General features: G+C 43.0%; 3 protein-coding genes across 6 annotated transcripts in view; 2 read left to right on the top strand and 1 right to left on the bottom strand.

Annotated features, from left to right (window-relative positions):
• Positions 1 to 8160, top strand: part of eif3b (eukaryotic translation initiation factor 3 subunit B) — a 10570-nt gene extending 2410 nt beyond the window's left edge. The window contains exons 2-19 of the mRNA XM_003226045.4: positions 119 to 311; positions 1115 to 1234; positions 1337 to 1394; positions 1694 to 1822; positions 2182 to 2339; positions 3387 to 3518; positions 3621 to 3687; positions 3803 to 3849; positions 4033 to 4243; positions 4628 to 4700; positions 5090 to 5212; positions 5453 to 5531; positions 5952 to 6090; positions 6503 to 6628; positions 6798 to 6875; positions 7140 to 7248; positions 7376 to 7492; positions 7589 to 8160. Of these exons, the coding sequence (XP_003226093.2) occupies positions 119 to 311; positions 1115 to 1234; positions 1337 to 1394; positions 1694 to 1822; positions 2182 to 2339; positions 3387 to 3518; positions 3621 to 3687; positions 3803 to 3849; positions 4033 to 4243; positions 4628 to 4700; positions 5090 to 5212; positions 5453 to 5531; positions 5952 to 6090; positions 6503 to 6628; positions 6798 to 6875; positions 7140 to 7248; positions 7376 to 7479 (1946 nt within the window). The 3' untranslated portion in view covers positions 7480 to 7492; positions 7589 to 8160. The remainder of the gene's footprint in view (positions 1 to 118; positions 312 to 1114; positions 1235 to 1336; positions 1395 to 1693; positions 1823 to 2181; positions 2340 to 3386; positions 3519 to 3620; positions 3688 to 3802; positions 3850 to 4032; positions 4244 to 4627; positions 4701 to 5089; positions 5213 to 5452; positions 5532 to 5951; positions 6091 to 6502; positions 6629 to 6797; positions 6876 to 7139; positions 7249 to 7375; positions 7493 to 7588) is intronic.
• Positions 8161 to 14223: 6063 nt separating this feature from the next.
• Positions 14224 to 27301, top strand: chst12 (carbohydrate sulfotransferase 12). Of its 4 annotated transcripts, none has more exons than XM_003226052.3 (2): positions 14224 to 14377; positions 22840 to 27301. In XM_003226052.3, exon 2 carries the CDS (start codon positions 22922 to 22924, stop codon positions 24194 to 24196), a length of 1275 nt encoding a protein of 424 aa, XP_003226100.2. In that variant the 5' UTR covers positions 14224 to 14377; positions 22840 to 22921; the 3' UTR covers positions 24197 to 27301. The 4 variants fall into 4 exon arrangements, with proteins under 4 accessions (XP_003226100.2, XP_008116920.1, XP_008116921.1 ...); XM_008118713.2 differs by having other exon boundaries at positions 14250 to 14405; XM_008118714.2 differs by having other exon boundaries at positions 14250 to 14416.
• A 17995-nt stretch (positions 27302 to 45296) lies between these two features.
• On the bottom strand, positions 45297 to 49287 carry LOC103280272 (QRFP-like peptide receptor). The gene has a single exon (XM_062964546.1). The coding sequence runs from the start codon at positions 49156 to 49158 to the stop codon at positions 47905 to 47907; it is 1254 nt and encodes a 417-aa protein (XP_062820616.1). The 5' UTR covers positions 49159 to 49287; the 3' UTR covers positions 45297 to 47904.
• Positions 49288 to 72089: the final 22802 nt, after the last annotated feature.

The raw sequence follows: 72089 nt of genomic DNA, 5'->3' as shown, positions 1-72089 counted from the left end.
AAAGGGTCTCTGGCAGCATAGGAGGACTTCATAGGATTTTAAATATAGTTGTGGGCTTGGCTATTCCTTTCCTTCATAGACTCTGTATGTCAATTTTCCCTTATCTTACCTTCCACAGAATTACTTGGTGATATTCTACAAGAACGCCCACAGGAGGCAGATGGAATTGATTCAGTGATTGTAGTGGACAATGTTCCTCAGGTTGGACCAGACCGTCTTGAGAAACTGAAGAATGTTATCCATAAGATTTTTTCAAAGTTTGGTAACATTACGAATGAATTCTACCCTGAAGCTGATGGACAGACCAAAGGGTGAGGACATAAGTATGGTCCTGCTGTTTCTAAGTGGGTAGATGTGTAATGTGCTCCTTAGAGACTCAAAGGTGAGGTGCACATAATGCTACAATTCCAAACAGTCAAGGAGACCTCAATTGGAGATCTTTGCTGGGATCGGGGATTGTCAGACACATGTTTTATACACATCTCTGTAGCTTCAAAGTTGGAATGAAGGATGATATCTTGTCATACCATGGTATAGTTCTTGAAAATAGTCTGGAGGTTGTTGCTACATGGCTAGTGTGCTTGCAGTCATCTTCCTTCTCATATGTTATATCTTCAAATTCCTGTCAAAATTTCCATTGCTCATTCTGCTGGCCTTAAACAGACCTCCCATTTTTATTCCACCCTGTTCAGTTCATTTTTGAATCTTAGTTTCTCGCCCAGTTGAAATGTGTGTGGTGTGAGTGGTATCTCAAGTTTATTTCTTAGTGGTGTTTTTGGACACCATGCAGATTGAACCAATGTTCCTGCCCTTGAAAGAATGCTTGCTGTATGTGAAGGGAAGGGTCTTGCCAAGAGCTGGTTGCCATCCCAGCTGTTGTTCAACATCATATGACATTTGCTTATTTTTACGAACAAAGCTGGAAGCTGTTTTTGACAGAGAGCAAGAAAAGGATTGGTATTAAATTATATCCAGTTGAAGTATTGATGTCATTGCTAATTTTGCTTGAATCCAGAGTATTTTACCCCTTTATTTGATACACCTCTAAGTGCACTGTGATCCCAAATAAAGTTGCTACTGCTAACATTAAGTCAATTTACTTGCATTTTTGCAGGTATATTTTCTTGGAATACATGTCTCCAACTCATGCCATAGATGCTGTTAAAAATGCAGATGGCTACAAGCTGGACAAGCAGCATACTTTCAGAGTGAACCTTTTCACTGACTTTGACAAGTAGGTGCAGTTTTGGATACATTCTTCCTTAGAAAGACAAGGTTGAGTTTTATAAATGCACACACACATATATGTGTATAATGGGTTTAATCACTCTTTCAGATATATGACAATCAGTGATGAGTGGGAAATTCCAGAAAAGCAGCCATTTAAAGATCTGGTAAGAGTCTGAAAATACGTTGGTTTGTAAAGTTTAATCTTAAACCCCTATGCTTATTATCAGCAGAACAAATGAAAAATTTGTAGTTGTATAAAGGAAAATGCATTCCTTGATTTCCTCCTTAGAACTATCTGAAGGCCTAATATTTTCTGCTTAACGTTGTTCTTATGGAGTAGCTTAAAATGATGAGAATTTGTTTGTTTTCCTATAGCCAGATAGCCATGTAATATGAAGGAAAGAGAAAGTGTGATAATATAACACATTGTTATTTGGCAGTTTTACATTTTCTTTTTGTGCAGGGGAATTTGCGCTACTGGTTGGAGGATCCAGATTGTAGAGATCAGTACAGTGTGATCTTTGAATCTGGAGATAGGACAACTATATACTGGAATGATGTCAAAGATCCTGTCACAATTGAGGAGCGAACTGTAAGTGTCTCTTGCAGGGAGATTGGTGCAGGATATAAATAAATTATTCTTATTCTTATTATATTTTACCTTCCTATTTATTGGCATGCAGTATGTATATATGTGGAGAGAAAGAGGGTTATAGTTATTATAGCTTGCGGTGTGCCCATTTGATGAAGTCAACTTATTAAGGGCCAGAGTATGAATTGAAACTCATAACTTTTAACTCCTGCCCAGTGATGAGCTCAGTATTACTTCCCTCTCACTTTAAACCTCTTTTTAGGGTTCTGGGATCTATGCAGCATTCTTCAAGTAATATTTTGTACATCTATTTTTAAGCAAGATAAAAAAACATATGCTGCATATTTTGTTCCCCACAGCGATGGACAGAAACGTATGTACGCTGGTCTCCAAAGGGCACCTATCTGGCTACATTCCATCAGAGAGGCATTGCACTGTGGGGTGGAGAGAAATTCAAACAGATTCAGAAATTTGGCCATCAGGGAGTTCAGCTCATTGACTTCTCTCCTTGTGAAAGGTACTCTCAAGGATCCTGTTGCATCTGAAAGAGCCAGAAAAAATGTTGCTGTTGCCACCTGCTTTTGGGACACTCTCCAGTTTGTTATATGTGTGAAGCATTAATCTTAAGTTGGCAGATTTGTCAATGGTAAAAAGTGAGGGCAGTGGGACCTGGGAGTAGAAAGTGATAATTACCATCATTGTGATCATTCACAATTGTTGGATAATATCACAGATACAATCATGTTGGTGAGTTAAGTGACAAATGTAATCTGACTTTAAAATCTTTGTTCAAGTTGTATTTGATTGTTTTGAGTTGAATGTTCAGTAATTCAGGAACTGACCGTTATAAAGATACTGACAAAGTGTCCAGTAAGGTTCTGTAGAATATGAAATGCTTGGGTATCAAAACAGAGCATGTTATTCATATAGAAATCTTGATATAGAGATAGGCAATGTGCCAGCCAACCTATTGGTGAAGGATGATGGTAGTTGTAGTTCTACCACATTTGAAAGAGAGGTGATAGGACGAGATGGATCATGTTTTTCAAGGCTATGCCATTCAGTCATCCCAGTGTTCTCCATGTCCTGTTTATTTGTATTGCATACTTTGCAGGACACAGTGTGAAGCTGATAGTTTGGACTGCTGCCCAAGCAGTTGTAAATAGCTCTGTTGAAAACTGGCCAGTGTGGTCTTAATTTAATTTTCTGACTTGGCCAATTGAGCCGGGCCTGAATGGGATGCCTGTCTTTTCCTGAGTCATGCTGACATCAAGAATAGTCTCTTGGCTGTTAGACACAACCTCCTGCAGACATTAGTATCATACATCCCCAAAAAAAAAAATCACAGACCAAGACTGGAAAAACAGAAAATATGCCTTTTGATAAAAAAAAAACAAAAACAAGGCACAATCACTGACAATACAAAAGATATGTATTTTTATTCAACTTTATAAACCAGGAACAGTTTTCAGACTTGGTTTTAAAGGATACAAACTATATTTGAAAAGGCGATTTTAATGTATATGTTGCTATAATACATCTTTTTTTCCCTCTCTGTGTGAAGGTATCTAGTAACCTTCAGTCCTCTGATGGACACTCAAGATGACCCTCAAGCGATCATTATCTGGGATACCTTAACTGGACAGAAGAAGCGAGGATTCCACTGTGAAAGCTCAGCACATTGGCCCATTTTTAAGTATGTTATACAGATGACACCGCCCATGCAACAAAAGATACATAGATATATATAGTTGTCAAAGAAAACTAAATCAGATTTCTTGAAATTCTTTCTTTTTAGGTGGAGTCATGATGGAAAATTCTTTGCTCGAATGACATCTGATACACTTAGCATCTATGAAACACCTGTAAGTTAATTAGTCTCCCTCTCTCTCCTTCCTTCCTTCCCTCGCTGCTATGAAGGTTTTATATGAGTAGAGTATGAGTTTGCAAAAATGACTTTCTTGATGTCTTCTCTTGCAGTCTATGGGTCTGTTGGACAAGAAGAGTTTGAAAATCCAAGGGATCAAGTAAGTATGCTTCACTTCCCTTTTGATTACCATTGATGTGCTCAATTTCCATTTTTCTAGAATATAAATGAGTGTCACTCCTTGACTGATAGTCTGAGAAAATAGACTTTATGCTCTTGTTTAAATAAATGTTTTAAGATGCAGCAATGTTGTAGTTTTTAATTTCTGCTTTTTGTCCATCAGAGACTTCTCCTGGTCTCCCGGTGGCAACATAATTGCCTTTTGGGTTCCTGAAGACAAAGATATCCCCGCAAGGGTGACCCTGATGCAACTGCCTTCCCGACAAGAGATGAGAGTCCGAAACCTGTTCAATGTGGTGGACTGCAAGCTGCATTGGCAAAAGAATGGGGATTATCTCTGTGTGAAGGTTGACAGGACCCCTAAGGGGACACAGGTACAAAGCTCTCTTGTTTGTCCATTAAACTGGTTGATACTCTTGAGAAATTTTGTTTTTTATTATTGACTATAATTGACTATTATTTTATTATTGATACAGGCTAATTTGGGTTCTAATGCTCTAGCTTAGCATTTGCAGGTAGGTACCGTCACTAGGATGTCTTTTGGATGCAAGTCTGTTTTTTAATCAGAAAATTTGTGTAGAGTGTAAAGTGTAGAGCAAAAACGTACTGTAGATCGCATGCTTATTTCTGTTTGAAATGAGATGATGTATGCAGATGAGTGCTCAAATGTAAATGGTCACAAGCCAGCTACTTTCACTCTATTAAGCAAGCTTCCTCTGAATTCTTAGAATGATTATGTGCATGTGTTTTCTTTCCAGGGTGTAGTGACCAACTTTGAAATCTTCCGCATGAGGGAGAAGCAAGTCCCAGTTGATGTGGTGGAAATGAAAGGTAAAGGATGCATTTAAGATAGATGTTGTGTGATAATATGGGGCTTTCCTTACTCTCATTTTTTTATTTCTGCATCCTTTTTTAAGATGAGAGGGGCATCATTGGCTTCAGGAGCCATAATTCCTTCTTACAGTTAATAGTTAAGTCTGTGTCCTGCTCACATTGGCTTATACAGGGTTCCCAGGTAGGCACGCAACTAATGCCTGACCAAGTCCAGACCTGCTTGTTTTCATTTGAGTCCCTGTGCCATTTGTTTTTAGATAATCTGAAGACAGTTTGGATGATCTTTATGCCATGAATTGGAAAGGTGTTCATAGAATCTCTGTTCTTCCTATTTCCACTTTGCTGAGCTAATATTACCAGCCTTATAAGATTGTCTTTTCTTGCAGAAAGCATCATAGCCTTTGCTTGGGAACCAAATGGAAGCAAGTTTGCTGTGCTGCATGGAGAATCGCCACGGATATCCTGTTCCTTTTACCATGTGAAGAACAATGGGAAGATAGAACTCATTAGTAAGTGTCGTTCCTGCTGTTGCCATCAATAGGAGTTTGAAAAGCTTTTGTGCAAAGTGTGCCAACATCCAGAATGACTTCTGGAACCCACTTTTTAGGATGTTATTTTCATGACTTAAAAGTGTGTCTTAGGATTAAAGGAATACTGTGGTTTGTGTGGATTTATTATTAGATACCTCATTAACTAAATGTGAAAGAAGTTAAATAATAACTTTGTGGTCTTTTTTCCCCCCTTCTCAGAAATCTTTGACAAGCAGCAAGCCAACACGATATTCTGGAGTCCTCAAGGACAGTTTGTGGTGCTGGCTGGTCTCAGGAGGTGAATATCATGACAAACTTAAGAAGGTGTCTCAGTGGCAAATGCAACATAGTTATTTTCTTAGGATGTTATTGTTTTGCTATTATAGTCCCTTACAGGCTACTGTATCTGTAGATGCAGAAGTTGTTTTCATAAAACGGAAGTTTAGGTTTCTCTTCCTTGAAAACATCAAAGCCATATCTGTTTCAAGCAAAGGGCATTTTGAATTTCTTTGAGATTTTTGTTCATGTGGATTCACATAAAATAGTTCCCCGGTGCCTCATAGCTATTTAATATTTCTGGGTTGTAAAGTGAACTGTGGCTTGGAACTGTTCTATAGAAACTGAGATAATTCATTTTTTTAATATGTAAGAAATAGAAGTCTCTTTTCCAAAAAGTGTGTGTGTGTACAATATATACATTTTTTTTCTTTCCATGCAGCATGAATGGTGCCTTAGCATTTGTAGATACGTCTGACTGCACCATGATGAACATTGCTGAGCATTACACTGCCTCCGATGTCGAATGGGATCCCACAGGCCGTTATGTCATAACCTCTGTGTCTTGGTGGAGTCACAAGGTATTCTGAAAACTGTCCTTGTATTTTATCCAACTTATATTTTAAGAGATTGAGTGCGTTGTTACTCATTTAGATAGCCATTTGTATTTAAGCCCTTGTTGGGCCTATTCGTGATAACACTGCTCACTGTTTTTATTTCCCTTTTTCATTCCTGGGAGTTTTTCAGGCTGTTTCCTCATTTCATTGTGATGCTTTGATTTCTGCTTGTGAATGACAGTCTGCTGGAATGCATTTTTCCACACAATTCAGATCATTATTCTAAACGTTTACCATATGAAAGTGAAAGCACGTGTTTGTTGAGTTTAGATGTTGTTTCACATTGTATTACTGCAATTGGGCTGGTTTCCTGCATGCTGACTACCACAGAATCCTGCAGCTTGTATGTTACAACTTGATCGTAATGTATTTCCAGGTGGACAATGCCTATTGGCTGTGGACTTTCCAAGGACGTCTCCTCCAGAAGAACAACAAAGACCGATTCTGCCAGTTACTGTGGAGACCCAGGCCGCCTACTTTGCTCACCCAAGATCAGATAAAGGTGTTGTGCCCCTTCTAGTGAGAGGCTTTGTGTAATTTCCTACAATTAGACCCCATAACTGTGTAACCACATCCACATAGATTATTGAGTGCTTGAAAACCGCATATAATCAGCTGTCTACATTAAGAAGAAAACCTTCTTGACATGCTCTATTTTTTTCTTCTTGTAGCAAATCAAGAAAGACCTGAAGCGCTACTCCAAAATATTTGAACAGAAAGATCGTCTCAGCCAATCTAAAGCCTCAAAGGTAAACTGTAAATCATTCTTCCTCAGGAAAAATAGAGCAGAATTTATATTTTGTGAAAAGTGCCCCAAACTGTCTTTGGCCAAATCCTGAAGTGATGCAATTTATAAAAGTAAACATTCTTTTTATAAAAGAAAACTGCTTGGTATTGCTAGTCTGTTGAAGTAGTTCACAAGGAAGAAACCGCTTTTTCCAAATCATAACAGTTGGAGAAGTTTCTAAGTACAATTTGATGGCAGGTTTTAACAGCAACCTTGTTTTCTGTAGGAATTGGTAGATAGGAGACGAACGATGATGGAAGAGTTCAAGAAATACCGCAAGATGGCGCAAGAGCTGTACATGGAACAGAGGAATGAGCGGCTCGAACTCAGAGGAGGTAACTTGGGAAACATTGCCTTGCAAACATAATGAGATAATGGGAATTGTAACCGAATAGCACGCGTCATTCTGAGGTTGGGAAAAGATTAAAGGTGAATCCAGGTCTAATTTTCCTTTTGTTCCAGGAGTGGACACCGATGAGCTGGACAGCAATGTAGACGACTGGGAGGAGGAGACCGTTGAATTTTTTATCAATGAAGAAATAATTACAGTTGTAGAGCCAGAGTAATCCGAAAACTGTGGTAAGCTCTCTTTGTAAAAGATAGTAAAAAGTGGTGGTGGGAAGCTTGTTGAAATACCCAAGTCCCAACGTTAATTTTCTCCTCTTTCTCTTGCAGCACCACCACATCTAATATCGAGAAGGGAAAGTGTTCATTTTCAAAAGGTCTACACAGCTTGGAATTTTTAGAACTCCATCTTATCTCTCTGGACGGTGAATGCATAGGGTTTATTCATTCTGACACATTGTAGTGCCTTCTGGTTCTCACTGCCTCCCGTGGGGTCCTTAAAAGGCACTGCTTTTAAATTTTTATTCTATCCCCAGGGGAGGGTGTAGCTTAATTTTTAATATTCTACCACCAGTATTTGCTGCTTGGCACATCTGAGCAGGGCTCCCTAACTGGGCAGCTTGGAACTGTTGCCCTTTCAAGCACAGCCTTGGCCCATTTTCCAGCATCTTGCCACAAACACACCATGCTTCAGTTTGCAATGGACTGCATCCCAAACGCACGGACCGGCGTGGGTTTTGTCAGGGCAATGACCAGCAAAAGAACCGTTCTCTGCGCGGCGTGCTTTAGTGTGCTGAAGCAGCACTACAGTGGGCTTTACCCTCCTCCCTTCAGATTGTGACAGGATCTCTCCACTGGTTGAAGATTGGAAATAAAGCAGACCTGTATGCTTAACAAAGGAAGCGGTCTTGGGTGTCATTTGAAACATTGAAATGCCTTGGTTTGATGTTGCCTGTCAGATTTTGCATCCGTTTGAATCTGTACTCTATGTGCCTCAAACATAAGTCACTAGGGACCCACAAATTATCTGTAGCCTCATGTGGTATTTTCCTTTACAAGACCCGTATCTATTTATCAATTAAGTTATTTCTACCCCACCTTTCCACCAAGGTTGGTTTACAATAACATGACATAACCCAATTAATTTAAAAATGGCAAATACAAAACTTAAAAACAATTAAATACTGGGTTGCTGTGAGTTTATGGCCATGTTCCAGACACATTCTCTCCTGATATTTTGCCCACATTTATGGCAACCATCCTCAGTGATATATTCTCTCCAGAAATATATCCAATCAGGGAAGAGTTAAATATGAAAAATGTGAGGACCCAATTGTATGCCAGGTTAACAGACTTGTACTGCTACTACTTTGCTTCACCTCATTTGATATATTCTTCATTCAATTCTATCCTCGGTGCGCAGATGAGATTCTCTCTGCTGGAAAGCTGTGCCCGATGGCTCCGATTTGCGCATCTTTTTTTGGCTCTTGGCCTCACACTTTCTTTCATTAAGGTCATTGGAAAATGCCAGCTGGCTATATCAAGTGGTCTCCGCAGGCGATGGAGTAGAAAGCTATTTTGTGCCGATTGAATGGGTGTGAAGAGGGAGCGCGAGAGAGAAATGTGCTAAGAGATGGAGATGAGTCATGCAATGCTCACATTCAGAAGCTTGATGTGGATGGGCACAGCCAACTGACCTATGGGAAAGACTCAGTAGTGGCCAACACTGCTATTATGCTGCTCCAGATGGAGTTTTAAGCAGGGCATCTGTCGGGAGCGCTTTGATTGTTTCTTCCTTCCCAGCAGGAGGTTGGGCTGGATGGTTTCTGGAGACCTCTTTCAATGTTATGATTCTAAAGGTGCATTTAAAATGTAGGATTCCTCCCATGGCTCAATGCTATAGGATAATGGTAGTTTTTGGGTTGCTGTGAGTTTTCTGGGCTGTATGTCCATGTTCCAGACACACAGCAACCCAGTGATTCTGGCCGTGAAAGCCTTCAAAACAACACATAGGAGTTTGTTTTGCAAAAACTAGCTTCCTTTACCCAAAAGCCCTGGTGCCTTGCCAAGCTACAACTGCCATGAATTTTTAACACTGAGCCATGACAGTTAAAGTGGTGTCAGGCTGCATTAATTCTACACTGTGGACACATCTTTAGTCTCTTTGGATGTGTGATCTGTTCTCTAATGTGTGCTTTGTGGCCACGAGAGGGTGCTGTGGTCTCCGAGAAATGGCTTTTCTGATGCCCCTTCTACACTGTCCTTATATCCCAGGATCTGATCCCAGGTTATCTGCTTATCCCAGATTATATGGCAGTGGAGACTCATATAATCCACTTCAAAGCACATTACCTGGGATCAGATTGTTGGAAGAGCAACCCAAACGCAAGGGTGGAGAAGGAATTTGGAGTGGGGCTGCCACGTTTGTGCTTGGTTGTCTTAGTGGCCTTAAGGATGCATCTACACTGTAGCATTAAAAACAGTTCGAAACCCATTTCGGATATTTCCCTAGAGTTTTGCAATCTTGGCTTGCCAAGTGCTGTGAATGTTTTCAATGAGGACGTTTGGAGACAAGTCAAAGAGGAAACACGCCTCATTGTCTTCCAAACAGCAACAGACAAACCGCTCTTTCTTCTATGATGTTTGTTTTGCAAATAGACAATATGCTTATGATTTTGAGACTGAGCTGTTTATTCCCGAGTTGACCAATGTTTCCAAACTAGAAGAATACTGGGTTGTTGTATGTCTTTCGGGCTGTGTGGCCATGTTCCAGAAGTATTCTCTCCTGACGTTTCGCCCACATCTATGGCAGGCATCCTCAGAGGTTGTGAGGTGTGGATAAACTAAGTAAGGAAAGGAAAGAATATATATCTGTGTAGAGTCCTGGGTGCGGCAAGAGTCCTTTGTCACTGGGAGCCAGCATTAATGTTTCAGTTAATCACCCTAATTAGCATTGGAAATGTTTTGTCTCTTGCCTGGGGGCATCCTTTGTTCAGTCAAGCCCTCAGAGTGTTGGTTCCCATCTACTGTTTTGATTTTGGAGTTTTCTAAATACTTGTAGCCAGATTTTGTTCATTTTCATGGTTTCTTCCTTTCTGTTGAAGTTGTCCACATGCTTGTGGATTTCAATGGCTTCTCTGTGTAGTCTGACAAAACATTTCCAATGCTAATTAGGGTGATTAACTGAAACATTAATGCTGGCTCCCAGTGACAAAGGACTCTTGCCACATATATATACACAGATATATATATTCTTTCCTTTCCTTACTTAGTTTATCCATACCTCACAACCTCTGAGGATGCCTGCCATAGATGTGGGCGAAACGTCAGGAGAGAATACTTCTGGAACATGGCCACACAGCCCGAAAGACATACAACAACCCTGTGATCCCGGCCATGAAAGCCTTCGACAACACATAGAAGAACACTTATCTCCACACCACAAACACCACCCAATGCCAAATCAATGCGAAGCCATAGATTTCAGTGGGAAACTCCACTTGCATCAGAGAGTTGTGCCAACTGGATATGAGAGGAGGAACGAGACAACCAACCAGGAGGGGATTTGGTCAGGAAGTATCTGAAGCATGAAAGTGATCGAAGGAAGTCACAGAAGAGGGATTGAGTTTACCCAGGAGGCTGGGGACTAGGAGAGCGGGGAAAGAACACTTTCTGGAACATGGCAGGGTGAATGGAGGACTCGGTGAATGAAGCCGAACAGAGGAGTCCTTCATCCCAGATGGAGAGACTCCAAACACTCTTGGCTCCTCCGGGTCGGATTAAAATGCCGCATTTACAACAGAGTGGGCTAAAGTAGTGGAAGATCACTGAGCATTGCTGAGGTCCAACTGTGTATCCACAACAGCAGCAACAGAGAGATCCTTCCAGATTTCCATTAGGAAACTGAAATAATGTATCTGTGAGATTGAAAGAAGTGTGAGTTCAACATGGCACAGCTTCTGAAAACGGACACAGGCCGAGTTTGTACTGAGAGGCACCCTTGTTCCTTCGTTCTCGCCACCCGTTTGCACCTGGCTCCGGTTACTGGAGTTCAAATGTCCAAGTCAGTGCTCTGAGCCCGAAGTTTATGTTCTTCGAGATGTACAAATTGTCAAGACATTCTTGCAAAGGCGCAAGTCACAAGGAGTCTGGAAGAAGAGGAGAAACGTCAACAAGTTGACATTTCCAGCCTTGGGTGGGTCTGGTGAGGAGGAGAGGTTTCCGATGGTGGAGGGAAGCCAAGGCTGACAGGGCTGGAGCAATCAGACATCTGGATTTAGAAGCAAAGACAACATCGTCTGCCGTCTCACCCAAGATCCCCCTGCAATCTTTAATTCACAGGAGACATGGCTTTCCTCACCCCTACTCCAACAATAATAGACTGTTGTAATGGAAAGTATTTGGAAATATTCTGAACAAGCAATTAGGAGCTCTCCATTTCCCAAAAGTGCTTTCCCTGGATGGCAGGAGGTTGGACTAGATGGCACATGTGGGCTCTTCCAACTCTTATCTATATATATAAAAGAGTGATGGAATCACGGCACCAGACAAAACAACAAAACTACAGGCCCCCCAACCTCGAAATTTGACAAAGCAACCCATCATCCACGGCTCTAGATTGATACAGCAAAAAGAAAAGAAAAATAAAGTCCTAATTAGAGGGAGAGGAATAATTGCTTTTATCCAATTGCTGCCAGTTAGAAGGCTAAGCTCCTCCAACTTGGTCTCCTAGCAACCCAATAAAAATAAAAATAAAAAAACACTAAAAAATAATTAAAAACACTAAAAAATTAATACAATAAAATACTATAATAACAGAAAATAACTAAAAATAATACAAGATAATAATAAAATATAATAAATAAAAAGATAACTTACAATAAAATTAATTTAAAAATACAAATAACGTCAAATAAAAATTACACAAGAATTTTTAACCAATACCACCACCACTTTGCCACAGCAACGCGTGGCCGGGCACAGCTAGTGATTCTATATAATCAGGCAATATATCAGGTAGAGATCCCACAAGTCTTTTGTTTAACCAAGTGATATGCTTAAACAAAAGATAACCGGTGAAGTTCATAATGCGAATATGCTTTGATAAAAATTATTTGAAAGATAAAACATATTATAGTCATCTCTTTAAATGGGTGAGTGGCTTGGTGGCAATTATGATACAGCACAGAACGTTTATCTAATTCTCGTTCCATAGCTACAACTTGTACTATCCCTTTCTTTTTGTTTACAGTTGGCCATGTTTTTACGACAGATGACACTATAGGTTATTGGCACTGCTTTGAGTTCAAACTGTTGTTTTAAATACTAGTGGTTTTATTTGTATTGTACTATGTGTTTATTCTATGAGTTGTTTTCAGCACCTTGTGTCATATGTATGCCGTCCTGAGTCCCTTCGGAGAGATGAAGGTGGGGTGCAAAAATAAAGTTATTATTATAAAAGTTATTATTATTGTTATTGATGCTGATTTTTTTTGTTGATATATTTATTGTTTTGCTGTTGTTGTTTTATTGTTGTGTTGGGCATGGCCCCATGTAAGCTGCCCCGAGTCCCTTTTGGGAGATGGGGCGGGGTATAAGAATAAAGTTGTTATTATTATTATTATTATTATTATTATAATATTCCAAGTCTAGCATGTATTGATTTGAGAAAACAAGGTCTTATCTGGAATTCCCCTGTTTTGAGAGTGTTGTTTTTTTTATTTATTGTCCTGATTTTAGAATTTTTTAAACACGGGTAGCCAGATTTGATTCATTTTCATTGTTTCCTCCTTTCTGTTGAAATTGTCCACATGCTTCTTGTGGATTTCAATGGCTTCTCTGTGTAGCCTGACATGGTGGTTAAGAGTGGTCCAACATTTCTGTGTTGTCAATTAATAGGCTAACCAGAGAAGTCAGCCTTGATGAACCAACCTGGATGAGCTTTATACAGAGGCTGGATGGCCATCTATCAGGGATACTTTGTGCCTTTCCTGCATGGCGTGGGGTTGGACTAGATGGCCCAACTCTATTATTCTATGCTTCTGTTCTTTCCTGCAATAGAACTGCTGTTGAAAGGCTGCCCAAGCATTTGATAGCTCAGGGACTTGGTGCCATTTCTTCCTCTAGAATCATAGAATAGTAGAGTTGGAAGAGACCACATGGGCCATCTAGTCCAACCCCCTGCTAAGAAGCAGGAAATCGCATTCAAAGCACCCCCGACAGATGGCCATCCAGCCTCTGCTTAAAAGCCTCCAAGGAAGGAGCCTCCACCACGGCCCCGGGGAGAGAGTTCCACTGGTGAACAGCCCTTCTCACAGTGAGGAAGTTCTTCCTGATGTTCAGGTGGAATCTCCTTTCCTGTAGTTTGAAGCCCTTGTTCCCTTGTGTCCTAGTCTGCAGGGCAGCAGAAAACAAGCTTGCTCCCTCTTCCCTATGACTTCCCTTCACATATTTATACATGGCTATCATGTCTCCTCTCAGCCTTCTCTTCTGCAGGCTAAACATGCCCAGCTCTTTAAGCCGCTCCTTATAGGGCTTGTTCTCCAGACCCTTAATCATTTTAGTCGCCCTCCTCTGGACGCTTTCCAGCTTGTCAACATCTCCCTTCAACTGTGGTGCCCAAAATTGGACACAGTGTGATTCCAGGTGTGGTCTGACCAAGGCAGAATAGACCACACCTGGAATACTGTGTCCAATTTTGGGCACCACAGTTGAAGGGAGATGATGGGTTTGCATCCCCTGCATGGGTTTGCATCCTCTGATGCGGTTTGCATCCCCTGCACCCCTTTGGAGCTGGAAATCCTTCCTGGAGCAAGGGATTCGACTCTTGGAGTCTCTCCGATTCGGTGGCCCCCAAATCCGAACTCCTAGCCGAGGGAAAAGGGTGTCTGTGGGCCTCTCCCCTCTTGGAAGGCGGCGGGCGGAGCATTTGGAGAGCTCAGCCTCCTCTGCAGCCTTCCTCCTCCTCCTCCTCCTTCGGTGGTGGGTCTTTCTCGCGAGACGGGGGAGGAGCCGTGGGGCTGGCCGGGGCCCGGGAGGGGCCTCGGTTGCGGGAGGACCCGAGCATCCCTCGACGAGGCCGGAGAAGCAGCAGGAGAGGCGGGCGGAGCCGGAGAAGCGGTGCGTAAAAAGCCGTGCGTAAAATGCGGTGCGTAATGGGTAAGAAGAGCCTTGGAGGAAGAGCCTGGGGACCTTCTAGACCCCCCTGTTTCCCCCTCCGAGATCCCCACGTGGGTGCCAGCCTCGCCCTCGGAAAAGGAGGAGGGGGAAGTGGGTGAGGTGACCATTTCTCTGGGGATCTCACCCACTCCAGCTTGGCACAAGAGCCTTGGAGACAGACAGACCCCTTTGTCTCCCTTGTCGCTTTCTTCCCAACTGGAAAGATGGGCCTTCTCTTTTGACCTTGGTTCTTGTATGTTTTCCGTTCTGTCTGGCCATGTTCCAGAAGCATTCTCTCCTGACGTTTCGCCCACATCTATGGCAGGCATCCTCAGAGGTTGTGAGGTATGGAGAAACTCAGCAAGGAAGGTTTATATATATATATCTGTGGAAAGTCCAGGGTGAGAGAAGAACTCTTGTCAGTTGGAGGCCAGTGTGAATGTTGTAGTTAATCAGGGTTGTTGAATATTTTCTGGGCTGTATGGCCATGTTCCAGAAGCATTCTCTCCTGACGTTTCGCCCACATCTATGGCAGGCATCCTCAGAGGTTGTGAGGTATGGAGAAACTCAGCAAGGAAGGTTTATATATATATATCTGTGGAAAGTCCAGGGTGAGAGAAGAACTCTTGTCAGTTGGAGGCCAGTGTGAACGTTGTAGTTAATCAGGGTTGTTGAATATTTTCTGGACTGTATGGCCATGTTCTAGAAGCATTCTCTCCTGACGTTTCGCCCACATCTATGGCAGGCATCCTCAGAGGTTGTGAGGTATGGAGAAACTCAGCAAGGAAGGTTTATATATATATCTGTGGAAAGTCCAGGGCGAGAGAAAAACTTGTCAGTTGGAGGCTAGTATAACATGATGTTTTGGTGCTTAATTTGTAAAATCATAACCTAATTTGATGTTTAATAGGCTTTTCCTTAATCCCTCCTTATTATCCAACATATTCGCTTATCCAAGCTTCTGCCAGCCCATTTATGTTGGATAAGTATATATATATATATATATATACAAGTAGAGTCTCATTTATCCAGCACTCGCTTATCCAACGTTCTCGATTATCCAACACATTTTGTAGTCAATGTTTTCAATATATCGTGATAAGGTATAAGGTCTGGTGGATGAATGGCATAAGCACTTTGCATTGTTTTAAACTTTGTATATTGTATTTTATGACTGTTTTAACTGTTTTAACACTTTAGTTCATTGTATAACAGTGTAACAGCATCAATTGCCACTTGTAAGCCGCCCTGAGTCCCCTCGGGTGAGAAGCGCAGAGTATAAATAATTGAAATAAATACATAAATTAAAAAAATGTTTTCAATATATCGTGATATTTTGGTGCTAAATTCGTAAATACAGTTATTACTACATAGCATTACTGTGTATTGAACTACTTTTTCTGTCAAATTTGTTGTATAACATGATGTTTTGGTGCTTAATTTGTAAAATCATAACCTAATTTGATGTTTAATAGGCTTTTCCTTAATCCCTCCTTATTATCCAACATATTTGCTTATCCAAGCTTCTGCCAGCCCGTTTATGTTGGATAAGTGAGACTCTACTGTATATATATATATATATATATATATATATATATATATATATATGTGGAAAGTCCAGGGTGAGGGAAGAACTCTTGTCAGTTGGAGGCTAGTGTGAATGTGTAGTTAATCACCTTAATCAGCATTGAATAGCTTCATATCCTGGCTTCTTCCTGCCTGGGGGCATCCTTTGTTCAGAGTCGTTAGCTGCCCCTGGTTCCCATGTCTGGAACTTCTCTATTTTCAGAGTTCCAGATATGAGAACCAGGGGCAGCAAACAAAGGATGTTGGGAGGTGTTTCTAGTTTCCAGCATAATAGTAATAATAATAATAATAATAATAATAATAATAATAATAATAATAAGTTTATTTGTATCCCACCACCATCCTAAGGCGGCTCACAGAAATATCAAATGCAAAACAATAACAATATACAATACATCAATACATCAATAAACAATAATATGCACCAGTTGTAATATTTGCACATTAACCAAAAAGAATAAAAACACACTTATTAAAAACATAGAATTTAAAAACAGTGAGGTTGTAATAATAGATTAGCAAAGTGCACATTATAAGCATACCTCACAACCTCTGAGGATGCCTGCCACAGATGTGGGCGGAACATCAGGAGAGAGCTAAAGAGCCAGCGCTGTCCGTAGACCCCTCCTAGGTCATGTGGCCAGCATGACTGCATGGAGCACTGTTACCATCCCACAGAAGCAGTACCTATCGATCTACTCACATTTGCATGTTTTCAAACTGCTAGGTTGGCAGAAGCTGGGGCTAACAGCGGGGGCTTACTCCGTTCCCCGGATTCGAACTGCCAACTTTTCGGTTAGCAAGTTCAGCAGCTCAGCAGTTTAACCCGCTGCACCATCAGGGACTCTAAACAGGGAGTCCCTGATGGTGCAGCGGGTTAAACTGCTGAGCTGTTTATTATTATTGTTTATTGATGTATTGTATATTGTTATTGTTTTGCATTTGATATTTCTGTGAGCCGCCTTGAGATGGTGGTGGGATACAAATAAACTTATTATTATTATTATTATTATTATTATTATTATTATTATTACTATTATGCTGGAAACTAGAAACACCTCCCAACATCCTTTGTTTGCTGCCCCTGGTTCTCCTGTCTGGAACTCTGAAAATAGAGAAGTTCCAGACATGGGAACCAGGGGCAGCTAACGACTCTTAACCAAGGATTTGAAAGGCCATTCCAAACTCTCCATTCCTCAAAACCGAGAAATGGGAGCATAAGAAGCATGGGAATGAGATGTTTGACTCTCTAGTTGTCGCTGGTTTACACAATTCCTGGTGCAGAACATCTGGAGAACCAACAGTTCCAGAGGTTACCAAAGAATAGAACATTCTTACAGGTGTCTCCATCTATTACAAATGTAATAACAGCGACCGGAATGGCCATGTAGCAACTTACAACAGAGAAGAAAAGTCCTAGCCTTGTGGTTAGTTACTTTTGGCCATTCCACCGTTGTTGCGGGAATAACTTCCCTAAAGTGTGACATAACTCCTCCTTTGCACTTCTTCCCGTCAACTGCTGCAACAAGTTACAATTTCACCATCCTCATACCAAGCCACATTGGCATATTCGCAATGCTTGGCCAGAATAGCATCAACTCTCCAAAGTGATTTGGCCATGATCAAATATTGTCAAATACCTATGAATCTAAGAAGGCTTCCATGAAGTCCTTGATTCATCTCTCTTGCCTTTAAAAGCTGACCTTTTAAAGACAGACTCTAGACTCAACTATTCAGTGTGCTAAAGAAACCTCACTTGGCTTCAAAGGCTTTGAATTGAGATATTCAGTCCAGTATTCCATAACGGATAATGGAGATGGGTCATGTAATTGCCCCAGAAAATCACACTGGAAAAATTCTCTTTGGTTTTGATAATTTTCAGTAACTTGACTGTTATTTTGGAAGAACTGCTTTATAGTACTTGTTTATGGAGCCCAGGGTTGTCTAATCTCACCAAAAACAACCCTCTATGATCTCAGGCACAGAATCATGTGCTTCTTCAGAGCTATTCGAGGAATTTGTTTTTGCAACTTTTATGCTCTTTTGTTACCAATCCTAAAAGGGATATTTTCAAAACAGTAGCACAAAGTAAAGTAACAAGCATGACAAGCAACTTGTCATGTTGGTGACCCTTTAAATCTTTCTCCATAAGTACCAACCACACTTGTATCATATGATTTTGGGGAGCTTTGTGTCCCAAAACATGGCAGAAAGCCTCCCAAATGGATTGAAAGGCACAGTGCCTTTCAAGCATAACAGAAACCCATACTGTCCTGGGCAAGTGCAAAGATATTTAAGGGTCTTGCCTAAGCATTTGTTAGGATTGTGCTTGCAAAGGTGGAAGGTAATAAATAAAAACTTCAGTACAGATGGATAAATTCCACCAAGAAAGCCGTGCCTTCTCTCAATCTTCAAGCCCTGAGTCAGGTTCTTGGTAATAGTGTGACTTGGAGTTCTCTCATTTATGCTGTCACGATAAGCAGGAATCAGGTTTGAAGTTAGTTGGCAAAGTTTTGGTGACGAACCAGAGCCAAATCTCAAATAACGTATTCTAATGCAAAATGTTCCAATTCTCCTCCAGACAAACCCACATCACTAGGGCGACAAATGTCGACTTGCAAACATGGATTATATTTACACCTGCACCTGGAAACCAAGATTAGCTGTGGTTTGGTTGCTGAGAGAACACTCTGTGGCTAGTTTGTCCCAGCCGAGTCTGTGAAATGGCATCTTAGTGCTTTTTGCTTGTTGACAACCGTCTGTGGAGTCCTCTCATTCAGTTTTATGTTTTTCCTACAAGGTTTCTACTGAATCCCTTTGGCCACTGTCTCCTAGAAGGAGTGAGTCCACAGCTCTGAAAAACTGGCTCCCATCACACATTTAAACCATGTTCATGTTGGGTATATCTACACTGTAGAATGAATGCAGTTTGACACCACTTGAACTGCTATAGAATCCTTGGAGTTTATTTATTATTTTATTTATTTACAGCATTTATATTCCGCCCTTCTCACCCCGAAGGGGACTCAGGGCGGATCACATTACACATATAGGCAAACATTCAATGCCTTTAACATAGAACAAAGACAAGACAAACATAGGCTCCGAGCGGACCTCGAACTCATGACCTCCTGGTCAGAGTGATTCATTGCAGCTGCTCTCCAGCCTGTGCCACAGCCCGGAGTTGTAGTTTTGCAAGATCTTTTGCTTCTCTGTCTGAAAATGTTAGTGCTACAACTCCTATATAGAGACACCTTGGGGAAAGTTGCTGGTTGTGGTTGCAGTTTATACTATTTCTGGTCATTGGAGGAAGAAAGAAGGATACTGAATTGGCTTGAGTTTATGGGAACTGCAGTCCAAGCCCAGTCTCAGTTCAGATAGGATACTCTGTCCTGATGATACATTGGAACTATGTATCATCAGAGTATGTGAAATGTTACTTTTTGGAACTGCAAGTCCCAGAACCTTCAATCCAACATGACTAGTTGACATATCAGAGGCTGGATGGCCATCTGTCGGGGGTGCTTTGAATGAGATTTTCCTGCTTCTTGCAGGGTGTTGGACTGGATGGCCCGTGAGGTCTCTTCCAACTCTACGATTCTATGATTCTATTAGGTAAGGTGGGGAGGTATCGGAAGACCCCTGCTCCGGAGAGACTATGCCCTTGTGAGTCTGGCCATATTGAAACTATTGAGCACGTGCTCCTCCAGTGTATGTTTTATAGAGATATTAAAATCAATTTCATCACTCCTTGACTTTTAAAACATCCAGGCCGCACTGAAAGATACTACACCTCTCTGCTGCTCTCAGACTCCTGTTCTGCAATAACCTATAGTGTCGCCAGGTTCTGTGTGGCAGCAATTTCCATCAGACGGACGATGACTGACCCCACAGGGCCTGTAGCCAGAGCAATCTGTTATAACTGAAATACTGCAAATGCTCCCTCTATCCCCCTTAGTGGATCGATATTTACTTTTAGCTGACCCTGCTAATAGTCGGCTTTTAATTTGTTTTTATCATAGCATGTTTTTAACTTGTTCTTTTATCTGACTTTTATGGGAACTGCGATTCCCCTTTTCGGGCACCTGTGCCCATTTCCATATATTCTGGTCATAGACCGTAATAAATTGCTATTGGCTATTAGTTAAGGTGAACATTCTTAATGTAGCCCTAAAAGCGCCAAATATTCTGAATGGCACCTTCCACAATTTTACCATTTGCCATTTTGGTTGCAGCATGTGGGAACTGTAGTCTGTGCAAAGTGCCTGGTTGCTTGTCTCTGCTTTACTACAACATGGTTGCGAGTGCCTCCAAGGCTTTGACACATGAAATGTTTATAGGCTTTGTGGGGTTTTTTTTGTCCTGATGCAGCAACTTGACAGATGCAGTCAGTTTGTGTTCTTCCTCAAAGCGGATGCGGTTCCTGCGGCCGGTTCACATGCCAGCAATGGTTTTGTTTTTCTCTATCTGTTTACATATTTTCCTCCCCACATCATTGATGAGATTCGCTCAAACAGAGGAACAAAGCCTGAGCAAATCCATCCTGTTCGGTGACTGGAATAAGTCCAATGAGAGGAAAAAATTGATCTGTGCAGCTTCTTCCTTCCCCAGATTGGGATACATAGGATAATGTGGTGTGTGGGTTGGAATAAGGTACAAGTAAAAATTTCCCCCTGGCATTAAGTCTAGTCGTGTCCAACTCTGAGGGTTGGTGCTCATCTCCATTTCTAAGCCGAAGAGCCGGCGTTGTCCATAGACACCTCCTAGGTCATGTGGCCACTGAGCACCCTTATTTTCTCGCTGGAGCAGTACCTATTGATCTACTCACATTTGCAGACTGGGGTACATAGGATAATGCATGTGGATTGGAATAGCAATGGGCACACTTTGGCCTCTATAAGACTGTTTTTGTGGCCCTTGGATCTCCATACCCCTGTGGACTCATGGACTAGTTTTGCATATCTACCTCACAGATTTGTGATCATCCCAAGACTGCTCAGGTCTTGCAGACTCTGAGCCATTGCCTCCCTGGTTAAATAAATCCAAAATTAAGATGGTCTTTACCTACTATCTCCTGCTTTATCACGCATTTCTAATGTGCCGCATCTTACCATAAAGCGTCCAAAGTTTGATAGCCTCCATTTAATCATTTTGGCTTCCAGGGAGAGTTAAGGCTGGAATTGCTCTCAAAGATTCTTGGAGGTGTATCAAAGAGACTGAGCCAAAGCTTGGGAAAAAAATCTTTGCGTACAACAATCTATGGTACCTCTTGCAGTTTCCATGCTGATTTCTCTCTATTCTAGTTTCAATGTAGTCATGAATAATGAATCATATAATAATATAATAGTAATAATATGATAATATACTATAATAATAATAATAATAATAGAATGATATAATAATCTATATCTATATATAAATGTAATGTGCATAATTCCTATGGAGTAAACAACAAAACCACTGGACCAAATCACACCAAATTTGGCCACAAAAGACATTAGTCATCCAATCAATCTGCATGCGGAAGCGTGTCAGCAAAAATGGCTAGGCGTGTCAGTGCTGACACGCGTGTCATAGGTTGGCCATCACTGGCTTAGGAGGAAGAAAGGGAATAAATGGTGGGGAAGGTTTTATACCTGTTGTTTTCACCCGTCTTCAACTTTCAAGAGGTCTTTCTTGCTTAAGAACACAATGGTTGCCCAAAATGGCACCAAAATCTTTCCGGCAGCACAGTGTGTCTCCAAAGTGGCCTGTGCTTAAAATGGGAGCGGAACGTAGCAACACATAGGGATGTATTGACCGAATTCAAGTGAAATGATTTCTCCTGTTTTTTCCCCCTTCCACTGGCCACAGTGCATAAAGAGCCAGTGTCGTATTGTGGTTTGGGCATTGGAGGTCGGCCAGGGAGATCTGAGCCGTCTCCCCAGAAGTTGCCTTGGGCTAGAACTGTCTCTTTACTGTCCTTTGGTGCTTCAAGGGAGCATGTTTTGCAAGCAAAGAGCCCCAGGCCCCATATAAAGCAATGCCAGTCTCTGAAACTTTGGGGAAATATGTCTTCCTTGGATGGGTGCAAATGGCAGGCGATGGAATGCAGCCTGATGGTGGGGCAACATTCTTTTTTCATGCCTGTTCTTGATAAAATTGCCCCTTGGGCTACTTACCGTACATTTTATTACCGTACTAAAAAGGTGGAGCCTTTTTTTCCTTTGGCAACTTGTGCTATTGGAAAACTCCAGGCTGAGTTCATGGGAAATGTGTGTCCGGTTGTTTTCACTGTCGGATTATATAACAAATAACTCGTGGAGACTTGAAGAAGGTTTTTCCTGCTTCTTGCAGGAGGTTGGACTGGATGGCCCGTGAGGTCTCTTCCAACTCTACGATTCTATGATTCTAGGTTGCTATTTCCAACAACTTTAAACATAAGGTAAAGGTAAACGTTTTCCCTGATGTTAAGTCCAGTCATGTCTGACTCTGGGGGTTGGTGCTCATCTCCATTTCTAAGCCCAAGAGCCAGCGTTGTCTGTAGACACCTCCAAGGTCATGTGACCAGCATGACTGCATGGAGCGCCGTTACCTTCCCACCGGAGCGGTACCTATTGATCTACTCACATTGGCATGTTTTCGAACTGCTAGGTTGGCAGAAGCTGGAGCTAACAGCGGCCACTCACGCCGCTCCCGGGGTTTGAACCTGGGACCTTTTGGTCTGCAAGTTCACTAGCTCAGTGCTTTAACACACTTTGCCACCAGGGCTCCGATAAGTCAGACTCTACTGTATTATTATCCAAACAATTTTGCCTGGGAGTATAGTTTTAATATTCTGTTTGTTCCTCTTGCAGAACCAAACTGTGCCACAACCAGCCATGCTGGGTTTCCGCTTTTTCCGGTCCAGCTGGAGGTGAGCTGAGCATGGAGTAGCGCATGGCGTCTCCGGCCAGGATGACCAAAGCGCGACTCTTCCGCCTGTCGGTGGTGGTGGGCTCTCTCTTCATGATCCTGCTGATCATTGTCTACTGGGACAACGTGGGCACGGCTCACTTCTACCTCCACACCACCCTCTCGAGGCCCCACGGCGCGCTCCCCACGGCCATCCAGGGGGACAGGCAGCAATCGTTGGCCGAGGTGGACGAATTCCTGGAGACGCTCTTGAGCTCTGACCTGAAACGGAGCCCGGTCAAGCTTGGCCAAAGGACAGAGCGGCCGCTCTTGCAAGCTTCCAGCCACCCCATCGCGGGCAACTTGGAGGAGAACGTCCGAGGCTACGACTGGTCCACCCGGGACGCCAGGCTGATCCTGGACCAAGAGAAGCTGCAGGCGGAGCGGCGGAGGACCTTGCGGGAGCTCTGTGCCAATTCCAGCTTCAGCTTCCCGACCAAGGAGCGCTCCTTCGACGACATCCCCAACTACGAGCTCAACCACCTCATTGTGGACGACCGCCACGGCGTCATCTATTGCTACGTCCCCAAAGTGGCCTGCACCAACTGGAAGCGGGTGATGATCGTCCTCAGCGAGAGCCTGATGGACCAAGGCGTCCCTTACGCCGACCCCTTGGACATCCCCCGCGAGCACGTCCACAACACCAGCACCCACTTCACCTTCAACAAGTTCTGGCGCCGCTACGGGAAGTTCTCCCGGCACCTCATGAAGATCAAGCTGAAGAAGTACACCAAGTTCCTCTTCGTCCGAGACCCCTTCGTGCGGCTCATCTCGGCCTTCCGCAGCAAGTTCGAGCTGGAGAACGAGGAGTTCTACCGGCGCTTTGCCGTCCCCATGTTGAAGCTCTACTCCAACCTCACCAGCCTCCCCACCTCGGTGAGCGAGGCCTTCGAGGCCGGACTCCGGGTCTCCTTCTCGGACTTCATCCAGTACTTGCTGGACCCTCGGACAGAGAAGATGGCCCCTTTCAACGAACACTGGAGGCAGGTCTACCGCCTCTGTCACCCCTGCCAGATAGAGTACGACTTTGTCGGCAAGTTGGAGACATTGGACGAAGACGCAGCTCAGCTCCTGCAGCTTCTCAAGGTGGACCATCTCCTCCGCTTCCCTCCCAGTTACCGGAACAGGACAGCCAGCAGCTGGGAGGAAGACTGGTTTGCCAAAATCCCCGTGGCGTGGAGGCAACAGCTCTACAAGTTGTACGAGGCAGACTTTGTCCTCTTCGGTTATCCAAAGCCGGAGAACTTGCTCAAAAACTGAACACAGTGGAACTTGCCCTTCTATATTGTCAAAACTTTCATGGCCAGGATCACAGGGTTGTTGTATGTTTTCCGGGCTGTCTGGCCATGTTCTAGAAGTATTCTCTCCTGACGTTTCGCCCACATCTATGGCAGGCATCCTCAGAGGTTGTGAAGTACGGAGAAACTAAGCAAGGAAGGTTTATATATATCTACTAGCTGTGCCCGGCCACGCGTTGCTGTGGCGAAGTATGGTGGTATGGGAAATGAAAGTACAGTAGAGTTTCACTTATCCAACATAAACGGGCCAGTAGAACGTTGGATAAGCGAATATGTTAGATAATAAGGAGGGATTAAGGAGAAGCCTATTAAACATCAAATTAGGTTATGATTTTACAAATTAAGCACCAAAACATCATGTTAGACAACAAATTTGACAGAAAAAGAAGCTCAATACACAGTAATGTTATGTAGTAATTACTGTATTTATGAATTTAGCACCAAAATATCACGATATATTGAAAGCATACAAAAGTGCGTTGGATAATCCAGAACGTTGGATAAGTGAGTGTTGGATAAGTGAGATTCTACTGTATTAAGGAATTGGTGGTAGTTAAGGTAAAGGGTAAAGCTTTTTCCCTGACATTAAGTCCATTATAAAAGGGTAATATAGCTGTGTGGAAGGGCCTTGAGTCTACACTGCCATATAATCCAGTTAAAATCAGATAATCTGTATTTGATAGGCAGTTTGGAAGAGGCCTAAGTGAGGCCTAACTCTGCTTTTTCCCTGGGCTGGATGGGTTGCTAGGAGACCAAGTGGGCAGAGCTTAGCCTTCTAACTGGCAGCAATTGGATAAAAACAATTCTTCCTCTCCCTCTAATTAGGACTTTGTTTTTCTTTTCTTTTTGTTGTATGAACGTAGAGGCATGGATGAGGGGTTGTGCTGCCAAGTTTAGTGTTTCTGGGATGTGCATTTTTGTTGTTTTGTCCTAGGCCGAAATTTCATTACCCTTTTATATATATAGATGGAAAGTCCAGGATGAGAGAAAAACTCTTGTCAGTTGGAGGCCAGCGTGAATGTTGTAGCTAATCAGGATTGTTGTATGTTTTCTGGGCTGTCTGGCCATGTTCTAGAAGTATTCTCTCCTGACGTTTCACCCACATCTATGGCAGGCATCCTCAGAGGTTGTGAGATATGGAGAAACTAAGCAAGGAAGGTTTATATATATATCTGTGGAAAGTCCAGGGTGAGGGAAGAACTCTTGTCAGTTGGAGGCCAGTGTGAATATTGCAGCTAATCACCCTAATTTGCATTGAATGGCTTCATCTACTGGCTACTTTCTGCCTGGGGGCATCCTTTGTTAGCTGCCCCTAGTTCCCATGTCTCAGAGTGTTGCTTCTTATTTACTGTTCTGATTTTTGAGTTTTTAAATACTGGTAGCCAGATTTTGTTCATTTTCATGGTTTCCTCCTTTCTGTTGTCCACATGCTTTGTGAATTTCAATAATAATAATAATAATAATAATAATAATAATAATAATAATAATAATAATAATAATAATAATAACTTTATTTTTATACCCCGCCTCTATCTTCCCAAAGGGGACTCAGGGCGGCTTACATGGCGCCAAGCCCGAATAAAAACAATAGCAATATAAAACACAACAATAGACAAAAAACATGCACAATTATAAAAATGTAAACATTAGCCAATAAAAACAAATGACAAGAACTAATAAAAACATGGATTAAAACGGAGAGGTTGTAAAAGTAGACTGGGTAAGGTGCACCATATAAATATTGTAAACACGAGGTGACTGATAAAAGTGCTGCAAATTCTTGGAAGTGCAAATTGGGATGGGAGTAGACCCTGCTGTGTCTATATCAAGTTGAGAAAGGTAAAAAGTGCAAACCGGTACAAGAATGGTCACAGATACAGGATTGTTATGGGGATGAGCAATCTTTATCCAAATTTCAATGGCTTCTCTGTGTAGTCTGACATGATAGTTGTTGGAGTGGTCAAGCATTTCTGTGTTCTCAAATAATATACTGTGTCCAGGCTGGTTCATCAGGTGCTCTGCTATGGCTGATTTCTCCGGTTGAGATAGTCTGCAGTGCCTTTCATGTTCTTTGACTTGTGTTTGGCCATTGCTGCGTTTGGTGGCTATCAGTATTTAAAAAAACTCAAAAATCAGAACAGTAGATGGGAAGCAACACTCTGAGGGCAGAGGAGCCCCAAGGACGGCTAATGACTCTGAACAAAGGATGCGCCCCAGGCAAGAGACAAACCTTTCCAATGCTAATTAGGGTGATTAACTGAAACATTAACGCTGGCCTCCAACTGACAAAGAGTTCTTCTCTCACCCTGGACTTTCCACAGATATATATACAGTAGAGTCTTATCCAACGTAAACGGGCCGGCTGAATGTTGGATAAGCGAATATGTTGGATAATAAGGAGGCATTAAGGAAAAGCTTATTAAACATCAAATTAGGTTATGATTTCACAAATTAAGCACCAAAACATCATGTTATACAACAAATATGACAGAAAAAGTAGTTCAATACGTAGTAATGCTATGTAGTAATTACTGTATTTACGAAATTAGCACCAAAATATCACTATATATTGAAAACATTGACTACAAAAATGCGTTGGATAAGCAAGCGTTGGATAAGTGAGACTCTACTGTATATATAAACCTTCCTTGCTGAGTTTTTCCATACCTCACAACCTCTGAGGATGCCTGCCATAGATGTGGGCGAAACGTCAGGAGAGAATGCTTCTGGAACATGGCCAGACAGCACAGAAAACATACAACAACCTTGTATGTATTTTTATTTGTCAAATGCAAGAGTTTCTCTTATTGATGGTGAAATGCTCAAGCATCCCGTTTGTTCTCCTATTTGCTTGAGTTCACCATCCTTGAATCTTCTTCTTTGGTTGCCCTGTTTTTTCTTGTCCTGCCCTACCACATTTTGCTCCTATGCGGATGATTTTTTACAAAGTGCATTTTTTTTATAAAAAGACAAAACATGGGAAGAAAAGAAAGAAGAATTAATATATTGAAATATTTAATACGAACCCTGCGGTGGAAAAGAGAGAGTAAAAGGGTTCACTACCTTGTGTTTGTTTTTGTGCCGTTATTTCATATGTCTACCAAGATTATAACTTGTTCTTTTTTATTGCAGACCAAGACTGGGACCCTTGTTGCCCTTTGGACTGCAAGTCCCAGCAGTTTTCGTTCGTATTTATTTATTATTTACAGTATATTCCTCCCTTCTTTCTCACCCCAAAGGGGACTCAGGGCGGATCACATTGTACACATATAAGGCAAACATTCAATGCCATATAACATAGAACAGAGACAGAGACAGACGCAGAGGCAATTTAAACCTTCTCCAGCTCCAGCTTCCTGAGGGAATGCTTGATTCCGGCCACAGAGGGAGCAGCTGCTTCATCATCCACTGTAACGGCACTTCCTCATTCCAACGGCAGCTGGGTGATTTTTATGGTGTCGTAAATTAGCCTCCCCACATATAAGTGGTACCTAAATTTCCTACTTGATAGATGCAACTATCTTTCAGGTTGCTTAGGTTAGCAACGAGCAGGGGCTATATTTTATTTCTAACTACACGGGCTGGCCTCGAACTCATGACCTCTTAGAGTGATTTATTACAGCTGGCTGCTAACCAGCCTGCACCACAACAATTGCGAGGAATTCTGGGGACTGCAAGGTTGCTGTGAGTTTTCCGGGCTGTGTGTCCATGTCCTAGAAGCATTCTCTCCTGACGTTTCGCCCACATCTATGGCAGGCATCCTTGGAGGTTGTGTTGGAAACGAAGTTAAGTCCGGTCGTGTCCGATTCTGGGTGTTGGTGCTCATCTCCATTTCTAAGCTGAAGAGCCGGCGTTGTCCGTAGACACCTCCAAGGTCATGTGGCCGGCATGACTTATTATTTATTTATTTATTACAATATTTATATCCCGCCCTTCACACCCAACAGGGGACTCAGGGCGGCTGACAATAAAACGCATATATAAAAATTATACAGTGCAATATAAATCAGTTAAAAATTATTATTAACCTCACATCAGTATTCATAAAACACATGATAAAATACAGGTAGGCGTGTTCAGTTCAAAAAACTGGGTCTGTCAACTTCATGGAGCGCCGTTACCTTCTCGCAGGAGCGGTACCTATTGATCTACTCACATTGGCATGTTTTCGAACTGCTAGGTTGGCAGAAGCTGGAGCTAACAGCGGGTGCTCACTCTGCTCCCCGGATTCGAACCTGCAATCTTCCAGTCTGCAAGTTATAAGTTCAAGCTTATAATAAATCAAATGCCTTTTCCTAATACCAGCTCCTTGAGGCAGGCCTGAGCAGATGGATGCATTTGCAATGAGTCAGTTGAAGAATTTCAGTGAGATCAAGTGCGGCTGGTCTTTTCTTTTCTCTACTTTTTTACGAGCCAGGCGCTGGAGCCAGGAAAAAACGAGGCCCGAGTGCCAACTCCGCTCTTCTGCATCCAGAAATATAAATGCCATTTAAGGCATCTGAGTTCAGAAGCCAGGAAAACAAGGCAGGAATGTCCCAACTGGGTTTGCAAAAAACAAAGGGTGGAAATACAACCCAGCCACCTCTGCTTTGTTGGTCTATGTACTGAATTTGAATGGTGTCCAGGTTGCTGTGAGTTTTCCTGGCTATGTTACAGAAGCATTCTCTCCTGACATTTTGCCCACATCTGTGGCAGGCATCCTCAGCGGTTGTGAGGTCTGTTGGAAAACTAGGCAAGCGGGGTTTATATGCCTGCATTGAATGGCAAAGCCTGGCTTCTTCCTGCCTGGGGAAATCCTTTGTTGGAAGGTGTTAGCTGGCCCTGGTAGGCTGTTAGGAATTGTGGAAGTTGAAGTCCAGTTTGCCCATGCCTGCTTTAAGTTTGTTTGTTGCAATTGGCCTTCTTGATTAGCACTGAATAGCCTTGCAGCTTCAAAGCCTGTCTGCTCCCTACCTGGGGGATCCTTTGTTAGGAGGTGTTAGCTGGCCCTGGTGGGTTGTTAGGAATTGTGGAAGTTGAAGTCCAAAACACCCGGAGGGCCAAAATTAGCCCATGCCTGCTTTAAGTTTGATTGTTGCAATTGGCTTTCTTCATTAGCATTGAATATCCCTTTAGCTTCAAAGCCTGGCTGCTTCCTGCCTGGGGGAATCCTTTGTTGGGAGGTGTTAGCTGGCCCTGGTAGGCTGTTAGGAATTGGAAGGAAGTCCAAAAACATCTGGAAGGCCGAAGTTTGCCCATGCCTGCTTTAAGTGTGAATGTAGCCACTGGCGTCCTTGATTAGCATTGAATAGCCTTGCAGCGTCAAAGCCTGGCTGCTCCCTGCCTGGGGGATCCCTTTTTGGGAGGTGTTAGCTGGCCCTGGTAGGCTGTTAGGAAATGTGGAAAAAGTCAAGGAGGAATATGTCTTTTGTAAGGCCTACTCGAGACCCACCATTCCCAAATACTTTGTGTTGCCAAAAGGATAAGTCATTCCTTCCCCTACTGTGAAAGCTGCAGAAAAATAAAGTAAGGATGGAGGCAATGCCATAAGGTCTGCTCCTCAAATGTCCTCATGAGCATGGTCTTCTGCTCCAAAAACGTGGCCAGACGTTACAGTCCTGGAACAAAGCAGACGTCATGGGCTTCTCTGTCTCTTGTCTTAACCCGAGCCGTAAAAAAGTGTCATTTCATCTGAGTACAATCAATATCCAGAATGACCCTGAACAAAATGCATAAGAGATGTCATTTATCGTAATAGGAATTGCCATCTACAACAGCTCAAATCTGCCTATCCTATCACGCTTACCTATCTGTTATCTGTATATTGCATATCTATGCTATGCTAATAATATAATATATACATCAAGTGTCTTTGGCTATATTCCAGAGGAAATAACGGCCAAAGCCACCTCTGGAAAGGAATCCCTTGCCTAGGAAACACTTACTCAATCTCTAGGTTTGCCACAAGTCTACACGGATGTCATGCTAAGGACACGTCTCCGCATTGCCCTTGGTGCGCCTTTTAGCAACTCTTTGCAAAGTGCGCCATTGATTTTTAAGCACTTTTGCATGTTCTTATCACAGTAGGATGATGTGCTGCAAGAAAAGGAAAGAAGGAAGGAAGGAAGGAAGGAAGAAAGGAAAGAAGGAAAGGAAAGGAAAGGAAAGGAAAGGAAAGAAGGAAAGGAAAGGAAGGAAAGGAAAGGAACGGAAAGGAAAGGAAAGGAAAGGAAAGGAAAGGAAAGGAAAGGAAGGAAAGGAAAGGAAAGGAAAGGAAGGGAAGGAAGGGAAGGAAGGAAGGAAGGAAGGAAGGAAGGAAGGGAAAGAAAGGAAGGAAAGAGAAAGGAAAGATAGGAAAGAAAGAAAGGAAAGGAAGGAAAGGAAGGAAGGAAGGAAGGAAGGAAGGGAAGGGAAGGAAGGAAGGAAGGGAAAGAAAGGAAGGAAAGAGAAAGGAAAGATAGGAAAGAAAGAAAGGAAAGGAAGGAAAGGAAGGAAGGAAGGAAGGAAGGAAGGAAGGAAGGGAAGAAGGAAGGAAAGGAAAGAAGGAAAGGAAAGAAAGAAAGAACAGTGGGTTGCTGTGAGTTTCCCAAGCTGTATGGCCATGTTCCAGAAGCATTTTCTCCTGACGTTTTGCCCACATCTATGGCAGGCATAGATTATGGGACCCCTGGTGGCACAGGGTGTTAAAGCACTGAGCTGCTGAACTTGCAGACCAAAAGGTCCCAGGTTCAAATCCGGGGAGCGGAGTGAGCGCCCGCTGTTAGCCCCAGCTCCTGCCAACCTAGCAGTTCAAAAACATGTAAATATGAGTAGATCAATAGGTACTGCTCTATGCAGCCATGCCGACCACATGACCTGGAGATGTCTATGGACAACGCCGGCTCTTGGGCTTAGAAATGGAGTTGAGCACCAACCCTCAGAGTCGTACATGACTGGACTTAACGTCAGGGGAAAACCTTTACCTTTTTATGGCAGGCATCATTCACGCTTGCCTCCAACAGACGAGAGTTCTTTCTCCCACCCTGGACATTATTCCACTTGCTTAGTTTCCAGAAGACCTCACAACCTCTGAGGATGCCTGCCATAGAGGGGGGCGAAACATCAGGAGAGAATGCTTCTGGAACTTAAAGGAGTATGTACAAACCATGAATGTTGCATGGATTTTCTCTGGATTCTAGTCTATCCAAAAAGCAGAATGTATTTTGGAGTCAAAGCCTTGGAGAGAGCCTCAAAATACCAGAATTAAACCCTGCCAACTTTTAAATGAGTGGGAAGGTTGTGTTCTTGATACCATAGATAAATATACAGTAGAGTCTCACTTATCCAACACCCGCTTATCCAACGTTCTGGATTATCCAACGCATTTTTGTAGTCAATGTTTTCAATACATCATGATATTTTGGTGCTAAATTCGTAAATACAGTAATTACTACATAGCATTACTGTGTACTGAACTACCTTTTCTGTCAAATTTGTTGTATAACATGATGTTTTGGTGCTTAATTTGTAAAATCATAACCTGATTTGATATTTAATAGGCTTTTCCTTAATGCCTCCTTATTATCCAAGATATTCACTTATCCAACGTTCTGCCGGCCCATTTACGTTGGATAAGCGAGACTCTACTGTATATGTCCATTAAGGACAATATTTACCTAAGAGGACTCTAATTGAAGCTTTTTCCTGCCAACAGTAACTCTGTTTGCATTTTGAAGTGTGGGTTTGCCAACTTTGGGCTCTTATCTCCTGAGCCTTCAAATGGAAGCTCCCATTTGAAATCAGCAGGAGATTTCTTTTAATAGTATTGGTTCCTTGTGTACGCACCTCATTGTGTTTATTTCGTAGCATCCCAGACATCCGCATTTGCTGGAGCGTGCTGTTTCTTCCGTCCTACTGGAGAAAGGATACTTTTAGGGCATATGAACTTTTCCATCGGTGCATCCCATGATTTGACCAAGCGATTTAATACAGTGATGCACAGAAGTTTGGGAGTTTTCTAGCCATGCTCCTGGCACTTTGATGAGTTCAGGTCTTAGGAAAATAGAATAAACCTGTATTGAAAGACATATTTCCACTCTCTTTGTGAACTGAACCAGTAGGTAGGTCAAGTTCAAGGTTTTTTCCCGGCATTAAGTCTAGTTGTGTCCAACTCTGGGGGTTGGTGCTCATCTCCATTTCTAAGCCGAAGAGCCGGCGTTGTCCGTAGACACCTCCAAGGTCATGTGGCCAGCATGACTGCATGGAGTGCCGTTACTTTCCTGCCGGAGTGGTATTATTTATTTATTTGATTTATTTATTTACAGTACAGTAGAGTCTCACTAATCCAAGCCTCTGGATTATCCAAGCCATTTTTGTAGTCAATGTTTTCAATATATCGTGATATTTTGGTCCTAAATTTGTAAATACAGTAATTACAACATAACATTACTGCGTATTGAACTACTTTTTCTGTCAAGTTTATTGTATAACATGATCTTTTGATGCTTAATTTGTAAAATCATAACCTAATTTGACGTTTAATAGGCTTTTCCTTAATCCCTCCTTGTTATCCAAGATATTCGCTTATCCAAGCTTCTGCCGGCCCGTTTAGCTTGGATAAGTGAGACTCTACTTTATTTACATTCCTCCCTTCTTTCTCACCCCGAAGGGGATTCAGGGCGGATCACATTACACATATAGGCAAACATTCAATGCCTTTTAACATAGAAGACAAACATAGGCTCCGAGCGAACCTCGAACTCATGACCTCCTGGTCAGAGTGATTCATTGCAGTGATTCATTGCAGCTGATCTCCAGCCTGCGCCACAGCTCGAGCCAAGTCCATAGACACCTCCAAGGTCATGTAGCCACTGGCATGACTGCATGGAGTGCCATTACCTTCCCACCGGAGCGGTACCTATTGATCTACTCACACTCTGGGAATTGGTGCTCATCTCCATTTCTAAGCCAAAAAGCCGGCGTTGTCCGTAGACACCTCCAAGGTCATGTGGCCACTGGCATGACTGCATGGAGTGCCATTACCTTCCCACCAGAGCGGTACCTATTGATCTACTCACACTCTGGGAATTGGTGCTCATCTCCATTTCTAAGCCAAAGAGCCGGCGTTGTCCGTAGACACCTCCAAGGTCATGTGGCCACTGGCATGACTGCATGGAGTGCCATTACCTTCCCACCAGAGCGGTACCTATTGATCTACTCACACTTTGGGAATTGGTGCTCATCTCCATTTCTAAGCCAAAGAGCCGGCGTTGTCCGTAGACACCTCCAAGGTCAAGTGGCCACTGGCATGACTGCATGGAGTGCCATTACCTTCCCACCGGAGCGGTACCTATTGATCTACTCACATTGGCATGTTTCCGAACTGCTAAGTTGGCAGAAGTTGGGGCCACATCAGGCACTCACTCCTCTTCCTGGATTCGAACCTGCAAGTTCAGCATCTCAGCACTTTAATGTGCCGCGCCATCAGGGGCTCTGAACTGAACCATTACAAAGCAAATATCATGGATTATCTGCCTTGATGTTCTGGGTTACGCGGCTGTGTGGAAGGGCCAGTTGTGAAGCTCCAGCAAGAGTGAACGTGTTGTGCGATGGCGCCCTCTTGTGGTGACAGCTGGGGTTTGTTTCCACCAAGACAGAAGCAAAGACTGACCTGGGAAGGGTTGATTCCAGCTCTGGACACTGGGAGGCGCACTCATACAACAACATCAACCCCTAACTGATAGGTTAAGGTCAAGGTTTTCCCCGGACGTTAAGTCCAGTCGTGTCTGACTCTGGGGGTTGGTGCTCATCTCCATTTCTAAGCCAAAGAGCTGGCGTTGTCCGTAGACTCCTCCAAGGTCATGTGGCCACTGGCATGACTGCATGGAGCGCCGTTACCTTCCCGCCGGAGCCGTACCTATTGATCTACTCACACTCTGGGGGTTGGTGCTCATCTCCATTTCTAAGCCAAAGAGCTGGCGTTGTCCGTAGACTCCTCCAAGGTCATGTGGCCACTGGCATGACTGCATGGAGCGCCGTTACCTTCCCGCCGGAGCCGTACCTATTGATCTACTCACACTCTGGGGGTTGGTGCTCATCTCCATTTCTAAGCCAAAGAGCTGGCGTTGTCCGTAGACTCCTCCAAGGTCATGTGGCCACTGGCATGACTGCATGGAGCGCCGTTACCTTCCCGCCGGAGCCGTACCTATTGATCTACTCACACTCTGGGGGTTGGTGCTCATCTCCATTTCTAAGCCAAAGAGCCGGTGTTGTCCGTAGACACCTCCAAGGTCATGTGGCCACTGGCATGACTGCATGGAGCCCCATTACCTCCCCGCTTCCTGTCTATTCTAAACAATATCTGAAAAATATGCACCACAATAAAGATTCAAAGCATTAAATCTGGATGACTGCAGTCTATAAATCTTTATACTCTGTAAGTTACGACTGTGTGGCACTACAGCTGACTGAATTTGGTCATCAGTTGTATTATTAATTGTATTATTGTTAACATTATTATGTATATGATGCTATGCTTTGAACCTTTATCATGGTGCATATTTTTCAGATATTTTATGTAAAGCCGCCTTGAGCCCCCTTCGGGGTAGAGAAAGGCGGGATAGAAATATGGTAAATAAATAAAATATAAATAAGGAATAAATACAGTAGAGTTTCACTTATCCAACATAAACAGGCTGGCAGAACGTTGGATAAGCGAAAATGTTGGCTAATAAGGAGGGATTAAGGAAAAGCCTATTAAACATCAAATTAGGTTATGAGTTTACAAATTAAGCACCAAAAACATCACATTTTACAACAAATTGACAGAAAAAGCAGTCCAAAAGACAGTAACGTTTATAATAAATAAATAAATATATATATTGCCTTCCATCTGGAAAAACGATGTCCTCACTGCAAAATAACATATGGATCCAGAATAGGTCTATACGATCATCTACAGACTCTACACTTGGAAGGCAATCATATTTGTCCACGAGCGATGCCTACGATGACAACTTCCTTCGATCTAGAAACTGCACTGAGCAGGGAGTCGAGCTCAATGGCGCATGGATCATTCCAACTCTGCGAGTCTACGAGTAATGAGCCGCACGGAGACTCTGAAACCTCATGCGCTGGACAAAAGGTCAGAAAGCAGTGGCACAAACTGTCAGAAAAAGAAGACGAAAGGCCGCTCTTGCTCTGCATGTGATGGGCACGACGGACGTTTATCTGCCGCAATTAGGCAGGCATCGGAGCCCTTGATGTTCCCTTGATGAATGAGACATTGTCCTTTTCTGCTTTGAATGCTCTGTCCCCGCTGCGCCTGGTTAGGATTTCTCAAGATCCGCAGGACAATAGCTTGTCGGAAAGAAGGCGGTGGTGGACCAAATGAGGACGAAAGTGCTTTCCCAGAGAAGAAAATGAAATTGGGCTTCCATTCCCAGATGCCTGGAACTGAAGTCACTTGAAACTTGACAGAAATATGTCGTACGCATCTTAAGAAAAGGCGCAGCAAAGGGGCAAAAGGGTTCCAGGCGTCAGTGATTGTCAAAGCCAATCCGATACCCAATCCAATCCAACAAGCCTTTATTGGCATATATAACAAGGCAGTGCAAAATGCAGTGTACATTATACAATAGAAAACTATGACAAATGCAAAGTTTTCTATTGTATTATGTACACTGCATTTTGCACTGTCTCGCTATATCTATCTATTAGGGTTGTCCAAAAAAATCGTTTTGATTATTATATCGGAATTATTTTGGATTGTTCTCGCTTTTTGAATTGAGTTCCGAGGCGTTGTCCCTGGGCGCAACCAGCAATGTAATTTGAACCATCGTTGGCCCATTCTCTAAATGTGTCTTAATGTTTCGTTAATTTTTTCCCCCAAAAAATCATAAAAGACAGGAAATGTTCTGCAATTTGTTGAGCAAAGAGTGTTGAATGTGATCTCCCACTGTACCAAATTTGATGAGGATAGCTCAAGAAATGAGGGCGGGAGAGCCCTGTAAAAGTCCCCCCCAGTTTCCTTTTTTTTTTTTGGAGACTGCGCATGCGCATCTGCCATTTTAGAAACATTTAGAATCATTACGAATTTTCGGAAATATCCGAAATTTTTGGGTGAAAAATTCGGAAATACTTTCTATATCGAAGCGCCGGCACCCTCTACTTTAGAAACGAGAATTGAAACATTTTTTCCATCGATCGGACATGCCATCTATCTATCTATCTATCTATCTATCTATCTATCTATCTATCTATCTGTCTATCTATAACAACAACAATTCCTTATTGATTAGTCACTTTTGACCATATCAAAACATGTAAAACATACAATACGTACACACTTACGCATATATACAATAAAACCATGTAAAGATACAAAACATCCCGACCTGTGGCCTAATATTATGTACACTGCATTTTGCACTGTCTCGCTATATCTATCTATCTATCTATCTATCTATCTATCTATCTATCTATATATAAAAGAGTGATGGCATCACAGCAACCCACAAAACAACAAAACTACAAGCCCCCCAGCCTCGAAATTTGACAACACAACCCATCATCCACGCCTCTAGGTTGATACAACAAAAAGCAAAGAAAAATAAAGTCCTAATTAGAGGGAGAGAAATAATTGTTTTTATCCAATTGCTGGCACTTAGAAGGTAAAGCTCTGCCCACTTGGTCTCCTAGCAACCCACTCAGCCCAGTGTTAACAAAAGAATAAAAAATAAAATAATACAAATAATACAATAAAAATAATAAAAAACACTAAAAAAATTAATACAATCAAATACTATAACAAAATAACTAAAAACAATACAACAAAATAATAAAATATAATAAATAAAAAAGATAAGTTACAATAAAATTAATTTAAAAAATACAAATAACGTCAAATAAAAATTCCACAACAACTTTTAACCAATACCACCCCCACTTTACCACAATGCGTGGCCGGGCACAGCTAGTATATATATAAAAGAGTGATGGAATTGCGGCGCTGGCGCCGGACAAAACAACAAAGGCCCTACCTTCCCAGCCTCAGCTGCCTGGGCCTCTCTCTCCCTCCAAGGCAACAAATATAATATCTAAAATTACTGTGGTATAATAATACAGAACAATATCATCTCTAAAACCAGGACAGTAAATAAACAGCAACACTCTGAAAATGGGAATTCCAGAAAGGAAACAACCAGGGCCAGCTAACACCTCCCAACAAAGGATTTCCCCAGGCAGGAACCAGCCAGGCTTGCAAGCAGCAAGGCTATTCAGTACTGTTCAACCTGACCAAGCAAGATTTCCCCTAGATGGTAAACCCTCAGATAGTAAACCCTCCTTATGTCTGTGGAATAATGTCCAAGACAAACAGAACGAAATATGTAGCCTTGAAGTCCAGTCCAGTTTTAAATAAATAGATAGCTGGCCCTGATTGTTTCCTGTTTGGAGTTCCCCTGTTTTCTGAGTGTTATTCTTTATTTACTGTCCTGATTTTGTTCATTTTCATGGTTGAAATGATCCACATGCTTGTGGATTTCAGTGGCTTCTCTGTGTCATCTGACGTGGTGGTTGTTTAGCGTGGTCCAGCATTTCTGTATTCTCAACAGTCAGCAACACAGCAACAATATAGGAAGCAGCCAGGCTGTGGAGCTGCAAGGCCATTCACTGCTAGTCCAGGAGGCCAATTGCAACGTTCATACTTGCTGCCAACAGACAAGAGTTCTTTCTCATCCCCACTTGCCTAGTTTCCAGCAGACCTCACAACCTCCGAGGATGCCTGCCATAGATGTGGGCGAAACGTCAGGAGAGAATGCTTTTTCTTTTTCCCACCAAGCTCGACCAAGCTGCAAGACTATTCAATGCTAATCTAGCTGGACAATTCCAACATTCACACTAGCCTCAAACAGACAAGAGTTCTTTCTTTTTCCCACCCTGGACATCATTCCATAGGTATATAAACCCCACTTGCCTCGTTTCCAACAGACCTCACAACCTCTGAGGATGCCTGCCATAGGTGTGGGTGAAACGTCAGGAGAGAATGCTTTTTCTTTTTCCCACCAAGCTCGACCAAGCTGCAAGACTATTCAATGCTAATCTAGCTGGACAATTCCAACATTCACACTAGCCTCAAACAGACAAGAGTTCTTTCTTTTTCCCACCCTGGACATCATTCCATAGGTATATAAACCCCACTTGCCTCGTTTCCAACAGACCTCACAACCTCTGAGGATGCCTGCCATAGGTGTGGGTGAAACGTCAGGAGAGAATGCTTTTTCTTTTTCCCACCAAGCTCGACCAAGCTGCAAGACTATTCAATGCTAATCTAGCTGGACAATTCCAACATTCACACTAGCCTCAAACAGACAAGAGTACTTTCTTTTTCCCACCCTGGACATCATTCCATAGGTATATAAACCCCACTTGCCTCGTTTCCAACAGACCTCACAACCTCTGAGGATGCCTGCCATAGGTGTGGGTGAAACGTCAGGAGAGAATGCTTCCGGAACATGGCCAGACAGCCTGGAAAACTCACAGCAACCCAGTGATTTTGGCCATGAAAGCCTTCGGCAACCTCTTAGCAAATGGCACATGACACCTTTTGCCTTTGTGCCGTTGCAGAGTGAATACTTCCATTACTATAACAGCCACCGGCTTTATGATGATGACACATTTTAATGCTCCTCTGGCAGCTTTGCTTCCTTCCCGCTAATTGCTTCAAGTGCTTTCCTTTCCATTGTTTCTACAGCGATGGAGGGATTTAGCTTCCCATTTGGAATTAGTTTACCTTCTCTAATATGCTCCGGGTACAGCTTTTCCCATTTCGCCACCGACTGAGCGATCGACCGAGCTTTCCAGATTGTGAATAACAGGATAATATGGGATATCTCACCGTAGGGCTATAGACCTTGTAGAACTACAGCTCCCATGATACAATAACATTGGGCCAAGGGAGTGGTATCTGTTATGGACATTCCCTCCAAGACAGTAAAAGCATTTAAAAAACAAAGGCACAACAGAGGCTGGATCTACATTGTCGTATAATCCAGATGATCAAAGATGATAATTCACATCAGGCATGGACAAACTTTGACCCCTTCTAAGCCGAAGAGCCAGCATTGTCCGTAGACACCTCCAAGGTCATGTGGCCATGAGCATGACTGCATGGAGTGCCAATGTTACCGTCCTACTGGAGCAGTACCTATTGATCTACTCACACTCTGGGGATTGGTGCTCATCTCCATTTCTAAGCCAAAGAGCCAGCGTTGTCCATAGACAGCTCCAAGATCATGTGGCCACTGACATGACTGCATGGAGCACCATTACCTTCCTGCTGGAGCAGTACCTATTGATCTACTCACACTCTGGGGGTTGGTGCTTATCTCCATTTCTAAGCCAAAGAGCCAGCGTTGTCTGTAGACACCTCCAAGGTCATGTGGCCACTGACATGACTGCATGGAGCACCATTACCTTGCCGCTGGAGCAGTACCTATTGATCTACTCACACTCTGGGGGTTGGTGCTTATCTCCATTTCTAAGCCAAAGAGCCAGCGTTGTCTGTAGACACCTCCAAGGTCATGTGGCCACTGACATGACTGCATGGAGCACCATTACCTTCCCGCTGGAGCAGTACCTATTGATCTACTCACACTCTGGGGGTTGGTGCTCATCTCCATTTCTAAGACGAAGAGCCGGCGTTGTCCGTAGACACCTCCAAGGTCATGTGGCCACTGGCAGGACTGCATGGAACGCCATTCGCCGGAGTGATATCTCTTGATCTACTCACATGACTGCATGGAGTTCCGTTACCTTTTCACTGGAGCAGTACCTATTCATCTACTCACATTTGCATGTTTTCGAACTGCTAGGTTGGCAGAAGCTGGGGCTAACAGCGGGAGCTCACCTCACTCCTGAACTTAAACTGCCAACCTTTTGGACAGCAAGTTCAGCAGCACAGCATTTTAACTTGCTGCGCCACCGAGGATCCTGCTTCTGATTGACATACTTGAGACTCTTGGCAAGAAGGCATGGAAATGTCAGTCTTTTGGACAGGCACAAATGATGATGATGATGATGATGATGATGATGATGATGATAATAATAATAATAGAAAAGAAAAATGTTTGGATCATTGATGTCGCCATCCCAGGTGACAGTTGCATTGACGAAAAACAACAAGAAAAACTCAGGACCTCAAGATCGAACTTCAAAGACTCTGCCAGAAACCAGTGCAGGTGGTCCCGGTGGTGATGGGCACACTGGGTGCCGTGCCAAAAGATCTCAGCCGGCATTTGGAAACAATAGACATTGACAAAATCACGATCTGGCAACTGCAAAAGGCCACCCGACTGGGATCTGCACGCATCATCCGAAAATTCATCACACAGACCTAAACGCTTGGGAAGTGTTCGACTTGTGATTTTGTGATACGAAATCCAGCATATCTATCTTGTTTGCTGTGTCATAATAAAATTATTATTATTATTGTTATTATTATTATTATTATTATTATTATTATTATTATTATTATTATTATTCTCAACCTTCCTAATGCCACGACTCCTTAATAATAATAATAATAATACATCACACAGTCCTAGACACTTGGGAAGTGTTCGACTTGTGATTTTGTGATACGAAATCCAGCATGTCTATCTTGTTTTCTGTGTCATACAATATAATAATAATAATAATAATAATAATAATAATAATAATAATAATAATACATCACACAGTCCTAGACACTTGGGAAGTGTTCGACTTGTGGTTTTGTGATACGAAATCCAGCATGTCTATCTTGTTTGCTGTGTCACACAATATAATAATAATAATAATAATAATAATAATAATAATAATACATCACACAGTCCTAGACACTTGGGAAGTGTTCGACTTGTGATTTTGTGAAACGAAATCCAGCATATCTATCTTGTTTGCTGTGTCATACAATATAATAATAATAATAATAATAATAATAATAATAATACATCACACAGTCCTAGACACTTGGGAAGTGTTCGACTTGTGATTTTGTGATACGAAATCCAGCATGTCTATCTTGTTTTCTGTGTCATACAATATAATAATAATAATAATAATAATAATAATAATAATAATAATAATAATAATACATCACACAGTCCTAGACACTTGGGAAGTGTTCGACTTGTGGTTTTGTGATACGAAATCCAGCATGTCTATCTTGTTTGCTGTGTCACACAATATAATAATAATAATAATAATAATAATAATAATAATAATAATAATAATACATCACACAGTCCTAGACACTTGGGAAGTGTTCGACTTGTGATTTTGTGATACGAAATCCAGCATATCTATCTTGTTTGCTGTGTCATACAATATAATAATAATAATAATAATAATAATAATAATAATACATCACACAGTCCTAGACACTTGGGAAGTGTTCGACTTGTGGTTTTGTGATATGAAATCCTGCATATCTATCTTGTTTGCTGTGTCATACAATATAATAATAATAATAATAATAATAATAATAATAATAATAATAATAATAATAATACATCACACAGTCCTAGACACTTGGGAAGTGTTCGACTTGTGATTTTGTGATGTGAAATCCAGCATGTCTATCTTGTTTGCTGTGTCATACAATAATAATAAAAATAAATGTGCCGTGCCAAAAGATCTCAGCCGGCATTTGGAAACAATAGACATTGACAAAATTACGATCTGCCAACTGCAAAAGGCCACCCGACTGGGATCTGCACGCATCATCCGAAAATACATCACACAGTCCTAGACACTTGGGAAGTGTTCGACTTGTGATTTTGTGATACGAAATCCAGCATATCTATCTTGTTTGCTGTGTCATACAATATAATAATAATAATAATAATAATAATAATAATAATGATGATGATGATGATGATGATGACATTGGATCGAATGTAAACTCTGGCATTCCTGTGCCATCACGAAACCTTAGTGCTTCCAATCTGTGAACCTAAAGCATAGACGGATTCATGCGAGAACTCCTTTCCCAGAATCTGGAAAGAAAATTTTATAAAAAGCCTTGCTGCATGGCTTTGAGTTTTATTCTGGCACACCGATGGCGAGCGTGATTGCTTTTTGCAAACCCATCCAATCAAGGCTGGCTGATGCCTCTTGGTCTCCTGGGGAGTTGAGCGAGTGCAAGCATTTGGGCAGTAATGACCCTCTTGGCTCTTGCGGTTTTGTCCATCAAGGCCAGGCGGGATCCAGCAAAAGCAGACTTCTCTCCCCACCTTCCACACACAGCCTTGGGACTGCAATGCCCTTCGTCCCTGGGCAGAATCGAAAGAAAACAGTTGCAGAAGGTGTTTGGTTTCTTAAGGTATAAATTAGCAATTCATGAAGTCACGGAACATGAAGAGGTTTCAAGGTCCGTTTCTATCTTGATGCACATACAGTAGAGCAGGGGTCCCCAAACTAAGGCCCGGGGGCCGGATGCGGCCTTCTAAGGTCATTTACCTGGCCCTTGCCCTCAGTTTTATAATATAATATTTTATATCATTTTAATAATATATTGTATTTACATATAATATTGATAATATTATAATGTTATACAAAATAATACTAATACCATATAATAATATTAATTATATGTTATATATTACATATAATATTACAGTATAGTGCAGGGATCCCCAAACTAAGGCCCGGGGCCCGGATGCGGCCCTCCAAGGTCATTTACCTGGCCCCCGCCCTCAGTTTTATAATATTTTTATATCAGTTTTAATAATATAATATATTGTATATACATATAATATTGATAATAATATTATAATGTTATACAATATAATATTGATAATAATACCATATAATAATATTAATTATATGTTATATATTACATATAATATTACCGTATGGTTCAATATAGTAATATATAATGCTAATATTGTGCTATGCTAATAATATAATATATCGTATGTACATACAGCTGCTCTGAGTCCTCTTTGGGGTGAGAAGGGTGGGATATAAATGTAGTAAATAAATGCAGTAAATAATAAATAAATAAATAAATAAATAAATAAATTTTAGACTTAGGCTCGCCCAAAGTCTGAAATGACTTGAAGGCACACAACAACAACAACAACAACAACAACAACCCTAATTAACTTGAGTATCTCATTGGCCAGAAGCAGGACCACACTTCCCATTGAAATCCTGATAAATGTATGTTGGTTAAAATTGTCTTTATTTTTAAATATTGTATTGTTCTTTCATTGTTCTTGTTCTTGTTGTTTTTGCACTACAAATAAGACATGTGCAGTGTGCATCGGAATTCGTTTGTATTTTTTTCAAATGATAATCCGGCCCCTCAACAGTCTGAAGGATTGTGGACCGGCCCTCGGCTTAAAAAGTTTGAGGACCCCTGCAGTAGAGTCTCACTTATCCAACATAAACGGGCCGGCAGAATGTTGGATAAGCGAATATGTTGGATAATAAGGAGGCATTAAGGAAAAGCCTATTAAACATCAAATTAGGTTATGATTTTACAAATTAAGGACCAAAACATCATGTTAGACACCAAATTTGGCAGAAAAAGTAGTTCAATACGCAGTAATGCTATGTAGTAATTACTGTATTTATGAATTTAGCACCAAAATATCATGATGTATTGAAAACACTGACTACAAAAATGTGTTGGATAATCCAGAACGTTGGATAAGTGAGACTCTACTGTATTTATTCATAGCGTATGCAGATATTTATAACTTACTGTATATACTCGAGTATAAGCCTAGTTTTTCAGCCCTTTTTTTAAGACTGAAAAAGCCTCCCTCGGCTTATACTCGGGTGAGGGTCCTGGTTGGCTTAGATTTGGGTCAGCTTATACTCAAGAATATATGGTACATTTATTATTTTTCTCTATTATTATTGGTATTATTACATTTATTATTTTTCTCTATTATTATTGGTATTATTACATTTATTATTTTTCTCTATTATTGTTGCTACTATTACAATTGTTTTACTCTATTTTTATTATTATTATTAATACATTTATTATTTCACTCTGATATTATTATTCAACAACAACAACTCTTTATTGATTAGTCAATTCTGACCATATCAAAACAAGTGAAACATATGAAACGTACACACTTATGCATGCATACAGTAAAACCATGTATAGATACAAAGCATCCCAGCCTACAGGCCTAGGTAGTTATGAAAATACAGAATAAAAAGATTAAAATTAATTATTCCCTTAAGGTAAGGTTTGAGTGGGGGCAAGGGTACGTGAAACTAGTGGCTTGTCCATAGTAAATTTTAAATTTGGATTTTGTTAATGGCATTAATGTCACAGCTCTCCGCTTCCATCTTCTCGTGGATGGCCAGCGCTTTTTGCGTAAAAAGAGTCAGTTTTAAAATAGAGTTTTTATCTGAACCCATTATTATTATTGCATTTATTATTTTACTCTATTTATTATTACTTGTATCATTTCCCTGTATTTATTATTATTAATATTACATGTATTATTTTACTCTATTATTATTAAAAGGATACATAAGCACATTTACATTGAAAAAGATGAGAGTAATGATTTGATCAGAGTTGGACAGTCATATCTTAGATTACAGTTTGATGTAAAGATTCAAAAACATTTAAACTACTGAGGCCTCAATTAATGTAATTTTATTGTTATCTATTTTTATTTCTGAAGTTTACCACCCTCGGCTTATACTGGAGTCAACGTTTTCCCAGTTTTTTTTGTAGTAAAATTAGGTGCCTCGGCTTATATTCGGGTCGGCTTATATTTGAGTATATAGGGTAGTTCAAACTACATAATGCAGTCAACTCTGAACTGCATTATGTGGATCTACGACGGCAGTTAAAGTGATGTGAAACTGCATTAATTTCACAGTGTAGATGCACCATGGTGACGTTTTAAAATGCAAAGTCTGGATATTCCTGCATTGGTTGGATTTCCTGCTTCCAACGCCGTAATTCTCCGAGCCATAATCCAATGCAGAACACCACATTGGCTCTTTTAAAAAGTTTCAGAAAACTCAAAAGCTTACATCATTTAGGGAAAATTGAGTGACTCTTAAAGATATTGACCACCTGTAGTTTTGACTTTGGTTTTATTCTCATGGGTTAACACAGCCTGCTTTATTTTATTTTATTTTATTTCCATTGGGAGAAAAATATTTAGGAGAATCAACCTTCTGTAATTGCATGGCGGTGTTGATAACTTTGTCATTTCCCTAAGATGCCCTTAAAGAGCAAAATCCCCTTTGAAGATGTTTCTCCTTTGTGGGAGGAAAAAAAACCACACACTTTGAGGTTGCTTTGCTGAGGGAAACATCACAGCGGGAGCAGATGGATTCTCATTTTTATTTCGCCCGAAATAAATGTCCTCCCTTTTCCTCGGCCTTTTAATTTTGCATTAGACACGTACTTCACTTTCTTACCACAGAAGCTAAGAAAGCATTTACTTTTCCCCAGTCTGCAGGGATCTGGAGGCATCAAGAAACATACAAATGGAAGAAATAGACAGGGAGCCTATTCAGCATCCATCCACACTGCAGAACAAATGCAGTTTGGCACCTCTTTGATATATAACACCTTCCAACAAAGGTTCCCCCAGGTTGGGAGCAGCCAGGTTTTGACGCTGCAAGGCTATTCAATGCTAATCAAGGAGGCCAGTTGCTACATCCACACTTAAAGCAGGCATGGGCAAACTTCGGCCCTCCGGGTGTTTTTGGACTTCAACTCCCACAATTCCTAACAGTCTACCAGGGCCAGCTAACACCTTCCAACAAAGGATCCCCCAGGCAGGAAGAAGCCAGGCTTTGAAGCTGCAAGGCTATTCAATGCTAATCAAGGAGGCCAGTGGCTACATCCACACTTAAAACAGGCATGGGCAAACTTCGGCCCTCCGGGTGTTTTTGGACTTCAACTCCCACAATTCCTAACAGTCTACCAGGGCCAGCTAACACCTTCCAACAAAGGATCCCCCAGGCAGGAAGAAGCCAGGCTTTGAAGCTGCAAGGCTATTCAATGCTAATCAAGGAGGCCAGTGGCTACATCCACACTTAAAACAGGCATGGGCAAACTTCGGCCCTCCGGGTGTTTTTGGACTTCAACTTCCACAATCCTAACAGTCTACTAGGGCCAGCTAACACCTTCCAACAAAGGATCCCCCAGGCAGGAAGAAGCCAAGCTTTGAAGCTGCAAGGCTATTCGATGCTAATCAAGGAGGCCAGTTGCTACATCCACTCTTAAAGCAGCCATGGACAAACTTCGACCCTCCGGGTGTTTTTGGATTTCAACTTCCACAATTCCTAACAGCCTACCAGGGCCAGCTAACACCTTCCAACAAAGGATCCCCCAGGCAGGAAGAAGCCAAGCTTTGAAGCTGCAAGACTATTCAATGCTAATCTAGCTGGACAATTCCAACATTCACACTAACCTCAAACAGACAAGAGTTCTTTCTTTTTCCCACCCTGGACATCATTCCACAGGTATATAAACTCCACTTGCCTCGTTTCCAACAGACCTCACAACCTCTGAGGATGCCTGCCATAGGTGTGGGTGAAACGTCAGGAGAGAATGCTTCCGGAACATGGCCAGACAGCCTGGAAAACTCACAGCATCCCAACTATGCTATTGCTTGGAAATTATAATGACAGAGCTAAGCGAGGCTTCATTTTATTCCATATTCGTACTAATGGAAGCTTCCTTCCTCCTAAAAAAGCAGAGACAAAGCATCACAGTATCTCCCATCCCATAATCCACATTTTCCCCTGGTCTCTCGAAAATCCGTCCAGGCAATTGTTCATTCTGCCAACTCTTCAAGTTTCGTGTTTTGGTGGTTTTCTCTTCTTTGCAAAGGTGGAAGACCTTCTCATCCAGATCATGAAATACGCTTTGGTCAGCTTTCGAGGCAGCTTCTCATTTAAAAGAGCCTGATACGGATCCGCCTGTTCCCATTCTTGGATCCCCTCCAGAAGTTTTGGATCACAACTCCCATCTTCCCCCAGTCATCACCTTTTTTTAATGCATGGGTAAAAAGGAGATCCGTTCTGATGGTTGAAACATGGGTGAATGACATTTCCATCAAGTCTGTATGGGTCGGGCAAGGAGAGGTTAGTTAGTTAAGTATGCTGAGTACTAAACTGTAAATTTAAATTTAAATTGTAAATTTAAATACTAAATTCTCAGGCTGAGAGTGTGTAACTTGCCCAATGGACTAGTGTCATAGTCCAACATGAATGCTTGTATATGGATCCTTCATTGTTATGTCTGTATCCTCCACTTGGTTAAGTATAGTTCAAGAATTAGAAGTATATTCAACTATGTAGATGATGCAGAATACTGGCCTATCATCTAGCTATCCATCCATCCCACGTGGCCAAGTATAGTTAGCAAATTAGAAGTATATTCAACTATGTAGATGATGCAGAATACTGGCCTATCATTTAGCTATCCATCCATCCATCCATCCATCCATCCATCTATTCATCCATCCATCCATCCATCCATCCATCCATTCATCCATCCATCCTTCTATTCATCCATCCATCCATCCATCCATCTATCCATTTAATCTCCTGAGTGTGTGACAATGGCTCCTCTTTGGAAGTGTCATTGAGTACGGTCACGATCATTGCAAGACTTGTCCATCAAAGGAAGAGCGAAGGGAGACTCACTAAGGCCACAGGGTGAGTTCACACTTGGGTTCTTGGACTACAGTTCTTCTGGCACCTTCTCCTTGATGCCACGACTGGCTCAGGCCTTTTGGTAGACGAACCCTTGTAGGAGACCACTTCAGGACCTGAGGAAGGTAAGCTCTTTTCCGAGAGGGAGAAGCTGAGAAGCGAGACCATCTTCCTGTGGTATCTGGTCTTCATCTCCTTGGCCGACCGGTAGAGGTTGCCGACGAAGCAGTAGCAGATGGGGTTGAGGCTGGAGTTGGTGAGGCTGAGCCACTGAGCAAACGGTCGGAGCTGCAAGACCCAGGGGGATGGGGCCACCTCCCGCAAGGACTTGGGACTGTTGAACTCGATCCAGATGTCCATCGTGTAAATGGGCAGCCAGGAGATGGCAAAGAGCAGGACCAAAGCCACCACCATCTGGGCCACCTTCTTGCGAATCTTCAACCTGGAAGTCGGCAAAGTTTGGTTCAAGGCACTGCAGTCCCTCAAAGGTCTGGTGGGACTCCAGAGCCTGTGGACGGTCAGGCAGCAAATGACCATGTTGAAGAGGACGGGCAGGCAGTAGAGGGTGCAGAAGAGGAGGAAGCTGTAGGCTTGCTTGACCCGCTCCTGAGGCCAGACTTCCCTGCAGATGGGAAACGCCAGGAGAAGACCCGGGACGGCTCCGATCTCATCCATTTTGTTCATAAATATAAGCGGCATACAGATCGTGGAGGAGAAGACCCAAACCACCAGGATGGTGCCCCAGATCTTCCTCCGGGTGAAGAAGGACCTGGCGTTGAGTGGGTTGTGGACGCTGTAGTAGCGGTTCAAGCTGATCATGGTGAGGCTGAGGACGCTGGCGGAGACGGACACCGCCTGGATGAATGGCACCATCCTGCACAGGAAGTCCCCGTAGACCCAGGCTTTGTAGACCAAATTGCCGGCGGTGATGGGCATGCAGATGCACACCACCATCAGGTCACAGATGGCCAGGTTGATGAGGAGGCTCCTGGTGGCACTCAAGCGCGGCATCCGGCTTCGGCGCTTCTGGGTGAGCATCCGGAGAGACATGATGTTGCCCACAAAGCCCACCAAGAAGGAGGCCAAGTACAGGACGGTGAGGCCGATGGTGAGCGGCTCCTTGTCGAAGAGGAAGAGGAGCTTCCCCAGCTCCTCCCAGCCCAGATCTTGGCTCCCGTTGACTTGTCCCATCGCCGAGACATTCTCTGGTTTCCAGAGCTCCATTGGGCTCCCCGTCTCCGTGAGGCTGAAGGAGCCGTTCATGGCTCTGTCTTCTCTCCGTCACATCCGTCACAAATGGATATCCAGACTGCTAATAGCGAACAAACACAGAGTCTCTTTTCCTACAGCGAGCCGCCAGAAAAATCCTGAGAGTTCAGAGAGAGCTTTCCAGACCTGCAAAAGAGAGAGTTGGATAGAAAATGGTCAACTAAAATGATCAAGGCTCTGGAGAACAAACCCATGGGCATGTTGAGCCTGCAGAAGAGAAGGCTGAGAGGAGACATGATAGCCATGTACAAATGCGTGAAGAGAAGTCATAGGGAGGAGGGAACAAGCTTGTTTTCTGCTGCCCTGCAGACTAGGATGCAATGGAACAACGGCTTCAAACTACAGGAAAGAAAGGAGATTCCACCTGAACATTAGGAAGAACTTCCTCACTGTGAGAACTGTTCATCAGTGGAACTCTCTGCTGTGGAGTGTGGTGGAGGCTCCTTCTTTGGAGGCTTTTAAGCAGAGGCTGGATGGCCATCTGTTGGGGGTGCTTTGAACACGATTTCCTGCTACGTGGCAGGGGGTTGGACTGGATGGCCCATGAGGTCTCTTCCAACTCTAATAATAATAATAATAATAATAATAATAAGAAGAAGAAGAAGAAGAAGAAGAAGTTTATTTATATCCCACCTCCATCTCCCCCAAAGGGGACTTGGGGCGGCTTACAGCAAAATCAAAATACAGGCGATGATAATATATGAAACATCAAAGGACAACAATAAAAACCAATCATAAAATATACACAATAGGCGAAAAAACACAACACAGAATTAAGACATCAAATTAAAAACAACGAGGTTGCAATAGTGGATAAGCAAGGTGCACATTATGAGTAACAGATTCGTAAATAGATAAAGTGCATTAGATAAACTCTACTATTCTATGATTCTATGAAATTGGTATAGATAATAGACTTAGAATCACAGAATCATCAAACTGGTAGAGATTGCAAAGACCATCCAGTCCAACCCCAGCCATGATAATGAATATTTTAACTTCTTTTTTACCACGGGTTGTAATAGTAGCAACAATTATAGCGAAAAATAATAAATGTAATAATACCAATAATAACAGAGGAAAATAATAAATGTACCATATATTCTAAAGTATAAGCTGAACCAAATATAAGCCAACCAGGATCGTCACCCGAGTATAAGCCGAGGGGGGCTTTTTTAGTCCTAAAAAAAGGGCCGAAAAACTAGGCTTATACTCGAGTATATACAGTAATTGGGTAAGTTAATTGGGACTCACTTTCAGGAAAACTGGGTACAAGAAAGTGGCCAAAGTCCCATTGAACTCAATCAGGTTTACATGAGTCTTCCTTGTAACGCCTGCAACAGCTGACCTTAGTTTTCCTTTGTCTCCACCAGACTCTGCCTTTGCTCGTCTTTACCTGCCAGGCAAAAGTGGTTCTTTCGCATGAATATCTACGGATGTCGGGTCAATCTGAAGTGCGCTTTGGTAGTCGTACCTTGTAACATGGACTCAGGTTGCATGTGCTTCAAGGCATCCCTGTCAACATGGCTTGGGTTTGATGATGCTTAGCTGCCTTGTGGAATGAGGACGGACTGGGAATATCGCACACAGAGGAATTTGGGTGCTCGCTTGCGGATAAAAGCACCCTGAACACAGTAACACGTAAAGCTCTGCAGTCTGAAGAAATACTCTTGACACCCGCTGGGTGATTCTGGTGCAATGAGGATGATGCACTTTGCACCATTACTTGGGATTGGAGGGCACAGCGCCAGGCCCAGAAATTGCGTGCAGTGTGTGGATCAGAAACAATAAACAATCCTGGAGTGTTTTTAAAAACGGACTCATTCGGCTCGGTGTGAATGCTGCCTGTCTGCGGCTTGTTGCAGCCACAACATCCAAATTGAGCCATTGGACTTTGGGTTGTCCCCTCCAGAGAAGAAGGGAATTCCAGACAATAAACTATCAGGGCCAGCTAATCACCTCCCAACAAAGGATTCCCCCAAGCAGGAAGCAGACAGGCTTTGAAGCTGCAAGGCCGTTCAATATTAATTGCAACATTCATACTTGCTTCAGACAAGAGTTCTTTCTCCCTCCCTGGACTTTCCAAAGATATATAAACTCCACTTGCCTAGTTTCCAACACACTTCACAACCTTTTGCCTTTCCTTGCCTAGTTTATCCATGCTTCACAACCTCTGAGGATGCCTGCCATAGATGTGGGCGAAACGTCAGGAGAGAATGCTTCTGGAATATGGCCAGACAGCCTGGAAAACTCACAGCAACCCAGTGATTCTTTGACAACACATTCTTCATTGTGTCCAACTGCAACTTCCATCAACCTCCACCAACTGTAGCAAGTGGAGATGATGGGAGATGTTGTCCAGTGCCTTTGGAGGAGGCTAAATTGGAGGAAATCCACATTCAGATCCTCTCCTGTTCTCTCATGCTAAACTACTTGGCAGGGCTGCTATGAAGATTAGAATGATAGAACAATAGAATCATAGAATAGTAGAGTTGGAATAGACCTCATGGGCCATCCAGTCCAACCCCATTCTGCCAAGAAGCAGGAAATCGCATTCAAAGCACCCCGACAGATGGCCATCCAGCCTCCATTAAACAAATGGAGAAGGAGAGGAGAACAAGTATGGAGTGTATTGTCGAAGGCTTGCATGGCCGGAATCACTGGGTTGTTGTGAGGCATCCTCACAGCCTCTGCAAGCAGGAAGCAGACAGGCTTTGAAGCTGCAAGTCCATTCAATGCTAATTGCAACATTCACACTTGCCTCAGACAAAGATATATAAACCCCACTTGCCTAGTTTCCAACATACCTCACAGCCTCTGAGGATGCCTGCCACAGATGTGGGTGAAACGTCAGGAGAGAAAGCTTCTGGAACATGGCCAGACAGCCCGAAAGACTCACAGCAACCCAAATACAGAATGATTTGAAAAAGAGGAAGATGCATTTAATATATTTGATATAAGCACACTTTAACACAGTGTGTTACAGCGCTGAGCTGCTGAACTTGCGGACCAAAAGGTGCCAGGTTCAAATCCCGGGAGCGGAATGAGCATCCACTGTTAGCCCCAGCTCCTGCCAACCTAGCAGTTCGAAAACATGCAAATGTGAGTAGGTGAATAGGTACCGCTCCGGCGGGAAGGTAACGGCGCTCCATGCAGTCATGCCTATGGTCACATGACCTTGGAGGTGTCTACGGACAACGCCGGCTCTTTGGCTTAGAAATGGAGATGAGCACCAACCCCCGGAGTGTGAGTAGATCAATAGGTACTGCTCCAGTGGGAAGGTAATGGTGCTCCATGCAGTCATGCCAGTGGCCACATGACCTTGGAGGTGTCTATGAACAATGCCGGCTCTTCGGATTAGAAACGGAGATGAGCACCAACCCCCAGAGTCGGTCACGACTGGACTTAACGTCAAGGGAAAACCTTTACCTTTACTAAGCAGGCTGGAAAGGTATTGACAGGCTGTGATTTAATAGCCTGTCATCTATAAATTGTATATTATCAAGACAGACCCTGGACAAAGAATTGCATCCTAGTAGCCAATAAATCTGATTATAATATTCTCCCATCCTGTAGCTTGGTGCTGAAAGGACAGCTCTCATGCAGCCTCGATCCTTTGGCTTTGCTTTCCCCAAAGGAAAATCCCTCCAAATGCTGTTCTTTCCAAGGCAAAGGCACTTACTCTGAGTCTCCGGATCGGTGCATCTATCCCTTTGTTTCCCAAGAAGGATAATCTCCCAGGGAAGGAGTCTTTCTTCAACCTCTGCAGTTCTTCCCCTTCGTTGCTCCAAACCTCCTCCGAACCCGCTCTCTCCTGTCCTGGCAATTGCACAACCCACAACTCCCCCTCCTTCCAGGATGATGCCGACTGCTCCAAGCCATAATGCACCTCCTATATCCGTGAGCTCTTTCCTACAAACAAACCCCGTCCTTCCAAAGCGGAACCCCACTTTCCAATACCCATTTGGTGGGATTTCTTACCCCAATTCGGGCACGCCGTCCATCCTTGTGCTCTTTTCCATGCTGCACGTCTCTTGCACAGAGAGAGACTTCTGCATCCCTGGGCAGATGTCGGAAGCATCCGTGCCATCTCCGTAGACACACAAACTTTATTCCAAGCGACAAGGCATGTGCTACCTTTCTCCTTCCTGATGTGCGGGAACACAACCCTGTCCATTCACATAGTTCTCTGATTATTCACAAGCACACACCTCTCCTTACGTCTTCTCTTTCACGCACAATGAGCACATAGGCACTTTTTCCTTTGGTGTCTAAAACAAGAACCACCTTTTTTCCGTCCTCTTCTCTCAGCATCAGCTTTGGCTTCTCCTTCCCTCGGTGCTTCTTCTAATTTTTTTTTTTTGTCCAGCCTTCAGTGTCTTTGGCAGCCATGGATACCGAAGAAAGAAGTTGTCAATGATGTCAAATGGGGCATCTTTGCTAGAGAGAGCTGTGTGCCGCTAAACGGAGACCTCCTGGCACATCTCTGGAGAATCTCTGCTGAGTATTTATTTGATTTATAGCCTGCTTTTCTTGTAGTTCACCCTTAAACAGACAGCACTGAACCCAGCCGACTTTGGATCTGGACCAAACTTGATACACGGCCTCATCATGCCCAACTGAGCATACAGGCAGGGTTTCGGGGTGATTATCCTTTGGCTCTGGGAGTTGTAGTTCACCCTTAAACAGACAGCACTGAACCCAACCGACTTCGGATCTGGACCAAACTTGCCACACAGGTTTCTCAAAAGACCCGGGCACCGCCGGGTCCCCAAGCTAGTCTCTATATATAAAAGAGTGATGGAATCCTGGCACCAAGCAAAACAACAAAACTAAACACCCCCCAACCTCGAAATTTCACAACACAATCCATCATCCACGCCTTGAGGTTGAAACCACAAAATATCACATCACAAACTTCCACAGGGCCTAAAAAACCCCAAAACCCGGAGCTATTCAGTGCAATTCCAATGGGCCACAGCATCACGTTGCAGGGCACAGCTAGTAGAATCATAAAATCATAAAGTTGGAAGGGACCTCATGGGCCATCCAGTCCAACCTCATTCTGCCAAGAAGCAGGAAAATCACATTCAAAGCACCCCCGACAGATGGCCGTCCAGCCTCTGCTTAAAAGCCTCCACCACACTCCGGGGCAGAGAGAGAGTTCCACTGCTGAATAGCTTTCACAGTCAGGAAGTTCTTTCTAATGTTCAGGTGGAATCTCCTTTCCTGTAGTTTGAAGCCATTGCTCCATTGCGTTCTAGTCTCTAGGTCAGCAGAAAAGAAGCATGCTCCCTCCTCCCTATGACTTCCCCTCACATATTTGTACATGGCTATCATGTCTCTTCTCAGCCTTCCCTTCTGCAGGCTAAACATGCCCAGCTTCTTCTCCATATCCTTGATCATTTTAGTCGCCCTTCTCTGGACACATCCCAGCTTGTCAACATATCAATAATAATAATAATAATAATAATAATAATAATAATAATAATAATAATGCAGTCAAAGAAGAAGAACATGCCCTGACAGAATATGTAAAGCAAAGTGAAGAACCTGCTTTGATTGAAGTCAAAAATCAGAAACTCCTCAAAGCACAGCAGACAAAAAACCAGTACAAGAAAACCGCACTACAAACTAGAGCTGACAGCTGGCACAACAAAACACTGCATGGAAAGTTCCTTGACAAAATTGAAGGAAAAGCTGATAAGGAGAAGACCTGGCTCTGGCTCACGAATGGGACCTTGAAGAAGGAGACAGAAGGCCTGATCCTTGCAGCCCAGGAGCAAGACATCAGGACAAAGGCCATTCAGGCCAAGATAGAAATGACCCAAAATGCAGACTGTGCAAGGAAGCTGACAAAACCATTGAGCATATCCTCAGCTGCTGTAAGAAAATTGCACAGACAGACTACAAACAGAGGCACAACTGTGTGGCCCAAATGATTCATTGGAACTTATGCCTCAAGTCTCACCTCCCAGCAGTAAAGAACTGATGGGATCACAAACCTGCAAAAGTCTTGGAAAATGAGCACGCAAAGATACTGTGGGACTTCCGAATCCAGACGGACAAAGTTCTGGAACACAACACACCAGACATCACAGCAATTCCTTTTACTATCATCAGCTTGATGCCTTTCCTTGATGCAGTGGCTACTGGTGGAACGTCTCTGGGTTTTAGTCTGAACTTTTGTCAGAGCTATTTCTGTGTGGGAGGTTAGGGTTGTAAATCTTTAAAGTTCCGAATAGAACCCGGAAAACATCCACTTCCTCCTTGATATCAGGGCAACTGGTTACCATGGCCTGCCTGCATTGTGGGTTAATTTTTTAAAACCTTCCCTGTTGTGATTGAGATAGCTGCACAATGTCACCCCATTTCTTATTTCCTCGTAAATGAAACGTTCATGCAAATGCAAGTCGGTTAGAGAAAAACAAAGCCATGCCTCCTGCAGAGCCGAAATGTAGAGGGGACGCAATATACATCTTTGCTGTAGAAGAGGAAATTTAGAAAAGAGGGATTGGGTTCATCAGAGAAATAATGGCCCTTTCTTTTGATTAGGTACATAGTTGGATTTGCTTGGGGAGAAATGATGGGCCGAGGCCAGCTAGGCAATTACGGTGATTGCCAGACGGTGTTGCCAACTTGCTCTTTCTTGACACTTGCTGAGCTTAAAGAGCTACAGGATACAAACTTGTTGCAGTATTTGAAGCCCACACTGTTTGCACGATAACAAAGCACAGCTTAGCAGCTGTCAAAGGAACAGGAGCATGACGAAACAACTAGTAGGTGACATCCTACTAGTCTTCATTCTTCTTCCTAGCCATAGCTGGTGGTTTCCAGGTCAGTAAGGCAGTGGTTCTGGATCAGGTTTTTATATAGCTAGTTGTGCCCGGCCACGCGTTGCTGTGGTGAAGTATGGTGGTATGGGAAATAAAGTATTGAGGAATTGGTGGTAGTTAATAGGCATGTCCGATCGATGGAAAAATGTTTCAATTCTAGTTTCTAAAGTAGAGGGTGCTGGCGCTTCGATATAGAAAGTATTTCTGAATTTTTCACCCAAACATTTCGGATATTTCCGAAAATTCGTAATGATTCTAAATGTTTCTAAAATGGCGGATGCGCATGTGCAGTCGCCAAAAAAAGGAAACGAGGGGGGGGGAGGCTTTTAAAGGGCTCTCCCACCCTCATTTCTTGAGCTATCCGTATCAAATTTGGTACAGTGGGAGATCACATTCAACACTCTTTGCTCAACAAATTGCAGAACATTTCCTGTCTTTTATGATTTTTTGGGGAAAAAATTTAACGAAACATTAAGACACATTTAGAGAATGGGCCAACAATGGTTCAAATTACATTGCTGGTTGCGCCCAGGGACAACATCTCGGAACTCGATTCAAAAAGCGAGAACAATCCGAAATAATTCCGATATAAGAATCAAAATGATTTTTTGGACAACCCTAGTAGTTAAGGTAAAGGGTAAAGGTTCCGGCCTGTTTATGTTGGATAATTGAGACTCTACTGTATATTTATAATTTATATTATCTGCTTAGAACTGGATTATATGAGGCCCCTTCTACACAGCTGTATAAAATGCACACTGAAGTGGATTATATGGCAGTGTGGAGTCAAGATAATGCAGTTCAAAGTGTGATGTGATTTGGTCCAGTGGTTTTGTTGTTTACTCCATGGGAATTATGCACAATACATTTATATATATATCATTCTATTATTATTGTAGTATATTATTATATTATTACTATTATATTATTATTATATTATTCATTATTCATGACTACATTGAAACTACAATAGAGAGAAATCAGCGTGGAAACTGCAAGAGGTACCATAGATGGTTGTACATGGGAATAATGGTAGTAAATAGTTTTTGATTTATTAAATACAGTTACAGTAGAGTCTCACTTATCCAACATAAATGGGCCGGCAGAATGTTGGATAAGCGAATATGTTGGATAATAAGGAGGCATTAAGGAAAAGCCTATTAAACATCAAATTAGGTTATGATTTTACAAATGAAGCACCAAAACATCATGTTAGACAACAAATTTGGTAGAAAAAGTAGTTCAATACGCAGTAATGCTATGTAGTAATTACTGTATTTAGGAATTTAGCACCAAAATATCACGATATATTGAAAACATTGACTACAAAAATGCGTTGGATAATCCAGAACATTGGATAAGCGAGTGTTGGATAAGTGAGACTCTACTGTATATATTGCAATTATATATTTTTGTTATTTAAACTATATATATTGTGAAATTATGGTTTTTTTTTCTCGAAGTGACACACCACCCAAGTCATGCTAGGTTTTTTGGTGAATTTTGACACACCAAATGCAAAAGGTTGCCCATCATTGAACTACACCTTCCATTATTCCATTACATTGAGCAGTTAAAGTGGTGTCAAATGGCATTATTTCTACAGTGTTCAGTCTCTTTTTGATTTGGTCTCCATTTCGATTCATCACTGAACCAAGGAGGAGAAAGTCAGTAGCAGAATAAAACTCCATTTATCGTTGCGAGATGGGATAACCAGTTGATCCGCATGTGTTTATTATTATTATTATTATTATTATTATTATTATTACTATTATTAAACTTTATTTGTACCCCGCTAGCATCTCCCGAAGGACTCGATGCGGCTTACAAAGGCCAAGGCCTCAACACACAATATAACAATACAAAACAAAAAGCAAATTAAAAACAATTAAAACAGTATAAACAACAAGCAATAACAATACGCTAAAACACAATAGAACTGGGCCATTTACCATCTAAGTTCTAAAAGTGCTGCAGACATATGAATTATATACTTATACAGTATTGGAGAAGCTATAGCCTTTTGTGTAGATGGAAGTATGAGAGGAATTCTGTATTTAATTAATCATAAATTCCTTAATAATCAATCAGTCATTTGATATGCTTATTGTACTAGACAAAGGTCATGACAGAACTATAAAATTTATATAAAAATAAAAAAATTAAAAAGTACAAAAGACAGTAACCAAAGTTATTATTAAACTTAAGTTATTATTATTTGTTTGTCCAAGCCAAAGAAGTGAGAAGCCAACCTGCAAGTTAATTTGTGAACAGGGAACTGGGTTGAATACAAACCCATTCTCATTGGAAACGACAGGATCTCTATTCCTTTACGGATCTCCGGAATCGTATTTACGGCTCGGCAAAGATAAACAACCACTGCAAAGTAACATGGGCATTTTCCCCCCAAAGCACACAGAAAGAAATGTGTCCTTTCATCCTGCACAAATCTCTTTATGGAGACCCGCAAAGAGCAATGATAATTTCACACATATTTCCCTCCCGCCCCGAGAGAAAGAGCGATCCTGCTAATGGGAGAAATAAAAGAAGGAGTAAAAAAAAGGCAAAATGCTGGCAGGCCTTGGTTAAGCTCCCCTGATAGGTATTTTATTCTCTTGTCTTCTTTGATTTGGTAAAATAGTCTAAATTCCTTAAACAAGAATGCATGATAAGCGAAGATGACTGCAAATGAGGATGAGGCTGAACAAAGAAGCATGTTGGCTAAGTGGTAATTTTAACAAAAAACACAAGCAGTGACAAAGATCGATATGCCAGCAGGTGCCTTGTTATTCAAAGTCTTCAGAAACATCACAGCCTCACTGTCATTAAGTCTAGTCGAGTCCGACTCTGGGGGTTGGTGCTCATCTCCATTTCTAAGCCGAAGAGCCGGCGTTGTCCATAGACACCTACAAGGTCATGTAGCTGGCATGACTGTATGGAGTGCCGTCACCTTCCTGCCGGAGTGGTACCTATTGATCTACTCACATTGGCATGTTTTCGAACTGCTAGGTTGGCAGAAGCTGGCACTTACAGCGGGCGCTCACTCCGCTCCCCGGATTTGAACCTGGGACCTTTTGGTCTGCAAGTTCAGCAGCTCAGCACTTTAACACGCTGTGCCACCGGGAGTAGGAAAGCTCATTTCAGGTTTGCCTTCAGGATGCCATAATTCTTTGGTACCTATTGGTCTACTCACATTTGCATGTTTTCGAACTGCTAGGTTGGCAGAAGTTGGGGCTAACAATGGGAGCTCACCCTGTCTCAGGGATTTGAACCGCTGACCTTCTGGTCAGCAAGTTCTGCAACTTAGCGGCCCTTCAACAGAAAGGAGATGCCCTTGATAGGGAAAACATCATTGATTGTGCACTTCTGATCTTCGTATGATGGATGGATCCAAATCCTGTTTTGCAACAAAGTGAAGAAGGGCCGGGCTGTGGCGCAGACTGCTTAGTAGCCAGCTGCAATAAATCACTATGAGTTTGAGGCCAGCCCGTGTTGGAGTGAGCACCCGACAATTAAAATAAAAAAATAGCCCCTGTTTGTTGTTGACCAAAGCAACTCGAAAGATAGTTGCATCTATCAAGTAGGAAATTTAGGTACCACTATGTGTGGAGGCTAATTTAACTAAATTTACGACACCATAAAACTGCCACCAGCGTGCGGAAAGGAATGAGGAAGTCGGCATCACAGTGGATGATGAAGCAGCTGCTCCCCCGTGGCTGGAATCGAGCATCCCCTCAGGAAGCTGGAAGCTGGAGAAGGTTAAATTGCCTCTGTGTCTGTCTCTGTCTCTATGTTCATATGGCATTGGATGTTTGCCTTGTATGTGAATAATGTGATCCGCCCTGAGTCCCCTTTGGGGTGAGAAAGACGGAATATAAATACTGTAAGTAAATAAAATAAGAGCAATTTTGTTTCCCCTTTCCTTTCAATCTTCCTCCTTTGTTTATAGAACCAGAAAAGCCGTTGTCCAGCTTTTATATTCACCAGCTGCCTCTGCTTCCTCTTGGCATTTAGGTACCACGTCAAAATGACCCCAGGCGATTGAATTACCTTGCCTTAATTGGAGATATTTGTGCTTGACATTTGAGGACTCTGGCTTTCGGCTTGATGCATTGTTTTTAAAATGCAGGCTTGGCATGTTAGAGGATAGTACCTGTTATTGTTGATAATGTTTTAAGTGCTTGTTTTCTATATTTATTTATTTTATTTATTTACAGAATTTATATTCCGCCCTTCTTTCTCACCCCAAAGGGGACTCAGGGCGGATCACATTGTACACATATAAGGCAAACATTCAATGCCCATATACACATAGAACAGAGACAGAGACAGACGCAGAGGCAATTTAAACCTTCTCCAGCTTCCTGAAGGAATGCTTGATTCCAGCCACAGGGTGAGCAGCTGCTTCATCATCCACTGCGACGGCACTTCCTCATTCCAACGGTGGCTGGATGATTTTTATGGTGTCATAAATTAGCCTCCCCACATATAAGTGGTACCAAATTTCCCACTTGATAGATGCAACTATCTTTCGGGTTGCTTAGGTCAGCAACGAGCAGGGGCTATATTTTATTTTTAATTTTCTGGTGCTTTGATGTGATTCTATGGTATGCTTCCATAAAGTCATGCTTGAAGATCTAGCAGTGTGTAGCTGTTCTGTATACTACTACTAACAATAATAATAATAATAATAATAATAATAATAATAATAATAACACTTTATTTATATTCCACTCTTCTCCCTAAGGGGACTCAGAGTGGATTACAGCATATTTTATTTATTTACAGTATTTATATTTATATACATTGTACACATATAAGGCAAACATGCAATGCCATATAACAGAACAGAGACAGAGACAGACGCAGAGGCAATTTCAACCTTCTCCAGCTTCCAGAGGGAATGCTTGATTCCAGCCACAGGGGGAGCTGCTGCTTCATCATCCACTGCGACAGCAACTTCCTCATTCCAACGCCGGCTGGATGATTTTTATGGTGTCGTAAATTAGCCTCCCCACATATAAGTGGTACCTAAATTTCCTACTTGATAGATGCAACTATCTTTTGGCTTGCTTAGGTAAGCAACGAGCAGGGGCTATATTTTATTTTTAAATACACGGGCTGGCCTCGAATTCATGACCTCTTAGAGTGATTTATTGCAGCTGGCTGCTAACCAGCCTGCGCCACAGCCTGGCCCCCAAAAATGGCGAGGAATTCTGGGGACTGCAAGGTTGCTGTGAGTTTACTGGGCTGTGTGTTCATGTCCCAGAAGCATTCTCTCCTAATATTTCACCCACATCTATGGCAGGCATCCTCAGAGGTTGTGTTGGAAACTAAATTAAGTCCGGTTGTGTCCGACTCTGGGGGTTGGTGCTCATCTCCATTTCTAAACCGAAGAGCCGGCGTTGTCCGTAGACACCTCCAAGGTCATGACTGCATAGAGTGCCATTACCTTCCCACCGGAGCGGTACCTATTGATCTACTCACATTTGCATGTTTTCGGGTTGCTTAGGTCAACAACGAGCAGGGGCTATATTTTATTTTTAATTGTCAAGTGCTCATCCCGACAGGGACTGGCCTCGAACTCATGACCTCTTCGTCAGAGTGATTTATTGCAGCTGGCTGTTAACCAGCCTGTGCCACAGCCCGGCTATATACTCATTTCTGTATCATACCATACTATACACTCATATGTCAGGGGAAAACCTTTATGGATGAGATTAGATCAGAGAAGAGTTTGTCTGTTTGCTGGCCTGTACATCCATATGTTTTTTCTCCCCTCCCTCCCTCCTTCCCTTCTTTCCTTCTTTCCTTCTACTTTCAAACTGCAAAGCAGGGGAGATAGGTGGGAAATCTATATACGGTAGAATCTCACTTATCCAACATTCTGGATTATCCAACACATTTTTGTAGTCAATGTTTTCAATACCTCGTGATATTTTGGTGCTAAGTTCGTAAATACAGTAATCACTACATAGCATTGCTGCGTATTAAACTATTTTTTCTGTCAAATTTGTTGTATCACATGATGTTTTGGTGCTTAATTTGTACAATCACAACCTAATTTGATGTTTAATAGGCTTTTTCTTAATCTCTCCTCATTATCCAACACATTTGCTTATCCAACCTTCTGCCGGCCCGTTTACGTTGGATAAGCGAGACTCTACTGTATCTAAAAATATAATGTGCATAATTAGGTCCGAGTTAGCAACAAAACCACTGGGACAAATCACACCAAATTTGGCCACAAAAAACATAGTCATCCAATCTATGTCTTTCAAACAAAACAAAAACAAAAAACCCTGGGAAATAAAGTCCAAATTCGAGAACGAGGAAGAGCCATTTTATTTATTTATTTATTTATTTATTTAGAGTATTTATATTCCGCCCTTCTTTCTCACCCCGAAGGGGACTCAGGGCGGATTACAATGAACACATATATGGCAAACATTCAATGCCAACAGACAAACAACATACATTAGACAGACTCAGAGGCATTTTTAACATTTTTCCAGCTTCACGATTCCGGCCACAGGGGGAGTTGTTGCTTCACCGTCCAGTAGTGGCTGTACTTCCTCATTCCTTTCCTTATGTTTTGCTGGCAGTTTTATGGTGTTGTAAATTACCCTCCCGCATAAAGCGTCCCTAAATTTCCCTAATTGACAGGTGCAACTGTCTTTCGGGGCTGCATAGGTCAACAGCAAGCCGGGGCTATTAATGGTCGGAGGCTTAACCCGACCCGGGCTTCGAACTCATGACCTCTCGGTCAGTAGTGATTTATAGCAGCTGGTTACTAGCCACCTGCGCCACAGCCTGGCCCCTGGTTGCTGATCAGAAGGGTAGGCCCCGCCCCTTTAGGCCCCACCCTCTTTGTCTCCTAGCAGCCCCCTTGGGGTACAGCCAGGATTCAGGCTTTGAGGCTGCAAGGCTATTCACTGCTATTCCACCTGCCCAACAAAGCATTCCCATAAGCCACAGCAACACGTGGCCAGGCACAGCTAGTAGTTTTATACCCTGTTTCCCCAAAAATAAGACAGTGTCTTATATTAATTTTTGCTCCCAAAGATACACTAGGTCTTATTTTCAGGGGATGTCTTATTTTTCCACAAAGAAGAATTCACATTTATGGTTGAATTTTTAAAAAATGAAAATTTATTATCAACTGCACAGGAGTTGATATCACAAACCAGAATAACAAAACTGTGAATCCTTTCAAGAATTTCTATATTTTATTGCTATACTGTTTTTAAATTACTGTTTTAAATTTCTGTTCGTATGTAAATTTATGTTGTTGTTGGGCTTGTCCCTGTGTAAGCTGCCCTGAGTCCCTTCTGGGAGATGGAGGTGGGATACAAGAATAAAGTTATTATTGTATTATTATTATTTCTTGTTACTACCTTTATTTCTATGTACAACAATCTATGGTATGTACATTTACCGATCCTGCATGCTTCCGAACAAAAACTTTACTAGGTCTTACTTTCAGGGGAGGCCTTATATTTAGCAATTGAGCAAAACTTCTGCTAGGTCTTATTTTCTGGGGATGTCTTATTTTCAGGGAAACAGGGTAGGATGGTGGGAACCAGAGAGGGGAAATCCCGCAAACACTATTGGGGAACGGTTTCATGAAGCTGATGGGAAGCAATTTTGGTCTGGAATGGCTGGCAAGTTCCCAGATTGGAGGCTGAAGCTTTTCATCTGTCGAACTGGCTCTCCGTTCTGCAGATGGGACGCGGCGAAAAAGCAAACAAATTGGCTTTCTTTCTACAGATGGCGAACAGGCTCGGGTTCCTTCCCTTGGTTGTCTTGCCGGGCGTGGGAAGCAACGCCGAGGCGGAAACGGGACTCTTCCCCGATGGCCAATGTTTGCAGACAGCTCGTTTGAGTTTAACAATGTTCCTTGGCCTTGTTCTCTCCCACTGAGGCCTCTCTGCATTCCCGGCTTTGTTGATGATTTCTTTACCAGGGTTCGGGAAGAAGACCTGGGTCTGATATTGCCTATTAAGAACACAACGGCCCAACATGTGCCCCGTGAAACCTCCCTCCGAAATGCGACAATTTCAGCCAGGTAACATTCCGCCTGCTTTGGGAAATGCATCAAAATAGACGGCTGCTTATTATGCTTTTGTTTGCATTTGTTTTGTTTGTATGCTAACCTGAGATCTTTTCATATTCTGTAGGATGGAAATATTTTACACCCAGTTACAGTGGTATGATATTCTAACTGCCATGGGCTCGGGATGTGGCGCAGGCTGGAGAGCAGCTGCAATGAATCACTGCAATGAATCACTCTGACCAGGAGGTCATGAGTTCGAGGCCCGCTCGGAGCCTATGTTTGTCTTGTCTTTGTTTTATGTTAAAAGGCATTGAATGTTTGCCTATATGTGTAATGTGATCCGCCCTGAGTCCCCTTCGGGGTGAGAAGGGCGGAATATAAATGCTGTAAATAAATAAATAGATCCATCCTATAGACCAGGCATGGGCAAACTTTGGCCCTCCAGGTGTTTTGGACTCCAATTCCCACAATTCCAAACAAAACAAATTCAATTGTGGGAGTTGGAGTCCAAAACAACCAGAGGGTCTGCTAAAGATCCATCCTGTTCTAAATGCCATAGATCCATCCTATAGGATGCTGGGATGTGTAGTTGAGCAAAGTACCTAGAATGCACTGCTAGAGAGCTTTAGTGTGCTAGATGGAAAATAATAAGAATACTGAAGAAGGAGACAGAAGGCCTGATCCTTGCAGCCCAGGAGCAAGCCATCAGAACAAATGCAATTCAGGCCAAGATCGAAAAATCAGCTTATGACCCAAAATGCAGGCTGTGCAAGGAAACCGACAAAACCATTGATCATATCCTCAGCTGCTGTAAGAAAATTGCACAGACAGACTACAAACAGAGGCACAACTATGTGGCCCAAATGATCCATTGGAACTTATGCCTCAAGTACCACCTCCCAGCAGTAAAGAACTGTTGGGATCACAAACTTGCAAAAGTATTGGAAAATGAGCACGCAAAGATACTGTGGGACTTCCGAATCCGGACTCACAAAGTTCTGGAACACAACACACCAGACATCACAGTTGTGGAAAAGAAAAAGGTTTGGATCATTGATGTCACCATCCCAGGTGACAGTCGCATTGACGGAAAACAACAGGAAAAACTCAGCCACTATCAGGACCTCAAGACTGAACTTCAAAGACTCTGGCAGAAACCAGTACAGGTGGTCCCGGTGGTGATGGGCACACTGGGTGCCGTGCCAAAAGATCTCAGCCGGCATTTGGAAATAGACATTGACAAAATTACGATCTGCCAACGGCAAAAGGCCACCCTGCTGGGATCTGCGCGCATCATCCGAAAATACATCACACAGTCCTAGACACTTGGGAAGTGTTCGATTTGTGAGTTTGTGATACGAAATCCAGCATATCTATCTTGTTTGCTGTGTCATAATAAAATAACAATTAATAATAATAATAATAATAATAATAATAATAATAATAATAATAATAATACATCACATAGTCCTAGACACTTGGGAAGTGTTCGATTTGTGATTTTGTGATACGAAATCCAGTATATCTTTCTTGTTTGCTGTGTCATAACAATAATAATAATAATAATAATAATAATAATAATAATAATAATAATAATAAGCAACACACAGTCCTAGACACTTGGGAAGTGTTCGACTTGTGATTTTGTGATACGAAATGCAGCATATCTATCTTGTTTGCTGTGTCATACAATAAAATAATAATAATAATAATAATAATAATAATAATAATAATCCTAAACACTTGGGAAGTGTTCGACTTGTGATTTTGTGATATGAAATCCAGCATGTCTATCTTGTTTGCTGTGTCATACAATAAAATAATAATAATAATAATAATAATAATAATAATAATAATAATAATAATATACATCATACAGTCAGCAAATTACCTCCCAACAAAGGATTCCCCCAGGCAGGAAGCAGCCAGGCTTTGAGGCTGCAAGGCTATTCAGTGTTCGACTTGTGAGTTTGTGATACGAAATCCAACATATCTATCTTGTTTGCTTTGTCATACAATAATAATAATAATAATAATAATAATAATAATAATAATAATGCCTAATAATAACCCTAACTGCAAAAGGCCACCCTGCTGGGATCTGCACGCATCATCCGAAAATACATCACACAGTCCTAGACACTTGGGAAGTGTTTGACTTGTGATTTTGTGATACGAAATCCAGCATATCTATCTTGTTTGCTGTGTCATACAATAAAATAATAATAATAATAATTGTCAGCTCACCACAGCCGCTCCTGAATGAACACACGAGACTCTTTGTGGTATCACCAGGAACTTTTACTGTAGGAAACATGAACATCAGAAAAGCCAAGAATGGGAGGCTCCGGCCAACCCTCCTTTATATACCCTCCCCCTCATTTGAACAGTCTCTTCCCGCTCAGTAAAACCCCGCGCAAATTCCCCGCCAAGTCCATCAGCCGTTTCTCCTCCGAGTCCTGGGACGCAGGTGTCTTATCAATGTCAGTGACCCTGAAACTCAGAGCCACATCCAGGCTCTAGTAGCAGGGTCCTGACATGGCGTCCTCCTCCCCTTCGTCCTGGAAGGAAAAGATTAAACACAACTATTGTTCTCCGCTGTCCAGAGTTCCTTTATACTTTTTTAACAGGCTGCAATGGAATACCGGGTGTACCTTTCCTAGGTCCTTTGGTAGCCTCAGCTCATAGGTCACTTCGTTTATTCTTTTTGCTACCCTGAATGGCCCTATATAGCGTGGAGCCAATTTCTTGGATGGGAACCCCAATTTCAGGTTTTTTGTGCTCAGCCAAACCAGATCTCCTTCGCCCAATTTGTCCCCCTCTCGGCGCCTACGATCCGCAAAGAGCTTGTACTTCTTTTGTGTTTCCCGCAATGCCTCTACCACGGTTTGCCACCCTTGCTTGATTTTGGCCGGCCATTCCTCGTCGGTCTGGCCCTCCCCTTCCTTCCACTCGGGTAGCCTGGGGAAAGGTGCCACCTCCTGTCCGTATACTATTTCGAATGGGGCACGACCTGTGGCCGAATGTACGGCCCCGTTAAAAGCCATCTCAGCAAACGGAAGAAGGTCCGCCCAATCATCCTGTCTATAATTGGTGTACATCCTTAAGAATTGGCACAGTGTCTGTTGGGTACGTTCGACCCCCCCGTTGGTCGCGGGATGAAAGGCCGAGCTCAGGTTCCTTTCTGCTCCTAACAGCTGTAAGAATTTTCCCCAAAATTTTGCAGTAAATTGGACTCCCCGGTCACTAATTATCTTGTCGGGACACCCATGTAGGCGATATACATGCTTCACATACAAATCAGCAAGTTTTTCAGCTGAAGGAAGTTTTGGCAGAGCCACAAAGTGTGCCTGTTTTGAGAATAGGTCCAATATTGTCCAAATGTATCTGTGGCCTCTGCTGGGGGGTAGTTCGCCTACAAAATCCATGGCTACGCATTCCCATGGCCTCATGGGCTCCACCACCTTCTGCAATAGCCCCTGGGGCTTCCCCGGTGGTGTTTTTCCCTCTGCACATAATTCACACTGCGTGACGTATCCCCTGGCGTCTTTCCTCATTCCGGGCCACCAGCATTGTTTGGCCAACAGTTTAATAGTCCTGGTGGGGCCTAGATGACCCGCACCCTTGTTATCATGGTACTTCCTTAACATTTCTCGTCTTAAACATTCAGGAATATACAATTTCTTATTTACAAACACCAAATCCCCACACAATTCTCCCTTTTCTTTGTTTGTTTGTAACCATTTGTCCATTCCATACGCTCGCTTCAACTCTTCCTCCCATATTTCTCCTCCCCCCGTGGAAATGGCAGTACGTTTGTTTTCTTTGGCCGCTTGTGCTCGAGTTAGTACTGCCAGGCCCCATTGCTTATCAAGAAAAATACTCCCTTCAGATTCCTGAATTCCTCCCCCGTGCTGAGGCATCCGAGAGAGAGCGTCAGCGAGTATATTATGTTTCCCCTGGAAGAATCTGAGTCTGAAATCAAAACGGCTGAAATATTGGGCCCATCTAATTTGCTTCGCTGATAGTTTACGAGGGGATCTTAGATACTGTAAATTTCTATGGTCAGTCCACACCTCAAACGGTGTTCCACTTCCTTCCAGAAAGTGTCTCCAGCACTCTAGTGCTTTTAGAATCGCTAAGGCTTCTCTCTCCCAAATCGGCCAGTTTTTTTCTGTATCGCTAAACTTTTTTGACAGATAGCCACATGGCTTCAGGTTCCCCCCCTCGTCTTTCTGTAGCAGAACTGCCCCATATGCCCGGTCTGACGCATCGCAATGTAATACAAAGGCTTTAGACATATCAGGGTGCTGTAGGACAGGCTCCTCAGTAAAACGCTTTTTAAGGGCTTCGAAAGCTTCCTGGCATTCTATTGTCCAGGTCAGTTTGGCCCCTGGGGCCTTCACTTTGGCTGTTTCTCCCCTACCTTTAGTCTTTAACAAATCCGTTAATGGCAAAGTGAGGCGCGCAAAGTCCTTGATAAATGTTCTATAGAAGTTTGCGAACCCTAGGAAGGATTGCAGCTGCTTCCGTGTTTTGGGGGCTTCCCACCCCCTCACGTCTTCTACCTTCGCAGGGTCCATCGCCACTCCCTGGGAGGAAATCCTATACCCCAGAAAGTCTATCTGGTCTTTATTGAACTCGCACTTGGCAAGCTTCGCATACAGTTTTGCTTCTCTCAACTTTTGCAGGACTTCCCTGACTAGTTCTATGTGTTGCTCCTTAGTCCGAGATACTAACAATATGTCATCTAAAAAAACAAAGACTCCCTTGTACAACAATGGATGCAACACTTCGTTGATTAATTGCATGAACGCGGCGCCTCCGCCGCACAAACCGAAAGGGAGCACACGATAATTGAATAATCCGAATGCACAGGAGAAGGCCGTCTTCCACCTGTCCTCTGGTTTAATCTGCAATTTATGGTACGCTTCAATTAAGTCCAATTTAGTGAATATCTGTCCCTCCGATAACTGGGCGATCAAGTCCTTCACTAAAGGTAGGGGGTATTTATTTCCAGAACTGATTGCATTCAGGCCCCTGTAGTCAATGCAGAGCCTCAGCGTTTGGTCCTTTTTGCGCCTGAACAACACAGGCGCCCCTAGAGGGGAATTTGAAGGCTCTATGAAACCCCTCGCTAGGTTTTTATCAATGTATTTTCTCAGTTCCTCCTTTTCCCTAGCCGACATTGGGTATATTTTTGCCTTAGGAAGCTCTGCTCCTGGGACTAGCTCTATCTCCACTTCAACTCTCCGCTTCGGTGGGAAACTGTCTGCTTCCTTCTCATCAAATACGTCCACAAAATCCCGATACTCTGGGGGTAATTTATCTGCCAGTTCTGCTATCCTGATAGAGTCTTCCTCCCCCCTTTTCCCCGGCTCCCTTTCCACTTCCTGGCTCCCTCCTTCCAACTTCATCCTGAAGATCATGCTCTTATCCTCCCAGTTGATTTGCGGGTTGGCCTGCCCCAGCCATGGCATGCCTAGTATAACATTATAGCTGGCTATTTGTGATATCACAAATGACACCTTTCCTTCCCAACTCCCTATCTTACACCTTACATCTTCGGCACTGTACTTAGCTAATGATCCCGATGCTGTGGATCCGTCCAACTGCGAAAAAGCTATTGGGGATTCTAGGTTCGTTCTTTCGCATCCCAATCCCTCGGCTAATTCAGGGGAGATGATGTTCCTGGAACATCCACAATCCACAAATGCTTTGCAGGTTGCTTGTTTGCTGCCGCTTTCCAGCTGAATGGGGACCACTATCATGGCTTTGTCCTGACTTACCAACCCCCCCGAGTGGTGCCTCATCGGTGGTTCTTCCTCGGCGCGTTTCCCTGCCACGGCTCTTGGTTTGGGCGGGCCTCCGCCTTCCCCTTTTCTCTGCCAGCACTCGGCAGCCCTGTGGCCCAAACGGCCGCACACGAAGCAGCCCCTCCTGCTGGTGCTCACGTTCCCTGTCGGCTCCGTTCTCCTCCCGGCTGGGGTTGATCCCTCCTTCCGGCTCCCCTCTTTCATCTGCGGCCGCTGCTGTAGCCCTCCTCGGTGCCTCCTCGCCTGGGCCAGCGATGTCTCGATGCGCCCCGCCAGCTGAATCCATCCGCGCAGTGTGTCAGGCTCATCACGATGCACCGCCCAGGAGAGGATCTCCCGCCTGAGCCCCTCTTTGAAGAGTTCTATCTTTGTCGCTGCAGACCATTCCGGCACCTTTTCAGCGAGGCATTGGAACTCCTCCGCATACTCAGATACCGACCTCTGCCCCTGGGAGACGGTCTTCAACTCCTCCCTCGCCCGGATCTGCTCCAGTGGATCTCGGAAACGGGTCTCCAGGGCCCCCATAAAGTGTCGGAGTGACCCCAGACATGGGTCGCGCCGCGCGTGTAGTTGAACGTACCAGCTGGCCGCTCCCCTCTTCAACACTGCACCAATGGCCCGTACCCGGCTGGATTCCGTTCTAAAAGTGTGGGCATTGTCCTCCATATAGCCCCTCACCGTGGTCAGGAAAAAATCCAGTTCAGAGGACTCTCCCCCAAACTCGATCCTTAGTTCCTCTCGTCTCGGTAGGGGTCCCTGTGGTGGCAATCCCCAATTCTCCGCCCGTCGCAAGCCCCCTTGCGGGCCAGTGGGCCCCGCTGCTGCTTCCCTTTGTCCTGTGCCACGCCCGGCATTCGCCAGGGGCACCAGGGTCTCAGTTGGGAGCGTAGCCGGGATTCTCGGAGGCTTTTCCCCTTCGTCGTCACTCTCCTCCACCCGCGTCAGGCTCGTTTGGATCTTGGGCCGGGCACCGGGCTCCTTTCGCATTTCCCTTCCCTTCGGTGCTGGGAGGTCTGCAAAGCCCTGGCTGCTTCCCATGCTCACGTCCCCCATTGAGCTAGCCCGGAGTTCCCTTCCTCGCTCCGGCTCCGCCAAAACCGCCAGGCGCTCCATCGCCCTCGACATCACTGCCAGGGTGGTCTCCATCGCCGACATCCTCTCCTCCAGAAACACCATCTTTTGCGGGCCTGGGAAAGGTGAACCTTCCTCTCCTCCGGTGCTATCTCCCCGCACCACTCCGCGCCTCTGGGTTACCCCATTTGGCTGGGCATAAGCGGTGGATGACGCCAGGGCCGCCAGCTGGTGGAACTCAGCGTCCGTCTCGGGAGTGGCCCTTTCCGACCTTCCTCCTCCGGCGCCCAAGAGCTCTTCATCCTCCACTTGCATGTTACACCTCACCGCAACAGCGGGATGGTGTCCGTATTCTTGGCTTAGTGTCAGCTCACCACAGCCGCTCCTGAATGAACACACGAGACTCTTTGTGGTATCACCAGGAACTTTTACTGTAGGAAACATGAACATCAGAAAAGCCAAGAATGGGAGGCTCCGGCCAACCCTCCTTTATATACCCTCCCCCTCATTTGAACAGTCTCTTCCCGCTCAGTAAAACCCCGCGCAAATTCCCCGCCAAGTCCATCAGCCGTTTCTCCTCCGAGTCCTGGGACGCAGGTGTCTTATCAATGTCAGTGACCCTGAAACTCAGAGCCACATCCAGGCTCTAGTAGCAGGGTCCTGACAAATAATAATAATAATAATAATAATAATAATAATAATAATAATAATAATCCTAAACACTTGGGAAGTGTTCGACTTGTGATTTTGTGATATGAAATCCAGCATGTCTATCTTGTTTGCTGTGTCATACAATAAAATAATAATAATAATAATAATAATAATAATAATAATAATAATAATAATATACATCATACAGTCAGCAAATTACCTCCCAACAAAGGATTCCCCCAGGCAGGAAGCAGCCAGGCTTTGAGGCTGCAAGGCTATTCAGTGTTCGACTTGTGAGTTTGTGATACGAAATCCAACATATCTATCTTGTTTGCTGTGTCATACAATAATAATAATAATAATAATAATAATAATAATAATAATAATAATGCCTAATAATAACCCTAACTGCAAAAGGCCACCCTGCTGGGATCTGCACGCATCATCCGAAAATACATCACACAGTCCTAGACACTTGGGAAGTGTTTGACTTGT

The sequence above is a fragment of the Anolis carolinensis genome, unplaced genomic scaffold (genome assembly GCF_035594765.1).
Source record: "Anolis carolinensis isolate JA03-04 unplaced genomic scaffold, rAnoCar3.1.pri scaffold_13, whole genome shotgun sequence".
Classification (NCBI taxonomy): domain Eukaryota; kingdom Metazoa; phylum Chordata; class Lepidosauria; order Squamata; family Dactyloidae; genus Anolis; species Anolis carolinensis.
Note: the sequence above shows the minus strand (reverse complement) of the source record. Positions and strands in the feature narration are given on the sequence as shown.

What these genes read in the sequence shown, in the direction of transcription:
- chst12 (XM_003226052.3), top strand. Translation starts at nt 22,922, where the DNA reads ATGGCGTCTCCGGCCAGGATGACCAAAGCGCGACTCTTCCGCCTGTCG.
- LOC103280272 (XM_062964546.1), bottom strand. Translation starts at nt 49,158, where the DNA reads ATGAACGGCTCCTTCAGCCTCACGGAGACGGGGAGCCCAATGGAGCTC.